A 71,903-nucleotide genomic window follows, 5' to 3' on the forward strand; every position below is an offset into this window, starting at 1 on the left:
GACCTCTTCAGGGAGAACTACGAAACAGTAAGGAGGGAGATTGCAGAGGGTATAAACAGAGGGAAAATCATATCTAGCTCATGAATTAGTAGAATCAACATTGGAGCTATCACTTTATCAGACGTTGAGCTATGCTACAAGGCTATAGGAACCAAAACAGTGTGGAATTAGCACCAAAAGAGAAACATACACCTATGAATCAGACCAGAGAACACAGACATAAAATCATCCTCATAGTGCCATCTGATCTTTGACAAAGCAGACAAAAAAATACTCTAGGGAAAAGAATCCCTGTCTAATAAATGGTGCTGGGAAAATTGGATAGCCACAGGATTCACACCTCTCACTCACAAAAATTAATTCATGATGGATAAAAGACTTAAACCTAAGTTATGAAACTATAAGAATTCTAGAAGAAAATGTGGAACAAAACTCATAGACATTAGCCTAGGGAAAGAATTCGTGAAGAAGATCCCAAAGGAAATCATAGCAACAACATCATTTAACAAATGGGACTTGATTAAATTAAAAAGCTGCTGTACAGCCAAAGAAACAATCAATTGAGTAAATAGACAATCTACAGAATAGGGAGAAAATATTTGCATACTACACATCCAATAAAGAGCTGATAACCAGAATCTAAAAAGAGCTCAAACAAATCGGCAAGAAGAAAAAAATTTTTAAACACCATAAAAAATGGGCAAAAGGCATGAGCAGAAGCTTTTCAAAAAAAGATAAACTAATGACCAATAAGCGTATGAAAAAATGCTCAACATCTCTAATCATCATGGAAATGCAAATCAAAACCACAATTATATAATCAAAAACTCCAGGGAGAATGGTGTTTACCAAAAAGTTCCAAAATAACTGATGCTGATATGGATGTGGAGAGAAAGGAACACTTATACACGGCTGGTGGGACTGCAAACTAGTACAACCTCTGTGGAAAACAGTATGGAGACACCTCAATGAACTAGAAGAGGACCTACCATTTGATCTAGAATCCCACTATTGGGTATTTATCCAAAATAAAACGTCATTTTATCAAAAAGACCCATGCACTAGAATGTTTATTGTCACACAGTTCCCAATTGCAAAAATGTGGAATCAACCCAAAGCCCATGAGGGGATAAATAAAATGTGGTTTATGTATATCGTGCAGTGATACTTAGCCATGAAAAAAAAAAAAAGGTCAACTAATACCTTTTGTAACAACCTGGAGACCATTCTTCTAAGCAAATTATTGCAAGAATGGAAAAACAAACACCACATGTACTCACTACCAAATTCAAACTAATTGATCAGCACTCCTGTGTACATATGGTAGTAAAATTCCATGAAAACCAAGCAGATGAGAGGAAGGAGCAGTCGATGGGTAACTTCACACCTAATGGGTACAATCTACACTATCTTGGTCATGGACAAACTTATAATTTTAACTCAAACCGGACAAAAGCAAGCCATGTAACCAAAACATTTGTATCCCCATAATATTCTGAAGCTTTTTTAAAAAGCTGCTAATGCAGACTTAAGAGTGGGAAAAAGCTAGATCTATCAATTATCAAAACACACTTGTTTGCTTAGCATCTGCTCAACATCACGTACTATATGAAAACAATCCCTAACATTAGAATTGTACTTTAGTATGTGACCTGTCCCTTCCAGAAGAGTAACTAAGGCCTTAGACCACTACTTTTCAGATTTTAGTAAGAACAGGCAGGAATCAACTGGGGGATCTTGTTCAAATGTAGATTATGACTCAATAGATCTGGAAGAAGCTTGAGATTCTCCATTTGTAGCAACCTGGCAGGAGATGCTGTCACTACTGGTCCAAGCTTCTTGCCACTTTGAGTAGTAAGGATTTAGACAAATTAGTAGCTACATCTGATTTGTGTAAGTATAGACCAATCTTTAACTGACAAGAAGAGAATCCGCTCCAAATGAGTGAAGTGTGGGGCAGTAATGAGAGAGAAGCTCTCTCTGCCCATTTTGACCATAAACCAAGGAGGAAGTCAAGATTGCCTTGAAAACCTCCTTTCCAGTGTATGAATGTTGCCAAGTTTTATGCCATTTATAGTCTCCTAACAAAGTTAGTCAGAGATGAAATTGGCTTAAGCCCCAGGCCTTTAACTTATCTATTGTTCCCACTGGGCCAGCAGCTAGCTCTTAAAATACCTCTTCAGTTTATCTTTAACCCAGAGGCATGGGTCTCTTCCTGGTCTTTGGCTGGGTCCCTGCTTCCTCAGCTTAAACAGAAGTCTACCCTGTAAGAGTCCCCTGCTGTGGTCATTTTCCCTGCTTGTTGCTAAAGACATTTCAGGGAGACAAAAGCGGGGAGCCTGCTTACCCGCTCTAGCCCCCACACAGAGGGCATTTTTGCTTTGAGATTCTGCTGATAGCCTCCACAGGTGACATTTCCCGGTTTCCCTATTTGGTTCCTACTTGACAGGCAAGGCAGGGTTAGGAGGTTAAGGGAGCCTTCCCTTCAAAGAATTTTGCAAAGATTAACTGATCCAGACAAGAGCCTCTGGCAGAGAAGGGAAAGATGAGGTCTACAGTTACAGGGAAGCTACCTGAGGCAGTAAAGGGCTTAGTATTCCTACAGAGAGGAGGAAGTTTCAACACACATGGGACAGCATCTCAGAATTGTGATGCACACGCAAGAGGATGTGGATGGAAAGTATATATAAAAGTCTATTTTATTTATTACCTATAGTATATATATTTTATGTAGCATATACAGTAGTATTTGTATGTATACATACACATAACAGTATATATATGTTTACTATTATGGGCTGTTAGTATTCCCCCAAAGTTCATATGCTGAAGTCCTACAGAATGTGACTGTATTTGGAGATAGGACCTTTAAAGAGGTATTTGGGGTAAAATATGGTCATTGGGGTGGGCCCTAATCCACTGTGCCTGGTATCCTTATCAGTAGAGGAGATTAGGATACACACAGAGAAAGAGAAAACTAGAGAGGACACAGGGAAAGGTGGCCGTCTGTAAACCTGAGAGCCTCAGGAGAAACCAACCCTGCCAAAGCCTTGATTTTGGACTGCCAGCCTCCAGAACTGTCTGAAAATAAATGTCTGTTGTCTAAGCCCCCTCACCCTGTATGTGGTAGTATGTTACGCCCCAGTAGACACACACGCATGGTAGCCATTAAGTCTGGTAACACAAACAAACACGTTTTAAAAGATTTATTATTTTTGTATTACAAAGAATGATAAAACAATATTATCTACAAGTCAAGATTTTATGGCCACCTATATAGGTATAAACATGCACAAACACCTTGGCCTTCTCCCTGCACCAGGAGAAAGGAGTGTAAGGTAAACAGCAGTCAACTGATAAGGCCCGGGAAGGGCTTAAGAATGCTGCCACGCAGTTCTCTGCCAGACGAGGGGGTGAGGCTTCTTCTCCTCAGAGGACAGCTTCTCCACAGTTCTTTCTCCTTCGGTGCCATTTGATTCTCTTTGACTTTGTTCCATCAAGTGGCCCCACACAGACCACCGCCCCCACCCCACCGACACCCTTCACTGGCTTTGGACGTCTCTGTGCTCTGTGAGTGTCCTTCCCAGACATTCTCCAGTAAGTCTGGGCTGGGAGGGCAGTTGGGGGAGGGTTACGCCTGACTCTGGATGGTTAATGATTACCAAGAATCTGGAAATCCTTCCACCATCATTGTACACAGAAACTGAAGCTTAAAGTTGAAAACAAAGCCTTGGGGTGGAGAGAAAGTGTGACTGAGAGGTGAGGAACCCAGCTTGCCCAGTTAGGTTCTGGAGAAGCTGTGGCTTTGGGGGAAAAGAAAAAGTTCCTATTTTCTACCAAAGTAGTAATTGTAAAAAATAGCAGTGTCACCATTTCGTTAAATGAGGAAGTCCAAAAATAAGGATTTCAGGCTGAGCTAACCATAGACTTACCATGACATCAGGCCACTGAAAGGAAAAGAAGGGGAAGTCTCGAAGTTAAAAGGACCTGTTATATGCCAGGAGCTTTCTAAAGCTTAGTGCGTGTAATGTTCACCATAATCACATAGACTTTTTTATCCTTCTTTTATTTTGTCCAGGAAAAGCTGAGAAATTAGGTACAAACATTACTGGTTGAATGACCCACAGACATTCCCTATTTTTTCTCAGCCTTCTTTGCAGCTAGAAATACACTGACGACCTGACAAATTTCAGCTAATGGCATGCACTTATTTGAAAAAGAATCCCAAATTTTCCATTTTCTCCTCTTTCTTTCCCACTTGGTATCAATTGGTCAGTCTTTAGATTCTTCTAGCTTTACTGCCACTGTCCTAATCCAAGTCACCAGCGTCTCTGGCTTGGAAGCCTCCTAATCCATGTCCACGCTTTCATTCTCCCACCTGTTCCAGGGTGGTCCCAGCACAGCACCCACACTGAGTCTGTTAAATGTAAATCAGACTGTGTCCCTGTCTGCTCACAACTGTCCGGTGGTTATCTGTCTCATTCAGAGGAGAATCCAGAGTCATCCAGAAGCCCAGAGGCTCTACTGCACCTGGCCCCTGACCCCCAGCCACCCTCAACCTGTCTTATCTCACCCTTACCCTGGCCTACTCTGCCCCAGCCACTCTCATCTGATAAACCACCCTCCCAGAAAAATATTTGCTTAATTTATTTCCATGATTTACTCTTAATACCTTCTTGTCTTTAGTCAAATATTACCCTCAGTGACAGCGTTTCTGACCCACCCCATTTAAAATGCGACCTCTCCTCGCTGCCACCATCTGGAAAGCCTAACCTCTTCCTGGCTTTGTTTTTTCTATAGCATCTGCCATCAATTAATACTACGTATTTCACTTGCTTATCTTGTTTATACTGTTCTTCTCCCATCCACTACAATACTTGCATTTGGACAAAGGTTTTCTTCTGTTTTGTCAGTTGGAGGAGCACCTAGAACATTATCTGGCCTGTAATAGCTTCTCAATAAATATTTGATTAATTAATTAGCTTGTTTATACTAGGAAATTTTGGAGAAATAATTTGGCTTCTTAAATAAGGGACAGCTATCAGAGAAGTCATTACTTCATTACTGTTTTTGAAAGTGCTGAGAATAAGTGAGCAAAAGGATCAAAGACTTCTGACAGGTAAATCCACTGAAATATCCCCTACACTTTCATACTCTAAGTTCGCATTGTGTAAGGAAAATATTGCCTTATTCACTTAAACCAGGTGTCAGCAAACTACACCCCACAGGCAAACTCTGGCCTCTTGCCTGTTTTTGTAAAGAAAGTTTTATTGGAATACAGTCAGGCCTACTCATTTATACAGGCCTATAGCAGCTTTTGTGCTATGACAGAGTCCTGTGAGCCACAAAGACTAACAGACTTACTCTGTGCCTTCAGATAAAAAGTCTGTCAGTCTCAATTGAGGTGTCAACTTTAAATTTTCTGTTGTTGTGAGCCAAAGCATTGTGCTGGTTGGGTGCTGCTTCAGTGTCCTGAGGCAGGGCATGTAACGAAGGCCCCTGTGACTACCCTCTACATGCACAGCCTCATTCTCAGAAGCCACACTTCTTGGAAACTGTTTCTGCCCAGTGGCTGAGTACAGCCATTCCTGTGAGACACAGGGCTTCTCAATAAGTAACTTTAGCTGGAGGGCTCCCATCAACGTGGTCAAAACTTTCCTGCAACTGCTTTGCAATCTGCGTGCCTCTGTCCAACCCTTCTTCCTTCCCTCTCCCCTTCATAGGGATCAGACGTACGTCATGGTCTAGGGTCTCATCCCACCTACTCTTTCTCCTTCTGCCTTTATCCGTCTCAGGTATTTCCTCCAGTAAATCCCTGTTAATGTTTTTTTATGGCTTCTGCTTCTTAAAGAACCCTGACTTGCACAATCATTTTTGACTAAAAATGATTACCCTACAGTCACAGAGCTGGTAGGAGATGATCCTTAGATTCAACATAACATCTCACTGACACAAAACTGTCATGCTTTCCCTGCACTGCCCAAATATTACTCTTCCCTTAGATACTTGTTTTGCTTTTTCATTTATATTCATTTATTCAGTAAGGAGCCCACAAGAACCTTCATGCTGATAGGCTACATTTTATTCACATGTATACACCAACATCTAACAAAGCTTATCAAACATTTACAAATACTGATCAGATGAAGGAATAAGTGGGTGAACAAACATTTATTAAATATCTAAAGTGTGTACATTTTCTTTATGGCTTTACTATGTTGTTTATTTGTTTATTTATTTACTTACCTATTTCTTTTTGAGACAGTTGGCCTGGATAGAGGGCTGTGGTGTCAGCCTAGCTCACAGCAACCTCAAACTCCTAGGCTCCAGTGATCCTCCTCCTTCAGTCTCCCAAGTAGCTGGGGCTATAGGGACCCACCACAACACCCAGCTAATTTTTCTATTTTTAGGAAAACTGAGGTCTCACTCTCCCTCAGGCTGGTCTCTGACTCCTGAGCTGAAGCAGCCCGTCTGCCTTGGCCTCCCAGAGTGATAGGATTGCAGGCAGCAGCCACGGCCCCTGACCAAAGCTTTACTGTTTACAATCCAGTTGAGGAGATATTATACAAATGACAATGTCCATGAACAACTCAGTTGTTTTGTCTAAAATATTCTAATAGGCAAGAGCCTGGAGACAGTAAGATCAGCAAAGAGGTTGCGACAATACTACTGTATGATGTGACATGCAAGGTCTGAACTGGGTCACGCAGTGAACGATGAAATAAAAGGAAAATGAGAGCGAGGTTTTTAATCAACAAGCCATGAATTTGTCACAGAAGTCAAGCAAAAGAAAGGAGCAGATGATGCAAGGTTTTGAGCGCAAGTACCTGAAAAAAGGTACTACATTTAGCCAAGATTACGATTTTCAGAAAAGGAGCTGATAGGAAGCAGAGGATCATTCAAGTGAGATCTTGTAAAATATAATTAAAGAAGTAGTAGGCAGGTCCGATAGGCCCAGAAACAGTCTCAACAGTCATTCTACTAAGGGAGGATAGTTGAAATCATCAGTGTGAATGAGTTCTGGGAGGGAGAGTATGGAAAAGACAAAAGTAAAATCACAAGTGATCCCGGCATTTAGGAGTCAGTAGGAGAAAGAAATGACAATCAGGGCGGCGCCTGTGGCTCAGAGGAGTAGAGTATCAGCCCCATATACCTGAGGTGGTGGGTTCAAACCCAGCCCCGGCACAAAAAAAAAAGAAAATGAAATGACAATCAGGAAAATGTAAAAGTAGTCAAGGGAAGGATGAGAACTAGAATAGTGATGTGACCTGGAGAACAAGAGAAGAGAGAATGTTAAAAAAAAAAAGTTGTTCCTGATAGCAAATGATGCGGAGAACGTGAAGAGTTTGGACAATGTAGTTGAGAAATTTGGGCACAAATGAGAAATTAAATAAATGAGAGCTTGAAGGGTCGGCATGACTGACCATCAGCTTGTTGGCCTGGTTCTGTCTGTGTTTGTTTTCTTTTTCTTTTTTTTTTTTTTTTTCAGAGTCCCAGGTTCAGCTTTATTACCTAATGTAAGTCTAACCTCTGGAACACTAAAATTGACTGTTCCGAAGTTTAATTAAAAACACAATTTACAAATATTTAATATCTTCTGAAAAGCATTTCCAAGAATGAAAAAAATATGTACATAATATATAATTAAATCCAGCTGGCTTCACATCCCATCAGGGCCACCCTCAGCAATATCAGCCTTTTTAGGTTCTTCAAAATCTTCTGTTAAATCTACAAAGTTGTTTTCTACCACGGGGGAAGGAATGGAAATCCCCATTGCTTTCCGAACTCCATACATGCTTACGATGTCACCTGGAGTTACTTGCTGTGCAAGTTCTTTAAGATTATTGGTCACTTGTTCAGCGAGATGCATTTCTCTATACGAGGGACCCAAGAGACAGATCATATTGGGAGGGGGTCTGGTGCTCAAACGCTCATTCTGGGCTTCCTGGAGCTCCCTGAGCAATTTGGTGGTCTCATCAAGTTTCTTCTGGAACACTTCAGCTTCTTCGGAGTCAAAGACTTCGACTGGCGCTCCAAAGCTTGTCACTGCTTTGAGTGCCGTGAGCCTGTCCTGAGTACTGGAGTCCAGACGTCCTGCTGACTCTATTTCTATAATCTCCATTTCCTTTGCTGGGTTAAGTGTCCTAGCATGACCTTCATCTTCAGGAATTGACGTCTCCAACTCTTGCAGTGTTCTAGAATGCCCGCCTTTTGTTAAGACATCCAGCAAACTATCTGCCATGACATACTGATAATCTTGGCACGTGGCCAAAAACTCATGGATGCTGAAATCACTTTGAAGATCAGAGTCTTCCCCATAAGTTGAATAGATTAAATCAGAATCATCCTTGCTGATATTTGCAAATGTAGAGTCATAATGTGGTGCGTACGAACTGTAGGGTCCGTAATTCAAGTATAACACTGGAGTTACTTTGTTCCTTTTATCCTCTTTGAAGCCCTGCAAAGTGTTCACTCCAGACTGAAGTCTTCCCGTTGTCATTCCCAGTCTCACAGGGCAGTATCCTGGTTCTCCCACTGTGGGGTCCACAGGGTGGAGAAGTCCCAACGTTGTTGTTCCATCTGGTTTCCTTCTCTCAAATTCACACTGACTGTTGACAAGCCGCCGGGTCAGTTTCCCTCCAGACTCCTTCACCATGCGGTCAATCTGCTCCTGCTCTCTTTCTAAATTACTGCTTTTAAACTTATCTTCAAACATATCTTTGTCTTTCTTTTTATTTTCCTTATTGGGACTTTTGAAAGCTTGTGCTTCGGCATCTCCAGAGTCTTCCCTATTTCTCGGCCAGCAGCCACCATCCTCCCCACTCTGTGAGGTATCTGATCGGTCTTTTTGCTTTCGAGTTTTTTGCAAATCTGCCATGAAGTCTATGCTCTGTTTCAGGCTTTGAATTCTTTCCTGGCTAAGAATTTTCATCCCTGAGTGCAAGAGCTTCTTGGCGGCTTTATAATAAATGGTCTCTGGTTTGTTGTAAATCATTGCATTAGTACACATTAGCTTGAAGTTATCCTTTAGTTCCTCTATGGACTGGTAGTCATTGTTCTTGATCTTTTCTTTCATCGTACTAAAATCCATTGGATGTTTAATGATCATGGAGTAGCCAGGAGCAATAAAATCAGTCACAGGAAATGAAAAGAAAGCACTTGGGTCTTTTCTCTGCAATTGTCTCATCAATTGATTCAAAGCTTCTTGAAGGGGTGTCTGTTCTACTTCTTCTTGTTTGGCTAAAGAGCTTGTGAGAGCTTTCTCAGGAGGCAAATCCAATCTCACAGGGACGTGACACTGGAGGTCATTTTCTGCCTCATTCTCCATGCGATCTCGATCTCGCTTCTTTTTATCCTCCTTTATTCTTCTTCGTTTTCTGCCCTTTTCTTCCCCCGGAACCTGTTTCTCTCCTTTCTTTCTCTTTTTCCGCTTTCTATCCTTGTGTTTGTCATGATCATTTTTGTCTTCGAAGAGGCTGGAGTCGTGCCCCGAGCTGCCGGTGGAGAGCTCGGTGACTTCATTCCCTCCCACTTTCAGGACCAGCTTCAAGGGCTTTTCCACATATTCGTCATAGAGGTGTTTGTCCGACTTGTGCTTCTTGTGCTTCTTGCCCATGTCCGACCGGGCCCCGGTGCCCGCCCCCCGCGCCAGGCCCAGGCCGAGCGGCGCCGCTTCCGGTCCGGGCCAGGCGAGCGGAGGGCGGGAGCGGGGTGCTCACGTTTTTGGCAGAGATTAAAGCCTCAGTGAAAGTAAGAAATTAAAGAGGATAAATAAAGGAGATGAGGGAGATAAAGAGGTTGTAAAGGAGATAGGACGGGAGAGGACAGAGAATAAAAATGAGTCTACTTGGGAAAAGAAAATGAAACAACTATTCCTTGTAAGTCAGAAAACAAGGATGGAAGCATCTAAAGAAATGTTCTCCACATTATCCATTCGCCACATGAGATCAGAGCTAGAGTTAGAGTTATTCAGCCCCAGAGCTATGTTATCATTTAATTTCCACATTGGCCAATCTTAAAATAAGGTTAGATCTAGTCTAAACCCCTCTCTCGTCTATAAGCTCTTATTCAACTGTATTGACACAAAGCCTTATAGATGGATCTTCCTTTTGTATGTGGACATACCATGTGAATGTGTTAAAAATGTAACAATCGTTGAACTAAGATTTATATAACTAATTAAAAGCAAATGCAGTCACCCAGATAAATGCAGAAATTGCACTGATTACCTCAAAGGAAGGAAATTATAAAAAGTCTTAGGCAAGTACGCTGCTACCTTCAGTCTGTCTGGAGGATGGATTGCTGAGAAAGTCATTCACATTGGCCTTTTTTTTTTTTGAGACAGAGTCTCAGTATATCACCCTCGGTAGAGTGCCGTGATGTCACAGCTCACAGCAACCTCAAACTCTTGGGCTTAAGCGATTCTCTTGCTTCAGCCTCCTAAGTAGCTGCGACTATAGACACCCGCCACAAAGCCTGGCTATAATTGTTGTTGTCATTGTTGTTTGGTAGGCCCGGGTTAGGTTCAAACCTGCCAGCCCTGGTGCACGTGGCCAGCGCTCTAGCTACTGAGCTACAAGCAGCGCTGAGCTCACATTGCCTTCTAAATGGTGATCTCATTAATGAATTTCCTGTGGACACAAGTGGAGCCATTAAAAACAGACATTTTATTCAATGTCTAAATAGTTTCATGTAGATTTCAAGATACCGTTATAGAGGGTCTGGAAGGCATGTTAGTTGGGCAGCTTATGTATTGCTGCCTGTCTTAAATCAGCTTACAAAAAATTCATTAGTGTCCCTTCTCAAATATTTGTTTCAAGATATATCAGTTTCTTCATTTGTCTTTTTCAAAGTTTTCCTTCATTCTTTTTGGTGTTTGTTAGTAATATATTTTAATATGGAAGTGTGCCAGAGTGATGCCGTGAAGTCTTTTAAGTCCCAAGTATTAACCCAAGTGACAGATTTTATCAATGAGAGGATGGGGATGGGCTGGGGAGAAGGGGAATGAGAAATAAGGCCTGGGAGGGTCATTGGCAATGTTATTTACATTAAGAAAAGAGTAAAGTCCACCCTCATGGATTCTTTCTGATGTTTCCAGTCAGTGGGGTTGCCCTAATGAGTTCAAGTTTAGATTAAAGCAATAGCTGCCATTTCTGTTTCAAATACTGATGTCTCCATTTAAGGGAGGTGAAGCGGAACAAACTAGAGGTTAGGAATCAAAACACTTGGATTTGATTTCAGGCTCTGCCCGCTCACTCCTTCATAACCTAGGGGCTAGTGGTTCCTCCAGGCGGCTGTAGACAGGACATGCTCTCTGGGCACTGAGATGAGTGCCCAGAAGCACTGCCTTGGGCAAGTGACTTGAGCTTGTGACATTCCATTTCCTTAACTCTACATAGTGGGAATGAGACTGGCTAGGGATTCTGATTTCTCACTTGCACATTACAAATACCTGGGGTACTTTTTTGAAAATACTGATGCAGGGCCCCATCCCAGACCTACTGAATCAGGATCTCCGAGGAGGGTGGGGGGACATCCGTACATTGGTGTTTCTTTCAAAATGTACCAGGTGGTTTGAAGGGCAACCAGAGTTCATCGATCTTCAGGCTTTGAACCAATCCTTCAGCATTCTAAAAATCACTCACGCCAAGGCTCACATGCCCGGGAGGAAGCCAAAATCCACTCAGACAACTCTGTGCACATTTCAGGACCACACACACACACACACAAAAAAATCTCCAACCTGAGTCCTAGGGCTCTGTGCATGGTTGATTCTTGGGAATTTCTTGGTAATAAAAAAGCCACACCAAAAGCCAAGTTTATAGGTTTTGTTCTCTTCTACCTATTTTTCTTTTTTTATTAAAAACTTATTTATTGAGGTATAACATTGGTAGAGCTTAATACTTTTTGTTTGTTTGTTCATTTATTTTTTGCAGTTTTTGGCCGGGGCTGGGTTTGAACCCACCACCTCCGATATATGGGGCCAGCGCCCTACTCCTTTGAGCCACAGACGCCACCCTTTCTTTATTTATTTTGGAGATGGAGTCCCTCTGTTTTGCCCAGGCTGGTCTCCAGTTCCCAGCCCAAGTGATCCTTCCAGATAGCTGGGACTACAAGTGTGTGCCATTGCATCTGGCTTGAATTTTTGCATATATACACAACAGTATAGCCATAACCTAGATCAAGATATTGGACATTTCCACCCCGTAGAAGGCTGGTTCTACTATTTTGAGAGAATATAGAAGGTCAACGGAATCTGGCAGATGGCCTGTCTGTAATGTTTGACATGTTATTTTCTAATTTTGTTGTATCCCATCCCTGTTCAAAATAACTAATTGAATGTGATTTTCCCATTTCTCTTGCCAGTAGGTATCAAGAAGAAATTTTGGAGGCTGCTACTTGCAAAGCTATCATACATGCTTCCTGTTACTTTGGAAAACATGAGCCTAATTTTCCCTTTATGTCACAAGGATATTAGTTCTATAATCCCACTCCACACTGGTTCTTCAGGGCAGGAACTGCATCTGTCTTTCTCACTTATGTATGTATTTGCAGCCCTCTTGTGCCTTTGAACTTCAGTTGAATGAATACTGAATAGAAGCATAATAGTGAGGGGGTATAAAAAAAAATAGAAGACATAGTCTCCGAATTAAAGAAGTTTTCTGCCATGTAAAAAGAGAGGAATCTGGTTGAGGTACTTTCCAAATGCACTAGAAGTACTTGGTGAGCAATTATAGAACAAATCATCATCAGGTACAAAATTACTTAATATTGACTCAAATTGCAATAGATGAAAAACTTACAGGTGTCAAGGGAAGCAGATGGAGAGGTAATCAGAGCGGGAGCCTAATTAAAGAGAGTGAAGAGATGCAAAGAAAGAAGGAGAGAACAGTCCAGATTGCTGAAAAGATTCAAGCAAAAATTTAAGGACAAACCTCTTAGTGACCCTTGTTAAGTGCAAGCAGATAGAACTGGAGATGGGGAGAAATAAGAGGAAAGAGAAAAGGAAAAAGAAAGCCAGGTGATGGAGACCCTAAATAATCGCTGACTGTTTAATTGAATCATGGGTTGTACCAATGGCATTTGCAGGAGCTTGTGCTGGCAGCTACGCAGAGGGAAGACAGAAAAGCTGGTGCAGGTAAATGATGAAGAGCTGCTTCCTCAATCCAGATATGAACTTGATCTGGGATGGTTGGTTGTAATGACCATGAACCAGAGAAAGTAAAGAAGGGCAAGGTGTTCAGAATCACACTGAAGATGCTGGTATTAGTCACTGAAATGCGAGATTTGGGACTGAGTGACCACCTGAGGGGGAAACCGATGGTGATAATTGACTATTTTGTTTGGTGTGGGCATGTTAAGTGTCTGGGACTTGAGTAACACCAAATGAATAGCCAGAATGACTGACTGGACCACAGCAAGTGAAAAAGGCAGACAATTTACTTCTTGCCTGCCCTGGGATATTCTGAATCAGTAAGGCAGACATCGAGACTATTTCAACCCCACTTGTCAGGTTCCAAGCATACTCAATGTGTTTATGTCTTCCAGGACATGTATGAAAAGGGCGGTTGAGATGCATGTGGAGAAATGGGTAGGGCTACCACTTCCGGCCAGGCAGAAGACGTGGAGGGTTGGCCAAGACCTTGTCTGAGCCTTTGACCATCCTTAACTTGTGAATAAAGGAAAACATGAGAACCTCTGACAAGTGCACATCAGACTTGAATAGCCCAGTTAGGTGGCAGTTGATCATGTCTATTTTTAAAAGGTGCCAGATGATTAATAACTGTTTATATATCTTATTTGTAGATGTGTCAGCAAAGATAAACACAACCAGAATGTATCCTTCGGGGGGGTGGGGGGGAACTGATCACAGGGTAGAATTTATAAAAATCCTCACATCTTCTGAACAGCATTTATTTTATAATTGTCCAGGTGCATAACTGATGATCTCTCTTCCCTGAATTATCCAATACCAAACATCACTAGAGGCAGAACAGCAGGACAGAGGGGCTGGCACAAGAATGTGCGCCCATTCTGAGACAGAGTGGGAGAAAAAGCACTGCCTCTTAGGTATCTAAGCAGTGGACCATGCATGTGAAAATAATTTAGCCTGGCCAGGCCTCACCAGGCTCCCGAGGGAACGCAGTGTTCTCACAGCAGCACAGGGGGAAACACAGGAGCGGCATGGCCTTTCTGCTGGGAACGCCTCCAGTGAATTGTTCAGGTAATTTATGTTGCTGAAGTATACAATTTGTCATCTTCCAGACAGCAAAACAACACATACACACAAACATTAAAAAAGAAGAAAGGGGCGGCGCCTGTGGCTCAGTCGGTAGGGCACCGGCCCCATATACCGAGGGTGGCAGGTTCAAGCCCAGCCCCTGCCAAACTGCAACCAAAAAATAGCTGGGCGTTGTGGTGGGTGCCTGTAGTCCCAGCTACTCGGGAGGCTGAGGCAAGAGAATCATTTAAGCCCAGGAGTTGGAGGTTGCTGTGAGCTGTGTGACGCCACGGCACTCTACCGAGGGCCATAAAGTGAGACTCTGTCTCTACAAAAAAAGAAAAAAAAAAAGAAGAAAGGAAAAAAGAATCAGAGCAAGTAGTAATGTTCTTTACCTTATGTGGCTTTAAATGCACGGTGTGACCCCTATGATTTTTTAAAATGAAATAAAGTCCCAATGTAATAGACAGGGGATGCCAGAAATGTATACACATTTTAGGAAAGGAAAAAATTATATTAAAATTATAATACTCGATAAATACTGATAACAAAAGATGAATGCAAGTCACATTTATAATTGCAGAAGTCAAATGTGACTTGAGGATGACCAATTCAATAGAATTTTCTGTTCTGAAAAATGTGTATACATTTTTTTGGCACCCTCTGTATTTGATTTCCTTTTGCAGACATTAAAAAAGAAAAATCTTCCCTTGTCACTAAGCTATAATTAATGCATTGTTAATTTGAGGGTGACATTTTATTTTTACCTTTTTCTTGGTTACTCCATAGTAAATGGAACACATAATATAACAAGGTTCAAAGTTGTTGCTTGGCGTGCTCGCTTCGGCAGCACATATACTAAAATTGGAACGATACAGAGAAGATTAGCATGGCCCCTGCGCAAGAATGACATGCAAATTTGCGAATCATTCCATATTTTTCATGTCAAATGGTCTATAAAACCAGTGTATGGTGACCCATGATGGCATTAATGTGCACAGCTATGATTTAATAATAAAAAAAAAAGAAGTTGCTTTGCCATGATCGTATCACAGCCAGACACTGGCTTCTGGGTGAAAGCTACTTTGATTAACCCAAGTACAGTTCACAACAGGTCATGAATCTTAAAAAATTATTTATCATTGGGCGGCGCCTGTGGCTCAGTGAGTAGGGCGCCGGCCCCATATGCCGAGGGTGGCGGGTTCAAACCCAGCCCCGGCCAAACTGCAACCAAAAAATAGCCGGGCGTTGTGGCGGGCGCCTGTGGTCCCAGTTGCTCGGGAGGCTGAGGCAAGAGAATCGCCTAAGCCCAAGAATTAGAGGTTGCTGTGAGTTGTGTGACGCCACGGCTCTCTACCGAGGGCAGTACAGTGAGACTCCGTCTCTACAAAAAAAAGAAAAAAAAAATATTTATCATTGCAGACATACTTTACCTTGTATACATCAATCTTAGATTCTAGTTGAAGTAATATTGTGGGAATTGGCAAAAATATAGCAGACACCAGAAGAAATCCAGTCAAAGGAGGCACAACTAAAGTTGGAATAGGCTCTAAGAGATGTTGTGAAAGGGGCAAAGCGTGTCTTAATGCCTCCTTTCTTTCAAGGGGCATCACTTCCAGGATCTCCAAGCATCTTCAGATTGTCTCCATCGTGGCCATGTGTAAACCATCAAATTCAGGTAATCAGGGCATGAAATTGGGGCATCCCACCCCAGTGTTGGAAAGGGGACAGCTACAGCCCTTCTGCATGGGAGCAAGAACCATGACCTTGATCCACATGGATGGCTCACTTATGATTTCTGGTGAGCTAACTAGTGTTTCCCTGGGAAGGAATAGAAAGGGCTCCAAATAAATTTGGGATATCTTTTCCAAGTGGACACTCTCCGTGTTCTTCAGTATATATGGGGAGATGACCAGAGAAAACTAATGTGTAACTATGTACAACTTCCCACCAGCTACAACTGTGGCGTTCTCAGAAGGGACAGAGAAACAACATTTTAAGTAGTAGTATGGCAAAACAGAGAGTTAAAATGAGAAAGAGAGATGGCCACTGTGTGGATTGGGAGTGCGAAGGGTCAGAACTAAATTTCAGAGGTGTGTGTACAAAGGATGAAGGGAAAGGAAAGGGAGATCAGTAGACTGTGTTCCGAGGATCGTCAGTGCAGGAGAATAAAATGATAAATGGCTAGGCCCGTTTGCCAGTCAGGATCATATCATAGTCTCTGTTTGCAACAACAAAGGATTTACAAGAAACAACAACTGAGCATGCCCATGTGCCATTCATGTAAGCACATGCTCCATCGGTCTCTGCTCCCAGGGGTCTGTCTTTGTTTCCTTCTTCTGTTGAAAGGTGATTTAAGCCCAGGTAGGAAGGAATGCGTCTTCTGAGTTTGAAGCTACAATAGAAGTGTAATCTTGCTTTAGTATTCTTGACATTCCTTGTTTTGTCCTGGACTTTGTCTGGGGGCTTAGCTAGACTGTGTAGGGGTGTATCATTTCTTAAGGCTGGGAATCCCTCAGCGAACAGAGGCGATGCAGTGGATTTAGGGGAAGGGTAAATCTATTGTTCCCTGGGCTCTAAGTGTACAGCAAGTCAAAGCTTACAAAAACTACCTCTGCAACTCAAGATAAAACACCAATAAAAATGACCAAACCCACTTTACTCAGTGCTGTGCAAGCTTTTCAGGGGAAATTACACTGGGCAGGTTGCAATGCTTGCTCATAAAGTTAAGGTGGGGAGGAATGTTCTAGTTTACATTCATTACAAAGGGCCCGTTAGGGTATTTCAAGCAATTCAGAGATACTTGAAAACCGTGTCACTATAAAGAGGAGCGCCCCCATCGCAGTACAAGTCTAGAAGTTCAGGAGTTCTAATGACACGTCTTCACTGCTCCAGGCGCTACTCTTCAGCTCCCCCAACCCACCTGCTGGAGCCAGCCTCATCCACAGCCACACAGTCTTCTACTGACTCACTGGACAAATATTTATTATGCCTCTGGTATGAGCTAGGCACTCTGTTATGCTTTGAGGGTGTAAAGATGAAAAGACACAGAATCCAGTGTGGGAGGGACATGTAAATCAACGATTGGAGTTCAGTGTGATAGCAGGCTGGATGGCACGGTGCCCCTGGGGACCACACAGGTGGGGGCATCCTGAAGGCAGCAGGGGAGCTGGAGCAGAGCATTCCAGGCAGACAGAGCACTAAGGGAAAAGATGCAAAGAGGTAGAAATGCACACAGTTCTCTGAGGTTGAGAAACTCAGGAGTGCCAGTTACATATGAAACCACAATGGGAGACAGGCCATCCACTCTGGGACAGGTTGGGGGTCTTAAAGACCATGTGCCTCTAAATGTTTTCTCATTCACTGGTACTTGAAATAGACCCATCTCTAACGGCTTTGAATTAAGGAACAAACTCTATTAATACTGAAATGTGTCTTTAAAGAGCACTGTGAGTCCACCAGCACCATAGGCTAGCAAACCCAGAGAGGGTCAAACATTAGACGTGAAAGTGACAGGGAGAGAAAAAGAAAGTCAAGCCAGGATAGTCTAGATTTACAATGAGCCAATTTAGTAGGACACTCAAAAGCAGGGGGGGTGGCCCGGGATGCTTGAAGAAATCTGCACCAAGAGAAAAGAACAAGACAGTAAAGTCATCACTTAATGTTATAGACACGTTCTTGGAATCAGCCACTTTCAGCAAAATGACGTCTGAGGAAGCCAATTTTCCAACAAAGGTTACATTCCCACTGGTGTATTTCTGGGCACAGAAAACACTTCTAATAATAAACATTAAAATAAGCAGGAGCTATACGTATATTTAAGAAAGATTAATAAAAACAAGTAAGATAATTATTTACCCAATTATCGCAGTTCAGAGTAGCAGGTGGCCAGAATCTGTCCCTATGCTCAGGATACAAGGTGGGCACCAGTCCTGGACAGGATGCCAGCCTGTCACAGGGCTTGTGCTCACATACACACCTGCACCCACACACACTGGGAGTGGGGAAACACTAGTTCACCTAACAGGCACAGTTGGGGATGTGGGAGGAAACTGCAGCACCCAGAGAAAACCCACCCAGACACGGGGAGAACGTGCAGACCCCACCCAGACAGCAGCCTGTCTAGGAATCAAATTCTTTCCTCATCAACATTATAATGAAATAACATCCTGCCCTGCAACAAGAAAGCAAACAGAACCTTAACAACCAACAACATTATTTGTCAGACAGCTATTTAGGTAGAAGTTGGGGACCAGAAGACCCTTACCATACCCACCAAACAGGGGAGAGGAAAGCCCTCTTTTCTCCCTTAGGTTGCCCTATCCTTTTCCCTTATTTTGTGGCCACAGGGTCAGTATCATTGTACATTCTTTTCTCTGTCCGCCTCACCAGGCAAGTAATCAGAAGCAGGGCCTCTGAATTTCAAGGGGCGTACGAATCACTCGGTGATCTGGTCAAAACGCAGATCTGTTCAGTAGACCTGCGATGGGACCCGAGAGTTTGCATCTTTCACAATCCAGTGACACTGAGGCTATTGGTCCAAGATCATGCCTGGGGTCACTGGGGTCTCGAAGGCCAACCTCAGGGACACATCTCATGCCTGTTCTCTGTCTCCATCCCTGAGCTGCTGCCTTAGTGGGGAGAGTTGCTTCTAGGCTCATGCTCTACACAGCCTTGGGTGACATTCCAGAAAGCAAATGTGACCATGGCACACCCTGTAACTACCTCCAAAAGAGGTATTTCTTTGCCGAAGAAGTTATTTTGAAAGAAAATATTTTGAATTTTTCAGTTTATTTCTTAATGCAGAAGCTTTCCTGAAATCTGGTGTAGAAAATGAATACACTCAGCACTGCTCTGACCAAAGCTGGGAAAGGCCGAGCATTCCGGAGTCTCGCTCGCTCAGCTGCCCTATCTCCTGGTCTTGATTCTGAGATGCCGCCCTGTAATCCTGGATTCTGCTGACCCAGAGGCCTTACAATTACATCCAGAAGCTGTTTCAGTCTGTAGCCGCTATGTACCTCCAAAGAGGTTACTTTCCTCAGTAACATGAATATGGAACGGCCTCCTCCCAGAGCTGCTTTTGAAGATTAAATTTGATTATGTCATAGCATGACAACTGAAGCATAGTAGGCATTCAATACATGTTCCACTCCCCTCAAAACTTTGACTTGAAACTTCTTTCCTCTAATAGAATAATAATCCTTCCGATATTGTTGGGAAGGATAATATATTGGCCTTATTAGTGTGAGTGGACTACATCTGGGTTCTTTTCCTATGAGCAGTCTTTGTTTTCCCAGGGTTGGGGATTGTTTGAAGAGTGAAGAGAAACCCTAAACAGCTGGGTAGAGGGGATAGAGGGATGGCCCTGCTGGCACACAGCTCCAAGCATCAGCCCTGGGCTGCCGAAAGGTGGCCTACTTTCACGGCAGTGCTTACCCCGGTCTGGTGCCTTGCGTATTAATTAACGTTGAATGTGTAGAAATTATGAACAAGTCAAAAATTACTAGATGATGATCTTTATTGTAGACCCAAAATGACAAGTGTGTACAATCAAGGGGGTCAAGCTTCCTAGGGTTTAGTCTCGTTTGCCTCGCTCAACTGCTCCTAAGAGCAACAGGGCTGAAGCATGTCTCTTAGACCTCCAGAGGCCCCCAACCTCCTCTTTACATCCTACAGTCCATACGGAATCAGCCCCTAAAGGGCTTGCAGTACAGTCTCAGATAACTGACTTTGGACCCTTTCCGGAGCAGTTCTTCCCTAACTCTCCACCACAAACAGGTTGCACAATAGATTGCAAGGTGCCCTCAGGCAGCCCAAAGAAGTGGTCCAAAATATACATGAACAAGTTGCTTTTCTCTGAACCGGACAGCCTATATGAAATCCGAACCTTGTTGCCTAAAGGATTTTGGCCGCTGGAGCTTCCTGGTGTTAGCTCAGGAAGCCAGACTGAGGAGAGGGAGCTCCCCTGGCTCTCCTCTGCAAAGCTTTTCCTCCTCTGGAAACTGGGTCAGTCCTAGTATGAGGCCACTGTGCAGGTGGCTTCCGGGGAGCCCCAGGAGAACAGCCTCAGAAGGTTCTATCAAGCTGCGGCATCTCAAAGCCCCCTGCAATGCTATCAACATAAAACAATAATCTGCCCGCAGAGTTAATAATTAGTTACAATCAGCTATAAGCCAAACACATCCCCAGCTCCTGCCGACAACAGGGAGGCCACGAACATGCCAGCCAGCTGGAAGGTTGGCGAAGCAGGTGCCCAGCAAATAGGGTGAACTGAAGCCTCCATCTACATTTGAGATTCCTGAGATTGTGATTGCCAGGAGGGTTGAATTCACACCTGGAACATACACGTCTTCTCATTCTCTTCATATGGAAATGTGTTAGTGCTATAAATTTGCACAGCAACAAGAACAGTGACCAACTATATTATTTCCACACACTGAGATCAATTGCAACAATTTGTGTAGGAATTCTCACCCAAAGCAGTTGGCTGTCTCATTGGCCTGGATGCTCCTGTAACAGGGATGGGTCATAATATTCCCTTGAGAATAGCTGCTGGACAGCTAATGCGGCACTCAGCCATGCCCAGCACTGTCCCAAGGGAGCAAATGAGTGTCTCCTTCCAGGTGTCGGGAGACACTCCTGGGTCTCAGCCTCACTGAACTTCACACCCTTAATGTAAAAAGAGTTTATAGAGGAGCCCTTTGCTAAGCACTTTATTACCCACGGAGGAGGGAAGTTGATATTATGGAAATGAAAAGGTTTAGTTTGGTTATTTGGTTATTCCTTAGATTTGCCTTTAGTTATTCTAAATGGTTAGCTGGAAAGGCCATTTCAGCTACAGCATCTAATTACAGTGTAATGTATAAACACAAAAACGCTTCATTTGTTTGTACTGTTAGAGGGTGACATAGTCCTCATAAACAAAATTTCCAGATAATTGTAATACAATCCCTGGTGCATCAAACATGCTTATATTGTAACCTTTTCTTTTTTCAGAGATGGAGTGTTGCTCTGCCTCAAACTTCTGGGCTCAAGGGGTCCTTCTGCTTCAGTCTCCTGAATAGCAGAGGCTACAGTTGCCTGTCACAACACCTAGCTAATTTTTCTATTTTTTGTAGAGACCAGGTCTCACTATTCCCCAGGCTGATCCCAAATTCCTGGCCTCAAGTGATCCTCCCCCCTCCGCCTCTGGAGTCACTGAGATACAGGCATCAGCCACTGCCCCTAGCTTATATGCATTTAGATAGATTTTTTTTTTTTGAACCATATCACATGTGCACCTGCCCTATTAATTAAACAGAGAACCAAGTATGAGAAGCCTTTAACATGATGGCTGTTGAAATAGTTTTTTCACTGGAACAATGAAAATTTTTGCTCCACTGGAGAGAATGGTCCCAAGGGTGAAAGGGAGGTATTGAGACCTTTTGTTCCTCTCCTCAGTAGACGCAGGTGGCTGTGCCCTTGAATTCTCCTGCTACTTGCTATGGAGTGTGTCTTTCCCTCACTTTCAGCTGTCATTTCTAATCTGCCTGAATAAGCTGAAAATGGGAAATACCATGTTCAGTCAGGTTGTGTTTAACGTGTGGTTTATGTGGCCTCCAAATGAAGGCTTAAAGAACCAAGTATTTCACAGTAAGGTATAGCGTGTGAGTTTAATGACATTGACTTTGTACATTTGGAAATGTTACTCTCAGCTGTCTTTGGTGTGGTTGAGGTCGCCAGGAAAACCACCTTGGGTTGGGTGCGAGCTTACCATACATTCCAGCTGGTTAAACAGGTGGAACCTATTATTTAACAAGCCAGCCAGGAAGTTATTAGCAATGGTAAGAAGTTTAGCAGTTCCAGGTATAATTGTGGGCAATAAGGATTCAGTTGTGACAGTGGAAGAACCTGAGATCCACATGCCGAGCCTGTGGGTTTCCTCATTGCCTGAGGAGGAGTGGGGAAGAAGGAGGTGCCCAAGGTGTCCAGCCCCAGACTTGGAATCATCTCCACTGTGGGGTGGAGAAGAGTGCTAGAAATTGCCATGCGCCTCCTTAGGTTAACAAAAAAAGAGGAAAATAAAATACAAAGCTTATCTGTATTTAAAGAAATAAAACTAAGACTTTTAGTACTTCAGAATTAAGTCCAGACTCCCCAACATGTGGCACAATTCCTGTTCTAGCCCTTTATGAGGCCTCTTTTACCACTCTCCCCAACTCTTCTTAGAATGCTCCCACCACCACCACCTACTCTCACTCCTCAGCCCCACATGTGCCCCTCCCTCCCCACCCTGTAGGAGTGCTGTGTTCCTCATCTCAGGTCACAGGCTCAGTGGACCTGGGGACAGACGGTTCAAATCCAGTCCCAAGACCATATATTGACTTAGCTGGCCCCTCACTTGACCATGAGGATCTAAACGGAAACTGTGGGTCACTCATCTCAGCCACTGCAGTGCCCAGTCCAGTGCCTGCTACAGAGATGCTGAATTAAAGTGGAATGAATGAATGAATGCGCATTTTGATTTATGAAAGACTTCAGGAAACGTCTGGAATGAAGCCCCAGCCGTCTTCACAGTTTTATTGTGGTGAGAGCCGAGGGTGGGGCAGAGAGGAGTTAGGACTGCTTGTTTACAAATCTTAAGTTTAAGCCTCAGGCCTGTCTAGTGCAAGAAGAATGGGGACAGACAGCTTCTCCAGGGCAGCTTCCCTGAGTCATGGTGGTGCCTTGGCCTGTCCCCACTCCACTTGCTGAACCTACAAATGGTTTTACCTTGCCCCTGGTGGGGAGGGTAGGAAACAGTTTAGTTTAGAAAGAAATTGTTCATGACTGCTGACACTGTCCCACAAACAAAGCATTTCTGATTCATGACAAATGCCTTTGTGTTATCTATAGGAAAATTGTGAGCTGTTTTTTTCTACTTTTCTATTAATACTTTTTTCTCACTGCATTTATTTTATTTTATTTTTTTTATTATTACATCACAGCTGTGTACATTAATGTGCTCATGGGGCACCATACACTGGTTTTATAGACCGTTTGACACATTTTCATCACACTGGTTAACATAGCCTTCCTGGCATTTTCTTAGTTACAGTGTTAAGACATTTATATTCTACATTTACTAAGTTTCACATGTACCCTTGTAAGATGCACTGCAGGTATAATCCCACCAATCACCCTCCCTCCACCCATCCTCCTTTCTGTCTTCCCTCCCTCTCCCCCTTCCCCATATTCTTAGGTTATAACTGGGTTATAGCTTTTCTATGAAAGCCATAAATTAGTTTTATAGTAGGGCTGAGTACATTGGATACTTTTTCTTCCATACTTGAGATACTTTACTGAGAAGAATATGTTCCAGCTCCATCCATGTAATTAATATTTTTTTATTTAAGGTATAACTTCGAGGCTATGAAATGCACAGATCTTAATGTTACGATTCAATGAATGCTGACAAATGTATATGCCAATACGAACCTACACCCTAATATTTCTGCCACCCCAGAAATTTTCCTCATGTCCTTTCACAATCACCCTCCACTGCAGGGTGATTTTGGAAAAGTAAAAAAATATATATGGTGCTGACTTTTATTGGTGCTTGCACGCTGCTCAAAACTAACAGGCATATATGAGTGAAATAATTAGAAATCAACACAGTAAGACATGGATTTAGAGAGGAAAAATGAGTGAAAGTGTGTTCTTTGGGCTATGTTAAAAATTTGGATACCCAGGCCCACCCAGCCCCATTAAATCAGAATTTCTTGGCATGGGATCTAAGAATACATATTTTAAATAGAAGTCCCCAGAAATTCTGATGGGAATGTGGGCAGAGGGTGGCACAAACTACACTGTGGAGACCAAAATGGTCTGTTATGTCTGGACAGAGAAAATTATTGATAGATGAAGAAATGGAGTGTCAGAGAAGTTGAATGGCTTTTCAAGATCACAAAGTAAATTCATAGTGTGGGTTGCATTTCTGGGAGAGAAGAAGGAAAGGCTGGGGCCATGGTCGTCCACGCTGGCCCAGAGAACCATTGGCCCCTGTGTAGTAGGTGGAGGTGACCAGGACCCAGAGCCCAAGCCCAGCCTCAGCTGCCTTCTGGCCTTCACCCTGTTCACCAGAAAACAAAGCACCTGCTCACCCCACCTAGTTGCCAGACCTCCACAGACCCACAGCCCCCAGGACTCAACTGTTGATGACACAGTCTGCTCTGCCTGATTTTTCTCTTGTCTTGACAGTGCATTCCAGAGATGAAGCTGCTCTGTGGGAGGGTGGCAGGCTTGCTACTGGTTGACAGAAAAAGGTCAATCGGATGATTTATCACCCAGTGGAATTCCACCTTTCCATCTGCCAAATGAACAACGCCATTGACCAGCCATCCAAGTGGGATCACATCCAGCCATCCTGCGTGCCACTGCCACACAGGCAGCACTTTGGTGGCATCTCAAGCAGAACTTTCATTTCTTTCCTCACCCGGACAAACCCAAACATCTGATAAATCATCAGAAGGAATTGTCATCCTGATGAGTCTTTGATCTTTCCAACTGTCAGTTTTCAGGCAATGTGTGGGATTCCCTTTGACAGGACTGTGGAGACAGGCAATGAGCTTGCACTCTTCAGAACAGTGCAGTATCTCTAGCCCTCGGTCCCATTGCCATCAACAAAAGGTAAATGGAATGAGCAGATCCCACTGGCCTGCTTAGAGGGGGTGCCAACACCAGGATGCAAGGGGACACAGGACCTGAGAGCAGCCAAGAGGCCCTGCTCTCCTCCCTCACTCGAGGGCTGTGACATGCATTGCTCATTCACCATGGTGACAGTACACCATCTTTCAGCCTCTAGCCTCTACCCAGCTCTTCTCCCAACCCCTGACAACTCTTACCCCTCTCAATATGGATCAGTGAAATGGGATTCCATACAATGGTCCCCAGATTCACCCCAGAAACATCTAGGAGGCCTACTGTGAGAAGAGGTAGATGGAGAGGTATTGGGAATGTAAGCACTCTTCCCTGGACCCTGTGGGATCCTCCTGCCCCATGAGCCTAGGCAAGCTACTTTAATCTCTGGACTCTGGTTTCCTTATTTGTAAAACATAGGGGTTAAATTAAGTTGGCTTTCAGCTCACTTCCAGTATTATGGGTTACAGTATACCCCTCCTGAGGACCTTGAATTCGTTTTGTTATGTTTTGTTTCCTATTGAATGTAGATCTACTGGCGTATAGTCCAAATGGGCAAAGGTCTAGCAATCATTCCAAGTAGGAGGGTAAGCACATGTTTATACGATTCTTAAATGGTAGAGTTCTTTCCGTGTTTATCTTTGCATCCTTAGGACAAAATAGGTGTTCAATAAATGCTTATAAAATGAATGAGCAACTCATATAAAAACCAGGGTTCTGTGTGACCTACTTTTGACTTGCTCTCCTGTTCAGAGGAACAATGGGTACTTACCAAATGACAAGGAAAGTCATTGCAATCACTATTGCATCTCTTGAGAACATTTCAGGAGGTCGGATTCACAATCCTCAGAAACCCCTCTTGAAGTCCCTGCCCTCTTCTCTCCAGGTGTCTTACACCTGTTGTCCTTCATGAACTTCTTCCACTAATCCTCACTCTCAACACGCCTTTTTTCTTTTCTGCATCACAAAAGCCAGATGTGAACAAAGGAAAACTGCATTTCCCTCACCAGCCTGAAGAAGCAGAAACAGACAAAATTGTTTTTAGCAGATGGGGGAAGGGTTGGAGGAAAGGATGTGTAAGAGGACCAAGGAAGAGGAATACAGCAGCGTCTCAGGTTACAAAATCAACATTCATAAATCGGTAGCCTTTATATATACCAGCAATAGTCAAGCTAAAAAAACAGTTAAGGACTCTATTCCATTCACAGTAGTGCCAAAGAAGATGAAATATTTGGGAGTTTATCTAACAAAGGACGTGAAACATCTCTATAAAGAGAACTATGAAATTCTAAGAAAAGAAATAGCTGAAAATGTTAACAAATGGAAAAACATACCATGCTCATGGCTAAGCAGAATCAACATTGTTAAAATGTCCATACTACCCAAAGCAATATACAATTTTAATGAAATCCCTATTAAAGCTCCACTGTCATACTTTAAAGATCTTGAAAAAATAATACTTCATTTTATATGGAATCATAAAAAACCTCAAATAGCCAAGACATTACTCAGAAATAAAAATAAAGCAGGAGGAACCATGCTACCAGACCTCAGACTATACTACAAATCGATAGTGATCAAAACAGCATGGTACTGGCACAAAAACAGAGAAGAAGATGTCTGGAACAGAATAGAGAACCAAGAGATGAATCCAGCTACTTACCGTTATTTGATCTTTGACAAGACAATTAAAAACATTCAGTGGGGAAAAGATTCCCTATTTAACAAATGGTGCCGGGTGAACTGGCTGACAACCTGTAGAAGACTGAAACTGGACCCACATCTTTCACCATTAACTAAGACAGACTCTCACTGGATTAAAGATTTAAACTTAAGACATGAAACTATAAAAATACTAGAAAAGAGTGCAGGGAAAACCCTTGGAGAAATTGGTCTGGGCGAGTATTTTATGAGGAGGACCCCCCGGGCAATTGAAGCAGCTTCAAAAATACACTACTGGGACCTGATCAAACTAAAAAGCTTCTGCACAGCCAAGAACACAGTAAGTAAAGCAAGCAAACAGCCCTTAGATTGGGAGAAGATATTTGCAGGTTATGTCTCCAACAAAGGTTTAATAGCCAGAATCCACAGAGACCTCAAACGTATAAGCAAGAAAAGAACAAGTGATCCCATCGCAGGCTGGGCAAGGGACTTGAAGAGAAACTTCTCTGAAGAAGACAGGTGCACGGCCTACAGACGTATGAAAAAATGCTTATTATTTTTAATCATCAGAGAAATGAAAATCAAAACTACTTTGAGATACCATCTAACTCCAGTAAGATTAGCCCATATCACAAAATCCCAAGACCAGAGATGTTGGCGTGGATGTGGAGAAAAGGGAACACTTCTACACTGCTGGTGGGAATGCAAATTAATACATTCCTTTTGGAAAGATGTTTGCAGAACACTTAGAGATCTAAAAATAGATCTGCCATTCAATCCTATAATTCCTCTACTAGGTATATACCCAGAAGACCAAAAATCACATTATAACAAAGATACTTGTACCAGAATGTTTACTGCAGCCCAATTCATAATTGCTAAGTCATGGAAAAAGCCCAAGTGCCCATCGATCCACGAATGGATTAATAAATTGTGGTATATGTATACTATGAAATATTATGCAGCCTTAAAGAAAGATGGAGACTTTACCTCTTTCATGTTTACATGGATGGAGCTGGAACATATTCTTCTTAGTAAAAGATCTCAAGAATGGAAGAAAATGTATGCAATGTACTCAGCCCTACTATGAAACTAATTTATTGCTTTCACATGAAAGCTATAACCCAGTTATAACTTATGAATAGGGGGAAGGGGGGCGTATGGGAGGAGGGAGGGTGATTGGTGGGATTACACCTGCGGTGCATCTTACAAGGGTACATGTGAAACTTAGTATATGTAGAATATAATTGTCTTAACACAGTACCTAAGAAAATGCCAGGAAGGCTATGTTAACCAATGTAATGAAAATGTGTCAAACTGTTTATAAAACCAATGTATGGTGCCCCATGCTCGCATTAATGTACACAGCTATGATTTAATATTAATAAAAAAATTTAAAAAAAAGAGGGCCAGGGAAGAGTCCTATTTGTTAACCTCTCTATTGTGAGTAAGTACTGGTGTGAGTGAATGGATACTGGGGTGTTGTTGGCATCATCAGCTGTGAAAATCAGTTTCCCACACATGAACACTTTTGAAGAAGTGACCTAGGTGATTCAGTTATGGAAGGAGCCAGACAGCGTCCCCAGCCTTTTCACCTCAGCCTAAGATCCATCGTTGTATTCCTGTGCCACTTAACATTTTAGTCAATGCCCGGCCACATAAAGGGGCTGGTCCTATAAAATGACAACACAGTATTTTTACTGTACCTTTTCTGTTTAGCCATGTTTAGTTACATAAATCCCACTGTGTTCCATTTGCTGACAGTGTTGAGTACAGTAACCTGCTATACAGGGTTGTAGCCCAAGAGCAGCAGGCCACACCATGCAGCCCAGGTGTGCGGCAGGCTGCGGCATCACACAACATGATGAAATTGTCTAACACCACATTTCTCAGGATGTTGCCCCATCCTTAGGAGACATCTAACTGTTTATACCTTCATTGCTCTAAATTTCAGAGACTCGTGGGCTTCAGTCAATTAACAGCAGAACGAAGCAACTTTAGGCAGCCATTCAACTTTTCCATGTGACTGTTACATCCAGAGGGTGAAAAAGTATTAAGCAATGATTCTGCCACGTTGGGCTGGAAGAGGGACTTGGGGAAGTTTTTTAAGCCCCTTAGTCTCAGTCCACTCTTCCATTACGTGGAGATAGTTAGGATTATATGGAGTTTCAATGAAATAATAAAATACAAAAATTTTAACATAAGTCTTGGCCGATAGCAAGCATCCACTAAATCTTCGTTATTATTGTTAAAATTACAGTGATTCTCTAGCGTTCCTCTGAGCTTGAATAGCACATGAGTGTTGTTTGGCCCAAAAGCAGAGCTTCCTGGGTAAAGGAAGTAAGTAAAATACGTGCAGGAAGCCAAAACGTTGGCATTTGACAGTGTTGAGAATGGGAAGGGGCCTCATCAAGTGCTTGTTTGAATATGTAATTCATCAGGTATAATTGGGAAGAAAAAAAATACATGCCATAGACCTGTGCAAGAGGAAATAAGCATTCAACACTCAATTAGTCCTAGAGGATTTCCCTACTTCACTGGTCAAAGGTGAATTTTCCCTGCAGGAAAATACAAGGGCAAGAAAGCCCTTCTCACTTGGTCACGGATACTGCAACACTGTAGGTCAGGGGCGTGGCACGAAGGCCTGGAGACAAACCCTACATTCCTCCCCACTGTGCTGAAGGCGATTTTTACAGCCTTGTGCAGAGCCGGTAGAATGCTGGATTCTTCCACCTTTAAGGCCAGCCGGGCTGTGTAACAGCAGGAGCAGTTTCCAATGACTTCTTCACTTCCAGCTGCTTCTCTGTTTGCTTTCTTGTTACGGCTACAAGGAAAAATTCCTCCTTTGTTTATTTGTTTGTCAGTATCTCTGTGAGATTATGCCAGCCCTCTGCCAGGCTCTACCCTGAAGGAACTCACTTTACCGCCTCTGACCTACCTGGTGGTAAGCCGGGACTGTGGTCTTTCCTCATTCCATCCTAAAGAAGCAAAAAACGGAAGGAACACACACATAAGGAACTTTGGAGTGCAACCAAGACTGAAAGATTAATCTGTGAAAATGGGACAGTTGAAAAATCGGGGCTGTTGAAAAAAAAAAAACCCAAAGCCCTGAGATAATTGCAGCACAGGATGATCTGCAGCCCCTTCCGGGTCCAGGGAGCCTCAGATGAGACTGGTCAGATGTTCTCTTCCCTCCCTTTCTCCTCCAGCCTTTGAGATTTGTTCCTACCAGCAGATCTTGGAGGGTGGAATCCTTAAGAAGCTTAATTAGTCAGTCTATCAAAGGGGAAAGCCTGGAAGCTCAAAGATTTGCTTTTTCATTGTGAGTAGAGTGTTTTAAAGAGCCTTGAAGAGCTCTGATAAAAACCCACTATTGCCCCTACTTGGCTTATCGAATTTCTACTCTCATGAGATAAGAGGATCTAAGGAAGAGAACAAGGGCTGTGGGCTCGGCAGAGCTTTGGCTGCATCTCTCTATTTCCTAGTTAGGTGGGTGATGGCAAGTGATTTAACTTCCCTGAGGCTCACTTTCATGACCTGGAAATAATAATGACAAAGATAATAATAAGTATATTATAAAGCTGCTGTGAAAAATGAATCTGAGATAACAGATGACAAGTCCTCGGCAGCATCCGGCACGGGATAACCATTGATATCAGTAACCATTGATACTAGTTACCAGGAACTGCCGGTTGATAGACTGGCCCTTTAACTCTTACACTGTGAAAAGTTCTTGGTTGGGACTTCAACGTGTGGCCTTTCAGAAAGGAAGAGAACCTAGCAGCCTATTAGCATTCATTGAGCCAATTTCTGTGGTGAAATAAGTATTTTACTCACTAAAAACATAATGTGGGGGTCGGCACAGTGGTGACAGCACAAGCCACATACATCAAGGGTGGCAGGTTCGAACCCCGCCCAGGACAGCTAAACAAAAATGGCAACTGCAATAAAAAATAGCCTGTAGTCCCAGCTACTTGGAAGGCTGAAGCAAAAGAATCACTTAAGCCCAAATTTGAGATTGCTGTGAGCTGTGATGCCACAGCACTCTACCAAGGGGTGACATAGTGAGACTCTGTCTCAAAAAAAAAGAAGAAAAAGAAAAAGAAAGAAAAGAAAAGAAAAGAAAAAACAATCTGGTTACTGTTTCGAATTCAGGAATAATATAATAATTGTCATAGGAATAGGCATACTAATTCAAGCAAATAAATAAAACCTCTAGCATTTTATTCTTCACTTCTAAATAACTGGAAGTTCCTGAACCTTTAAATATATGATAATGAGAAGTAGAATTCATAGGTTAGAATTTTCCTTCTTATAGATACTTTATAATAAATCCTATGCTAAATGAGGTGAAAGCTATGTTGATGAGTAGGATGTAAGCACTCCAATTTGTACAAATAATCAACACATTGAATCCCATAATGAAATGTGTTTATGATGTATGTACAAACGACTTAATAAAAAAATAATAAATCCTATTCTTCAGACACTGATCATATCAGATTCCCAAGTGCAAAAAGTTGAAAATGGGATATAAGACAAATGTGATTTGAAGAGGGGATTATTTCTCTTAAGAGACAAAAATGCTAAGGGATGACAGTTTGATGCCCTGCCTTAAGGAATTAAAGACTCTTCTATGGAGGAAAGCAATAAGCAGGTTTTGTTTAACCATCACAATGCCATTCTTCCATTCACAAAGCAAGCATTTATCTGTCTGTTTCAGGCACTGCGCAAGATGTTGGGGATACAAAGATGAATTAGACATTCATTAGATGTGGTCTTGGCCCTCAGGGAGCTCTTGGTAGGGTCAGAAGTGAACACAGCTAGCAGGCTAATGCTAGCAGGGATCAAAGGGGACAATGGACTTGTGACTGCACTGTGGTGGGAGCTGACTGAGGAGGTCCCCTCCAACCAAGGGTATCAGGAAAGGCTTGATCAAGTACAAAAGAGCTTTTGAATTGGTTCTTACAGAATGAATGGAGTTTGTTAGGAGGAAAAGGTCAAACAATAAAAATCCAAGCAGAGATAATGAAATGAAGGAGTAAAGGTACAATAGGTATTCCAGGTGTAACAGTGGTGGATGAGCCATAGTGTGTGTGTGTGTGTGTGTGTGTGTGTGTGTGTGTGTGTGTACCCCCCACTAGCACTCAGGGCTAGGAACATGAATAGCCAGAATTGACTGCGAGATGTTTAGAAATGAATAAGAAACCAGTAAGAGGGTTGGTAGGTCCAACAAAATGAGGAATTTCTTTCGAGATGCAAATACTTGGAACATATTAGCTAGGCAGCTCCTCTCTGAGCTTTGCAATGCTGCCCAAGGACAACAAGAAAAAGAAAGATGCTGGAAAGTCAGCCAAGAAAGACAAAGACTCTGTGAGCAAATCTGGGGTTAAGGCCAAAAAGAAGAAGTGGTCCAAAGGCAAACTTCAGGGCAAGCTCAACAACCTAGTCTTACTTGCCAAAGCTACACGTGACAAACTCTGTAAGGAAGTTCCCAACTATAAGCTTATAACCCCAGCTGTGGTCTCTGAGAGACTGAAGATTTGAGGTTCCCTGGCCAGGGAGCCCTGCAGGAGCTCCTTAGTGGAGGACTTGTCAAACCGGTTTCAAAGCGCAGAGCTCAAGTAATTTACACCAGAAATACCAAGGGTGGAGCTGCCTCAGCTGCTGAAGAAGATGCATGAACAGGTCTAACCAACAGTATATTGGAAAAATAAAACTTTATTAAAAATATGAAAAAAGATGCTAATACTTGAACATTGGGAGAGTTAGGAAAGGAAGTGTCTCAAAAAGCAGAGTATTCCTTGATGAACCCTAGGACCAGAAAAGTTTTGATAAATTGAGGTAAATTGTGCTGTGTACCTGTTTGGCCTTCTTTAATCCTCCATCTGCATGTTTCTGGAGAGTTTTTGAAGTTAGGGTGGAAATTTAATAGCACATTTTTTAAAAATCCACGTAAGGTGGGTGTGTGACTCCAGCAGTTCTGTGAGGATGTGAGATGTTGTAGAACAAAGGCACACCTTTTTCTCTACTTTGGTTTAATTTTTTTGTTTGTTTCTTTTATTTCTAATTTCAACAGTCATACGTGTTATTATTTAAAATGTGGAAATGGAGGCTTAAAGAAGGAAAGGAAACTTTCTGTATATATTCTACATATAATACACATGGATTATATGTGTAAAAAGTAAATTGGATTTTTCCTTTTGCTTTTGTGCTTCAAAATGGTTTCCCATCTGAGAGATCAGATAAAAATAAATCTCTTCTATTTTCTTATAGTCCTTATATGTTTTTAGTTTTCAGATTTAGCTCCTAAGTCTATATTGGATTTATTTTAATAAATAGTCTTAGGGGGTATAAAATCATGGTACATTTAGGAGCCTTGGGCCTATTTTTCCTATTAAGCTACTCATTTATTCCTTCATCTTATCATTAGTTTTATCCATTTCCTGTTTTTGTAGTTATCAACAGTCAGGCATGTGTTTCCTGGGTGGTTTTCTTGCAGTCATAATAAAGTGCTATTGCTAAAGCCATTCCTCTGCTTCTGTTATTTCTGTCCCCAAATTGGCTAACAGGGCCTTGGCCTTCTGCCCCACTGGCCACCTCCTCAAGTCTGCTTCTGTTGCCAGCAGCTTAGAAACTCAGAGCTTAGCCTGGGGACATGCCCCCATTTGAATCTCTCTGGAGGGTTTTAGCAACATCTGCTCCTCTGTCTGCCATGGTCTTGTACAATATCTCCTGAGGCCCTGTCAAGCTGCGGATGGGTGAGACTACCTCAGAAGATATCGCCCACCTACTCTCAAACCTTGAACAATGACAGACCTTCAGTCCTCCCTTAAGCAAACACCATGCACAGGGATACTGGGTGAATGAGATGCAGTCCCTGCTCCCAAGGCACTCTCTTATCCTTTCAGAAGGCTCCAGAGGAGCTGCCCACTTGCCCGACCTCATGGGCTGACATCATGGGAATCTGCCCAATCTCACGCAATTTACTCAACAAATATTTGTTGAGCTCCTACTATTTGCCAAGAACTGTGCTGGGGGCTGGGATACAAGACTTCAAGGAGCTTCCTGCTGAGTAGAAGACATACATAAATAGGCGGTTACACCACTGCAGGATAAGAGCTGAAATAGGTGAAAGCATTAGACCCTAGGTGTTAGGAGTTTCTGAGTTTCTGAGTGATTGACCCTCTGCCTGCCAAGGACTTATCAGCTGTCTTAAGGACACCATTTGTTTTACTGCCAAAGAAATAGCAAAGTCAATTGTAATCTAGTTCACCTGACACCCTTTTCAGACTTGCTCTGAACTCCCTGCAGGCCCAACTATTAGAGTTAAGGAGGAAATCAGCTGGGGTGGATGAATGAATAAATAAATAAATGGTTCAAAGTATTAAGGGAGGTAAGGGATCAGTGAATGATTTGGTCCTCTTAGCCAGGAAATTTGTCTGGCTACTTGCTTTCCTAGCAGTCAACGCCAAGAGCAGCAGCCTGGGAAGAGATAACACAAACCAGGCACCAAAGAAATGTCTTTTCCTTTTATCCCAGTGACCCAAATCCATGGGCCCCACTGTGTTTGTTTTGACTTCTTGGCTCTGAAGCCTAGGGCAGCTGTTATGTGGGGGGCTATTTAGTTGACAAATCTTTTAATGGGCAAATTAGCAAGCAGCTTCTGTGCTCACCTGATAGGTCAGAAGACAGCCTTCAGCCACACACACAACACTGGAGAACAGGCTTCCCCCTTTATCCCAAACTGCAACCAAACCTTGATCACTCTGAGATAAGGTCTCGGAATAATCTGAGCCTTCTCTATCTACCTGTCCGTTTAGGTATTGGGGAAAAGGGAGGAAGGATATTGAAGGAACGTGAAAGGTAAGTTATGAACATAGCTGCTTTTTAGCAATTTTCCAAGTAAATTTGCCAGAAGAAATTGAAATTGAAAATAAGTTTTAAAAATTTCTTTTGAATTTTGATGGCCCCTGAATATTTTTCTGGGTCCCATTAAGATAAGTGACCAAGAGTTAGTTTTAGAATAGATCTTTGCATCCTCAAAAATCTCTTATTTTGAGATTTTCTTTTCCATGCTCTTTTTTCACCCATCAATTGACTTCAAAGCTAGCTGCAGGGTCGCCTTTGCAGTTCTAACACCTGAACCTCATCCCCAAAGAGATAAGTCCCCTTATGCCTAATAATTCACATTTGTTTTTCAGAATGTGCGAGGGTACACGTTTTGTTTAAATACTTGCTTTTGTACAGAGGAGTCCAAGTTATAAGTGTGCCCTTCACCCAGATAGTATGCACTGTACCCAAAGGCTGTGAATTTACCCCTACCCTCTTCTTGCCTCCCCCCATAATTCATACTTTTTAACCACACAATATTGTCATTCTAACATGAGTGTTGAGGTATAGCGGATGATCTATGCATGTGAGCCCATCCTGTTGCTATCCTGGCTGCTGTCCCTCAACACCAATTTTCCAGGCATGTATTAAAGTACAGCGTCTCACACTATCACACTGTCAAAGTAATTAGAATCATAAAGTTTTCTATCTTCAATTCATCACTGCTCAGTGTACTTTTCTGCTTTGCTTAAGACTGCACATGGGCTTCTGGGAAAGAGAAACTAGTAAAGATTTAGATTTCTAAGCAACAGAAAGTTCTAGACTCATTTAGTATTCCCCATGCCACAGTTTCTTCATAGATAAAACAGGATAATTCCCAGCTTATGGTGCTGCTGTAAGGGTTGGAGGTAACCTAGGGAAGGGGCCTTCCAGTAAGCTTACTAAAAAGAGGCACTCAACAATTAGCATCCATTATTATCATTATCATGGTCATACATATCACTTGCAGTTTCTTATTTTCTACGTTTTAAGTTGTGGCCCAAGCATCTTTGATCCAGAAAGAAAATGTTCCAAGCAACTGCTCTGTTTCTTCCTGTGGTTGGTGGTGCAAGTACAGAAACAAAAGAGAAAGTGGCTGGGGCAATCCCCTGACACAGCAAAAGCAGTGAAATCTAACCCCCATTCCTATCCCACCTTCCTACTTGATTTCTTTTTTTATCATACGTATTTCCTACTCCTTTTTTAGCTCCACTGCTTTGTCTTCCTCTTCCCTCTGCTCTTCGTTCTCTGCTCTGCTCCCAGAGTTGCCACAACTACAATGTGTGCTCTCAGCCCTCAGCTTAAAGAGCCCTGAGTCAGTCACTGATCAGGAAGTTGCCTGAGCACCAGGCATGGAAGGACAGGCAGGCCTTTCATGGATGACCGCACACACTGGTCTAGGCTGCCTTCTCAGGGTGCCCTTGGCTTGAAATTCCATTGTCTGGAGTCTAATTATGCATCCCTGGGGAAGGAGCCAGACCCACTGTCTTCCCTCTGCCTCCCTTAGGAAGGTTCCTTGGATAAAACAAAAAACACTACTTCCTTCTTCTGTCCAAGATAAACTGGGGATTATCCTAGTTTATCTATGAAGAAACAGAGGTGTGGGGAATACTAAATGAATCATTTTTCATAATTATAGAATTATTTCAAAATAATTCAATAAATGAATGATTTGCAAAGAGTTTCCCACCACTATTCTTATGAATCCTCAAAGGGAAGCTTAATTGCTAGCTAGGCTTTTGTTCCATTTTAAATTTCTCTAAGGTCTCTTCCTGTACAACATCATTCATTCAACATGTATTATTAATTACTTATCTTGTGTCAGGGACCATTCTAGGCTCTGGAGACAGAGCATGATATAACTGACAAAGTCCACATCTTGATGGCATTTACATGGCAGCAGAAGGAAAACAAGTAATAAGCAGACGTGTAAACTCTGTGAAAGGAAGAGGACCAGGTCAGGAGCTACGGATGAGAATGGAAGATATTAAGAAAAAGGAAGCAGGCATGTGAATACCAACAGGATAGCATTTGAGGAAAGACTTGAAAGAAGGAAAAGGTGAGTTAGGTGGGCGTCGGAGGAAAAGCATCTCAGCAGAGCAAATAGTAAATGCAAGAACCTGACATGAGAGAATGCTTCAAGTGTTCGAGCAACAAAGAGGAAATGAGATCACATCAGAGTAAAGAATAGGGGAGCGGCAAGAGATGAGCTCAGAGACAAAGCCAGGCACAAGTAGGGACTTGTTGGCCACGGTTAGACAAGTGGATTTTGTTTTCAGTAAAATGGGTACTATGTAAGTTTTGAGCGGATGTCTGATGCAATTCACCTTATGTTTTTAAGGGATCATTTAGGCTACTTATTGGAGAAAAGGCCACTAGGGAGCCATGGTTAAAGAGCAGAGACAGTTAGGAGCCTATTTCCAGAGCCCAGACAGTCGGCAATGTTGGCAGTTATTAGTGGTGTAAGGTCCACAGAGGCTGTTTTGCTCACTCTGTCCTCCTACTGACTCAGACAGAACTACAAATTCCTCCAAAAGATACACAAATTCATATCAACTGTTTTTACCGAAGAGTTTCTCATGAGGACTGAAGACCTAGTCTCTCCATATAAATATACATACAGCAAACCATGTTGAAAGCATCATTTGACCTTCATGCTCTCTTAGCCACTTTTTGGTTCAGGGCTTTCCTTCCTGCATCCTTGCTCCCTGTCAACTTAAGATGCCTTTCCTTTCTACCACACAAAGAAATTCATCTCTTTGTGTAGCTCTTACTTCCAAAAATCACAGCATCAAATCCCCCATAGCATCTGAAAAACACAAAGTTCCTTTACCTTGACAAGTTATATACTCTCTTCTTTAGGCAATGTAGGAGGCCATCCATCCTCTACTTGAGTTTTTGCCCTCTCACTTTCTACTTCAAACACTTTATCCGAAGTATTTTTTCCAAAACAAACTCTGCAGGTTCAAATTTTTTAACATCTTATGGCTCCTATATTTAGCACATGTATATCTTTTAGCAACTCTGTTTGTTCATAATGATGCCCTCCAGTAGACTTAAACTTCCTAAAAAAGAAAAATCAGTCTCATTTATCCCTATTCATTGAGCATTAGCTCAAAATTTGTCACCTAAGAAAAGTTGGTGCAGTAGAACTGAATGGACAAAAACCTTTAGTTTGTTATCTTTTGATGAACTGTGATACCCAGATTTGAATCCTATGGATTGATTTTTTTTTCCCCAGATGTGTAAAATTGCACACAAACTAGGAACTCAGGATTTCAAAGAGGAATTCAAAAGTTTAAGAATCAAAAGGGCTTTTTCATGTTGGACCAAGAGGTGGCTGCGAACATTGAAAGGCCCTGATAGCGGAATTTGTGGCTTTGGCAAGATTGGAATCATGGCAGGTCCAGAAAGTGATGCCCAATTCCAGTTCACTGGTTTTAAAAAATATTTCAACTCTTATACTCTCACAGGTAGAATGACTTGTGTGCTGGCCACATATGGAAGAGTTGCTTTGATAATCTTATACTTCAAGTTAAGATCTAATAAAACTCCAGCTGTGAAAGCAACAGAAATGGATTCTAAACTGTAAATTGCTTTTCCATGCCTGGAGAAGCAAATGTCACCTCATCATGTGATACTCAATTTGTGCAATAAATTATGAACCTGGAAAAAAAAAAGTTTAAGTATCAATAGGTTTGGGCCGAGACATTAATAAAATCCTTATCTTCTTCCTCCTTTTCCTTCTTCCCTTCACCCCTGGACAGTTTGCACAGGCTGCTTTGTCAATGAAATTGCCTGCAGTATTCTCAGGGGGGAACTGTCAGTGTTCCATGGAGAATGGAAACTTGTCAGGGGTGGGGACTAGTCTCTCCATGTTCTGCTCAGCACCTGGAACATCGTGCTCTTGGGACCACTCCAGGATATACGCTCTCTCCAGCAATTTCTCTAGTTGCACTTAGTAGAAAGTAGAGGAATTACTTAATTCTGTAGGTTTCTCTGACCTGCAGCATCTGGTTACAGATCTTTGTACAAAAGGAGCCCATACCTACCCCCATCTTCCAATCAACATCTCTTGGATGTAGGGTCGGTAATGAGAGCAGCCATAGTAAACCATTTCATGTCCTCTGTAAGATAGGTCTTTAAAAAGGCACCTTGCAAAGCATAGCAGATTTCTAGCATCTAGGCTTATCCATATATAATGCCAAGCAATTAAACTCTTGTTTTTTAATATTACTATGTATTTAAAAAATAATACACAAGGAAACTTAATAAGGAGTCCTCAAATTCTATGGTAGATAGAATATGAGCTACATAAGGTTAAGGGCCAGATTCAATTTATCTTCATATTCCTGAAAACAACCTTGTAGGCTGCATCTTATAGTAGGGGATTATTGACTTTCTGACTACATGAATAAATTATCCCCAGTATGTTTCCTCCAAGCTGGCTTTATCTTACTAATCATAGAGGAATTATGCTTCATCGAGTTAAGATAGCCAGGGAATAAAATCTCACAATATCCTGTAGTCTTAACATTAAATTTGGGTGCCTAGTAATTCTTCCTGCTGGAAGTGTTTCTGACTCTCTTCTAGGTCTCAGCAGCTATTACAGTATACAGTTGGAAATTGTCATATTGCTACCCCATTCCCATTCCTTTTTCTTAAAGCACTCAAAAAAAAGAAATATTTTTAATCCATCAGAAAAATCCTAATTCGATGCTTGGATCCTGAAGCAAAGGCTTGGTTAGTGAGTTCTTGTTACTACCCCTACGAGGTGGACAAGGCTGTTAAGTTGTAAGTCTCCCATCAGGTGACCTGGCTCCTACAACCCAGTAAGTGAGAGACAAACTGGCTTTCGATGCCTTTCCCGGGGTAATATAAATGAATAAGGCAAAAGGAGGCAGGGCAATCTCCAAAGCAGCAAGATAACCTGCTAGCTACGGGGAGGGCTCCCTTCCTGCTATTTCCTAATGGTAGCACGGAGGAGAAAGGTGAAGCCTCAGTTAGTCAGGGGAAGCGCCCAGCTTATAGCTGCTGACTTCGTCTTCATAATAATTACATAGTAACAGCTCCAAGGGCAAATAACCCCTGGCTCCAGGGGGGAAAAGACCAGTATGGGGGTAATATAATTTGCAATATGGATTTGGGTTCCTTTCTCTATTGAAGAGATAGCATTCCGAAGTTCAGATCTTATGAGTAATAATCAGGAAGTTATTTCCCTACAGTCTACGACAGAGTAGATATACCAAGATGAATGTGGGTTCTGGCTTTCTGACTTAGGGTTCACCTCTTTCAAATTCAGAATCACACAGTCCTGTTTGGCAAGCTGGGTTCTCTGCTGAATAAAAGTGCTACAAGGATAGGGAATACAAATGCCACTCCCATGAGTCACACCGAGGACACACCTAGGCCTTGAGCCTCACTGAAACCATTCACTAGACACCGGGTGCCTTCACCCTGATGTACTTCTTCCACAGACTGATTTCATTGGAGATTGGCTTCTCAGTTTTTGACTTATATGGTCACCAAGAGGACTTCATTCCCAGTAACCTAATGGGAGGCAAATACATAGAACATGACTATCGCCCATGGAATTAACTGAAGTATTACTGCGGGGCATGTTTGATGGCAATAGGTATGTGCTCCCAATATTCATCTATTCCTCAGAGCCAGTAATGCTATGTTCTTACCCATCACATTCTTAAAACTGCATCATTGTAAGAAAGAATTCTAAATCTCATGAAGCCAGGGAGAGAAACCTAATGGAGAAAAAAGGAGGGGAAATATAAGTTAGAAGGATTAGCAGAAAGATGAAGATGCATTTCATCCATTCATGTGGTTTCAGTAGTTATTGGTCCAAAAAGCTTTTTAAAGGAAAAGAAAAACCACTTAGAACTTTCTCACTCAACTCAGAGTACAAATACATATGCACACACACACGCACACACATACACACGTTATTAAATTGTTTAAATCAGAATATATTTGAAATGCATTTCTTTACTAGCTGTTCGAGCCTCAGTGAAAAAACCGTCAGGACTGAAGCATAATACTATGTCATTCAGTCAAATATTCTCATCAGATAACTAGAGCAAAAATAAACGTCAACAATCCACATCAGCTTAACTCATAGTACTTTTCTATCTGGGTAAATTTGTTGTAAGACTTGCATCTTGTCCCTAAAATGATTTTGAAAACTATAAATTTCTACCAATAATTGGTAAAAGTAAAACACTGAGTGAAGTTTATTAATTGAGATTACAGCAAACTTGCTTATCTTTCTTTTTCCTTTCCAAATTGAAGATAATGATTGAGGCTATGCTTCCAAAATAGCCATGATCTTAAACACTGATCCTTGTTTAGTAACTCAAGAGATAGTTATTTTTCTTAGCATATTCTGAGGAAGCTTTTTCAAAGTCCAGGGCAGCACCTGTGGCTCAGTGGGTAGGGCGCCAGCCCCCTATACTGAGGGTGGTGGGTTCGAAGATGGCCCTGGCCACCTAAAACAGCAGTGGTAACTGCAACAAAAAACAGCCGGGCATTGTGACAGGCACCTGTAGTCCCAGCTACTTGGGAGGCTGAGGCAAGAGAGTAGCTTAAGCCCAAGAGTTGCAGGTTGCTGTTAGCTGTGATGCCACAGCACTCTAGTGAGGGCGACAGAGTGAGACTCTGTCTAAAAAAAAAAAAAGTTAAGTCCATTCTATAATCAATATTATCTCAGGCCCCAGAACTGGGCCTCATTTATTACTGGGCCAGTAATAAATCCAGAAATGAATGGATGGTTTTGAAAGGACACTCAAACTCAGTGAAGACATACTTCAACTAATGCACCATAAAAGCAGTACATCACTGTATCAACTCATGAGACACATATTTCAAATGCTCTAGTCCTTTGACAAGTATTAGGGTGCTCAGGGAAAGGCTTCATAGGTGAGGCTTACCTCATGGCAGGTGGCATGTTCCCTTCATTCACCAAATCATTACTCTTTCTTTCATATACTCATTCAGTAAACATTTATTAATGACCTTACCATGACAAGTCACTGGACAAGGTATGTGGCAATGTGTAGGATCCATTCACTGCCCTCCTAAATTTGAGAGGATAATACACACATTCTTCCTTGCCCTTCCATTCCTTTTTGAGTTGCTTGGTAGTTACCAGAATTTGCTGGTGGAAAAACAATGGCTGAATTGCTATGGGTAATTGTTCATATTTCCATTGATATTTTGGACCACATAACTCTTTGTTTTTGAGAGCTATCATACTCACTATAGGACATTTGTTAGCATTCCTAATCTCTATACCACTAGCTGCCAATAACACCATCTCCTCTGGTGTGACAATCAAAAATGTCTCCAAAGGTTGCCAACTGTCCCCTGGGAAGAAAAATCATCCCCAGTTGAGAACCACTGACTTAGAAGAGGTGGGCAATAGAAGGTGCTATAGAAGGCTGAGTAAGAAAAACATTAAGGGAAGTTAAAAAATGGAGTGTGTGCATATATTTAATGGATGATGTGGAATTTCAACTGCCTAATGATTTTTAACACCAGTTTTAGACATTTGCTTAGAATAAAAAAGTATCAAGAGACCATTGCTTCTACCTTTACAACAAGATACATCTGAATAAGCTACATAGTAATGATTTGGAGAAACCCACCAGAGAACTGAAGATACAAGACAATCTAAATAAAAGGGATTTCAGGAAGACCATCAATGTTTTAAATCCTGAATGAGAGTGGAGAAATGAGGAGTCAAGAATTCAATGGAACGTTTAATGATCTTTTGATGCCCACTGGTTGGCCAAGATGATAGACTGGAGTCTTAAGAGAGCTCTAGTCACAAATTAAGTCTATGCCCACTCTCCTTCCTTATGGGCCTTTAATGAGAATAGAGAGATAGTACGCAGAGGCTGGGGCCACAGTGGAAGACCTGAGAGATATCCACCCTCAACCAGTGCAAGGCAGAGGCTCTCAGAGGCTGGACACAGGCAGGAGGGCTCATAGAACCCCAATAAAGCACTCAGGGGCCGCCAGCCCCATATGCCGAAGGTGGCAGGTTCAAACCCAGCCCCAGCCATAAACTACAAAAAAAAAAAAAAAAGCACTCAGGGGTGTCACTGAAAGCAAGGGAAGAGAACTCTCAGAGCTATGCTGAGATACTCCAACCCTTGCAAGCAGTGGCTGGGTGAAGGTGGGAAGCAGGGCAGAAGAACCAAGAGAAATCTTTTCAAGGCACATTACGTGCTTATCAAGGATCAGCAGTAATTGCTAATGTCTAGGGTGAGGACAAAAGGTAGGAGGAGAAAGACCTCACAAGATGAAGGAAAATAGAGGACCAGAGAGAAAAATCTGATAGAAAAGGCCAGTGGCCAGACAGTAAAGCAATCAGAGATAGAGAGATAACCCAAGGTTCAAAAAGCTGAGTTTGAAAGCCTAAAAAGATCTCTGGAGTCTCACTGATACTGCAATCCCATGGTCAGCCAAATGAATAATCCTATCCTGTCTGAAAAGACCTGAAGCCAAAGACGAACAGAATCTGACACAAGATGACAACTGCCCAACTCTGAGGGAGAACAGAGTCTACAGCTGGGAAGGGTTAGGAATCCTGGGAAATGCAGGTGAGCATGACTGGCCTAAGTGCATAGGCAAAGCAGGACAACTGAAAGAAACCCTTTTCCACTCGAGAACTTACAGAGTGTTAGCCAGAGCAGTCTGGCACTAGGGGAAGGTCTGGAGCCCTGGGAGGCACCATCCTAAGCACAGGTGGGCTTGCCTAAGGCTGAGGAATCTCTTCTTCACTAGGAACTACAGCAGAACCTCCACAGTTGACCACTTCCCTACATTGACCACCTTCTTAAGTTGACCTAATTTTCATAGACCGGACATTCACCACATGTACCTATCAGTACAGTAGACCTAGTTCCTTATGTTGACTATCTCCGCATGTTAGCCAGTTTGTTACAGTCAACTTAGAGAAGTTCTACTGTATTATACTTGACCCACTGAAGTTAGAACTTATCAATTAATTAGGTCACTTGTAAAAAGAGTCTTCTTTTGCTAACAAGATGGAAAGTTTTTGAGGGTCTGAACCAATGCTCACTTCTCTATGTACAAAAGAGTCATTAGCACCAGAAGGCTGAATATATGTCCTACAAATAACTGTAAACTGTTTAATTTTCCCTAAGGGACTGTAACTTAAACTGGTCAACATACAAAGATGTTACGCATAAGAAACTTTCAATGAGTACATTCAGTCTATAATTAAGAAATACATATAATCAGGCCCCAAGATGGCCCACATGTTGATACAGGTTGAACATCCATAATCTGAAAATCTAAACTGCAAAAAGCTCCACAAATCTGAAACATTCTGAGAGTTGACATGATGCCACAAGTGGAAAATTCCATACCTGACCTCATGTCAAAATTTCAAAACTTTATTTCTCACACAAAATTATTTTAAAATTCTTAAAAACATTGCATGAAATAATCACAGCCTTTGTATAAGGTGTATGAAAAATAGAAATAAATTTCATGTTTAGAATTGTGCCCCATCCCCAAGATATATCATTATGGATATGTAAATATTCTAAAATTCAAAGAAATCTGAAAGCTGAAACACTTTGAGTCCCAAGCATTTGAGATAAGGGATACCAAATCTGTATTTTCAGAAAGGGCCTTTAAAATAACTAATACACTCACACGCACACACAGACACTCATACCTATGCATTAGGCAAGTCAAATCCAGCAACACACAGTTATAATTAACCAACAATAAGTCATGACCAAGTGGGTATATTCAGAATTGTAAAATTGGTGTTGGGGCTCAAAAATGGTACCCCAAGATGAGGGCCTAGGAGGTGGCCTCGGAAAAGAGAGTTTCCTATTCTTCCCTGAGGATAGCCATGGAAACTAGAATCCCTCTTTCCCAAGGTGAGTCAGAAAAGCCAGAACCCCATTTCCTGTAAGTTCAGCAATAAAACCTAAAATTATTCTGAGTAAAAAGTGGCCATAAAGAAATTATCTGGCCAGGCGTGGTGGCTCATGCCTGTAATCCCGGCACTCAGAAAGGCCATCGTGAGGATTGCTTAAGCTCAAGAGTTCAAAACCAGCCTGAGCAACATAGAGAGACTTCTAGACCTCATCTCTACAAAAAACGTAAAAAAAAAACATTGGTCAGTGATGCTGGTGTGTGCACGTGGTCCTAGCTACTTGGAAAGCTGAGGTGGAGTTCCAGGCTGCAGTGAGCTATGCTCTTGCTACTGCGCTGCTGCACTCTGGCCTAGGCGGTAGAATGAGACCCTGTCTGAAAATGAAAAAATTATCTGAACTACCTTGTTTGACTGTGGGTCATTCCAGTGAGGGGTCTGCTCACGCTCAGAGGAAGGAATGCATGCTCAAAGAGGCCAATAAGAATGGAAGACTGGAGACAGACCTTCCCGGCCTCTTTGAAAAGAAGTGGGGTTTCCCCACTCAGTCTGTTAGATAAGATTATACCTTTTTTGTTCAGTCATGTTTTTTCAAGGCTGTCCTTACACTATTGAACCTAAACATAAAATGGAACAATTTTATTTCCCTGGTACCTTTGGGTCTGCATTCTGAAGGCTCTTGTGTATGCATGTTAAATAAATCTGTATGCCTTTTCTCCTATTAATCCATCTGCTTCATGTCAATGATTTTTCAGCAAACCTGTAGGGGCCAAAGGGCCTTGATCCCTACATTGGTTTAACATTTGAAAATAAGTTAGTGCAATTTGCCATATTAAGAGAATATAGGCGAAAATCCTCTCAATTGATGTAGAAAATGCACTTGATGAAATGCAACATCCATTTGTGATTAAAATAAAAAACTATCAGCAAAATAAAAACAGAAGAAATTCTCAGTCTTCAGAAGTTATTCTTAGACTAATAATGTTGAATGCTTTTCCACTAATTTTGGTAGCAAAGCAAGAACATCCATTCTTAATACTTTCATTCGCAATATTTTAGAAGACGTAGCAATTTTACAAGGCGTAAAGATTCTAAGAGGAGGAATTAAACTGATTATTGTTCAAAGAATATATGACAAGAAAACTCTGTGGAATCTGCACAAATATTATTAAAGCTAATAAGTGTATTTAACAAAGCTTCAGGATATAAAGTTAGTATACACTATAGCCTAGCAAATAAAATTATAAAATTCTAAAAACATTACCCCAAATGAAATATCCAGGAATAAATATAATGAAGGATGTGAAAGATCTCTGTGTTGAAAACTATAAAACATTATTAAGAGAAACTAAAGATCTAAATAAATGAAAAGAAATGCCATTTTTACAAATTAGAAATTGACTATTGTTATGATGTCCATTCTCTCTAAATCTAAGATCAATTTTACCCAATTTCAATTAAAAATTTCAGTAGTTTTCTTTTATGAAAGAGGCAAGTTGACTCTCAAATAAATATAAAAACCCAGAGGATCTAAAATAGCCCAAAGAATCTTGTTAAAGCAGAACAAAGCTAAAGGTCTTACACTCATCAATTAGAAAACTTATTCTATGGGTTGTGAAATGAAGATAATGATCTACAAAGCTGAAACAAGTCTAAGAGTGATCAATTGAACAAAATAGAGAGTCCAAAAAGTAGCCACAGGAACATATATCTGTATCCACATACATAAATTGATTTTTAACAAAAGCACCAAGTCATTCCAATAGGGAAATGACTTTTCAACAAATTGTGCTACAATAACCTATTTGGGGAAAATAATGAATCTTGAACCCTCTCATACCATACACAAGAATTAATTTGATATGGGTAACAGAAGTAAACACAAAGACTAAAAACCTAAAGTTTCTAAGAAAAAAATTGGGAGTACATCGCAACCTTTGGAAACATAAATATTCTTTTTTTTTTTTTTTTAATAAGAGACAGAGTCTCACTTTGTCCCCCTTGGTAGAGTGCTGTGGCATCACAGCTCACAGCAACCTCCAGCTCTTGGGCTTAGGTGATTCTCTTGCCTCAGCCTCCCAAGTAGCTGGGACTATAGGTGCCCGCCACAATGTCTGGCTATTTTCGTTTTCTTTTGGTTTTTTTTTTTTTTTGCAGTTTGGCTGGGGCCAGGTTAAGAACCCGCCACCCTTGGTATATGGGGCCAGCGCCCTACTCACTGAGCCAATGGCACTACCCAGATAAATATTCTTTTTTAAAGACAGGGTCTGGTTATATTAGACTAGTCTCCAACTCCTGGGCTCAAGCAATCCTCCTGACTCAGCCTCCCCTCCCGAGTAGCTGGGATTACAGTTGCAAGGCATTGCATCCAACCAAAGACTTCTTAAGCATAAAAGGCATAATAATAAAAGAAGAAATTGAGAAGTCAAACTTTATAGAACTTAGTAACTTAAGTTCATCAAAAGTTACCATTAAAAAAGCAAGTTGTTTAGCCAGGCATGGCGGCATGCAGCTGTTGTTCCAGCTACTTGGGAGGCTGAGGCAGGTCCCTGGAGCCCAGGGCCTTAAGACTATAGTAAGTTATGATGGTCTGTGTGAATAGTCACTGCATTTCACCCTGAGCAACTGTTACTGGAAAAAAAAAAAAAAAGAACCATCAATCTACAGATCATAAAATGCACATTTTCTCTCGTATAGAATTTATATCCAGGATGTATGGAGAACTGTTAAAGATCAACATGTAAAAGACAACTCAATTTGTAAAAATAGAAAAATATTTAAACCTGCATGTCACACGGGAAGAACAAGTGGCTCTTAAGCTCATAGAAAGGCGTTCCACATCATAGATCATCAGGGAAATATCAACTGACGTCATAGCAAGATGTCATTTCACACAAATCAAATGGCTAAAGCAAATAAAAAGTAACAATACCAAATGGTTGCCTGAGTAAAGTAAAAATATTGACAATACTATACATGAAGCAATTGGAATTTACATGTGTTACTGATAGGAGTGTAAAATGATATGACCGCTTTGGAAAACTTAGAAGTTTTATGTTCTATAAGGTTAACCATAAACCTACTTATGGCCCTGTAGTTCTCCTCCCAGGTGTTTTCACAAGAAAAATGAAAAACAAAAAATAAAAAAGGGGCCTAAAAGACTTTTACAAGAATGTTCATAGCAGTCAATAATAAGTTTAAATTGGAAGCAATTCAATTGTACCTATACAGGAGAATGGATAAACATATTATGATATATACATGCAATGGACTACTATTCAGTGATAAAATGGAACAAGCCACCGGTGTCTATGACAATAACATGGGCAAATCTCAAAGATACTATGTTGAGCAAAATTAGCCAGATCCAAAGGAATCTACAAGGTCAGACAAGTTTGTGAACAAATCCTAGGAAAGTGCCACATAAACTCTTTGCTGAATAGCATTATGAGCACCTTCAAAGTACTTCCCTTGGCCATCCGGTGAGCATAGCGATATTCCACAATGAAGTATGTAGCACCTTTTTCAGAATGAGTTTATAAAATTAATTGTCAGATCTCACATGGTAATAACTCTGATGGCCATTCCAGAAAAAGAATTCCAAAATTGCTTTAAAGAGAGGTTCTACTGTCAGTGCATAGCTTCCAAGGGGCGGGGGGTACCTCAAAGGTGACCGTAATCATATTCAACAATGAGGTATGTAGCACTTTTTCTAGGATGAGTTTGAGAACATAATTGTCTGACCTTGTATACTTTATTAGCATATTTTATATAAACAAAACTAATTTGTGGTGACAGAAATCAAAAGGTTTCTTCTAATTTCCAGCAAGGCTTAGATATGTAAGAGAATTGATAAGAAAGGATATGAGTAACTTTCTGGGTGCTGGAGATATTCTATTTCTTGGTTTAGAGGGGTGCATAAAATTGTCAAATCTCACCAAACTGAGTAAGGTCCAGGTACTTCGTTGTATATAAATTTTATCTCATCAAAATTATCTTAAATAAAAAAAGACTCGTTTTTATAAATCAGCTTGAAAAATCAAAGGCAAAATCTCTGAAAACATTTATTGGAGAGAAACAAAATAAAAACATCCTGATACCAGTTGACTGCACCACCATTGCAATCTGACAACAGGATGACTCTGCATCTACTTCCTGTTGACTTCAAGCCTTTCTGGTGTTGTGACTTTGTCCAAGCTAGTAGAGATGCTGAGTGCCTTTGGCCCTGGGCCAGACAGATACAGAATTAACTGGGTGGAATTGACCAGCCAAAAGCAAATACTTAGTTTGGTATGAAAGTCAAGCGTCAACCAACAAACACATATTGCCAATTGGTGCTCATTGTCATGGCAGAGCTAGGCCTCTGGCAGAGACAGGCACGCTCCTAGGGAAGCTGCTTCTTTCCACTAGTTCCATGAGTCAAGTTCTTGAGCTGCTCAAGGCAGGCAGCAATAACAAAGAATTACTTACACACAAGCCAGTCATTCCTGATGTGCTTTCTTTTCCTGGACATTTTTGTTGATGGCATGAGCAGGCAAAGAGAGCTTAGAGCGAAACCCAAGTGTTAGTGAGAAATTGAAGTCGACAGATCAGTGAGGGGAGGGTGGGGAAGGCGGGAATGGTGCTGGAGCTATTCCCCATTGCCAGCATATTTCCCACTTGTCACAGTGCTCCATATTCTCTGATGTGTCCTTTCCCACAGAGGAGGTTCTTTGTGGGAAAGGGGAGGAAAGCTAGCTCATGGGAAAAAATGTCTCTCTGGCTGTGAGCAGTAAATTGGCTTGTGCCCAAGTAATGTCCTCAAGGTGTACCATGAGAGATGAAGTCACTTGGCTCCTTTTACCAGCTTCGGGATGGCGTCAAGACCTGACAAAGCCAGGCAACATGTACAAGGAAACTAATCTGGGGCAAGGCCGTGGCACTAGAGAAAGTCTTGCCGGCTGCAACAGAGGTGGGGACCTTTTCAATAAAAATAATAGAGAGGCCTCTACTCCAAAGAGGAAAGTGAGGTAGTGGAACAAGGAAATCACCTGCATTGAGGGAAAGTGAGCATCCGATGCCCAGGCCAGACCAAGACATATGTGCTCCCTGCCGCATGTAAAAATTCTGGTGCCCCTTCAAATGATTATTTTTTACATATTTGTTCAGCATGTATTTAGTGAAGATAGGGAAAAAAACTGCTTTTTCAGGGCATAGAGTGGTAAGTTTTCTTGAAATATAACACGCATATGGGAAAGAACAAATATAAAGCTTGAAGCATTCCCACAAAGTGGACACACCCGCGTTTTCAGGACCCAGACCAAGAAACAGAAGAACAGAACAGCCCCAGGCTCTCTTCTCCCTACCACCCCCACCTCAAAAGAGTTATTCTCTTGACTGCTAACACTGAGACTGTTTTTTAATTCATGAAGCTGTAAAACTCTGTACATTCACACTGAATTACTAAATTTATCATTTTAATTTATTTAGAGCTATCTTCCATTTCATGGTGCATGTTGGTGTTTGTAATCCAGAGCAATTTTTATTCACCCTCCAAAGTGGAGGTCAGGGTCATGTGTACTATTGCAGAGCACTGTTCCCTAGATAGAGCACCTCATTATGCCTTTTTTTGATTTCAGAATGTCTGTGACTGCTGATTTTGAGTGAATGCCAGGTGGCCGGACTAAGATGGTAGCAACTTGTCATTGCCCCTAATAACATTCATGCACAAAAATAAAAACAGATAGGCTGATGCTGGGAAGGAGTGTTTTTATTTTTACTCAAAGGCACCATCAACTTTGCCAGAAGTAGAACAATTTTTTATTTTTCCAGTAATGAAAGGAGTTGCATGTGGAAACCTGAGTTAACAGGCACTGTTTCTCTGATTTATTACTGTGATGTGTTAGCACCATTTCTTAGAGACTGCTATCTCCAAGAGATGCCGGGTCTTTTATCAGATGTATGTATTGCAAATATTTCCTTTAGTCTGTGGCTTGACAGACCTTATTATCTTCTGGCCTGAAACGCTGTAAGACTCTCAGTTCAGGCTTGCAGATGAGTTTAAAGCCAAGTATGGGAGAGATTCCAGTCATTCTCCTTGCAATGTGGTGTTGGGATTGGCATTTTGATTAACAGACATTGAAAGTGTGCCTCCTCTCAATGCTGAGGACCCAGGGACAAATCAGGCTCAGTCCCTCGCTTGTACGAACTGACTGTCAAGTGGGGACTCAGATGCGTAAACAAATACCAGAGTAGAGACTATAAAGCCCTTTTGCCTTGAGGAGTCCAGGAAGGCCTCACACAAGAGGAAACATTTGAGAAGAGTCTTCAAGGATAAGTAATATGTCACCCAGAACCAGGAAGAAAAGGCAGTTGTCTCTGAGGAAGTAGCATAAGAGCAGCCAAGGTGAGGAACAATTAGTGTAGTATTTCTCTGAGTATATGTAATCCAAGGAACACCTACGTCTGAAACATCTGAATGCTTGCTAAACCAAGATTCTTGGGGCCCGCCATGTACTTGATTATAATTTCTGGGGTTTGTGATCTGAGAATCTTCATTTTGTCAAATTTTCCAAGTAATTCTGTTGCACGCAAAATTAGAGAATAGTTGTCCCCACAATAGCAGAGATGGAAGGTAGAGGTGGAGAGTGAAGATGAAACAGGAAAAGTAAGTGGGAGGCACTTGGCGAAAGGGTTATGTGATGTGTTCAGGGCTGGTCTCAAGAGTGTCATGTGGAATGTTAATCTTTACAATTATACTATGTGGTAGATATTATTATCTTTGTATAATGGATGAATCGATGGAGACTTAGGAAGGTAAAATGCTTCCCAAAAGGTGTCATAAGTCGTGGACCCAGGATGTGAATCTAGGTGTATCTGAACATAGTGACTATGCTCTTTGCTATATAACTATAATCAAGCCACTTTCCTAAATGCATTTGTGCGAACCTGACTTCCTATCGTTTCCCATTCTCCTGATAAGCAAGGACTCTCTCAGCTGGGTGCAATGATTTGAGAAGATTGGAGCTCACCTTCAGATCCCTGTCATTGTGTGCGGAGGCCAGTCAGAGCCCTTTGAGCTCCTGATAAGAGATTTGGAGACCCAGTGATGTGTCCACCTCCTATGCTCTGGACTTCTATCTATCAATAATACTGTGAAGATTTTATTTTGATTCTTTCTGGCACTCGCTTGTTTCCTCCTGGTGTCTTCTTTTGGTTTCATGGTCTGAACATTTGACAACCTCTGAAAAATAGTTGATGGATTGCAGAGATTTAGTCTACAATCTGGTGCAAATGTCTTTATGATAAAATTATTTTTTTTCTTCTGGATAGATGCCTAGTAATGAGATTGCAGGATCAAATGGAAGGTCTAATTTTGTGTTCTTTGAGGAGTCGCCTTATTTCCATCCCAAAAGGTTGTATTAGTTTGCAGTCCCACCAACAGTGCAAATGTGCTCCCTTTTCTCCACATCCTTGCCAGCATCTATAGCTTTGGGACTTTGTGATGTGCGCTAATCTTACTGGGGTTAGGTGATATCTCAGGATGGTTTTGATTTGCATTTCTCTGATGATCAGGGAGGACGAGCATTTTTTCATATGTTTGTTAGCCATGTGTCTGTCTTCTTGAGAGAAGGTTCTAATCATGTCTCTTGCCCAGTGATAGATGGGATTATTTGCTCTTTTTTGTTGATTAATTTGAGTTCTCTGTAGATTCTAGTTAAGGACTTTGCCAGGTACTTTTGAGAGAAGGAACTGGAACCAGACAAGGGTATCCACTTAGTCTTGAATTAATAGTCTCATGAACCTATTTCTCAACTAGAGTTCCAGAAATCCTAACTCAGTCCACTGGTATGTCTCAACATTGTTTAAGTAACATCATCAGAAGCTTGTACCCAAATGTACCTGGCAAAGTCCTTTTCTACCAGGCTTTGAGAAAATAATACTATATTAAAGATAAAGCACTCTGGCCTGTAGCTGATTTGAAGAGCTCTCAAGGATGCAGCAGAGTAAAACAAAACAACTATCTGTAGATGACAAAGATGTAAAGTGGCTGTGGGTAAATTACTACTAATAGTATTCAAAAGTGAAAGATCTGATAAGGGTTCTTGACAGGAATAATGTGATAGGGAAATCTGGCTGTCAATGTAGCAGGTGAAACTAGATAATAAAGTCAATCCAGAAAGTTTTAGGTAAACTAATCTTGAACATAATGATTTCCCCTATTTTCAAAGAAGATTGGATATTACAGCCAATTTATAAAGACAAGTAAGCTTTTCTTTTTTTTTACAGAGGAGAAAATCTTTAGATATATGTTATATATGTAGGTGTAATAACTTTGATATGATGTGCCATGAACATACCTAGCATATAGTTAGACGATACCAATAATCTATCAAAAACATCAAGTAAAGAGATTTTGTGAGTCTGTAGTATGTCCTAAACATCCATGTGGTAATAAAAATCCATAGGCAAGTGATATAAATCCCCAGTTGGAAATCACTAGCTTAGAAGATACTAGATTCAAATTAAATAAATAAAATGTGACCAATTTAGTTTTCTTAAAAAATAACTGAAATTATGACTATTTGCCCTATTCTCTTGTGATCTAATATGGGGAAAGGCAGAATTAGGACTATAATAAATAGAAACACACCACGGACAGTGACAGTATGGGCAATTTTCTAGGAACATCTCATAACAGCACATCCTTTCTAAAATAGTTGTAACACTCTATGCATACACATTTTGCCTACTTAATTATTTCTAACACCTCTCTTTTTCATCTTTGTCAATGAAAGAACAAATCTTGGTAATTTTCCAGAGGCCCCCAGAAAAGCTCACAAATAGTTTTAAGTCTCCATGTCCTAGAGAAATCACAATGTCTGCAAAAGCCTGCATTGTAACAATGTTGTATGCCTGCACTGTCCAATTGTATAGCCACTAGCCAGAGTTATCTCCTATCTGGAAATCTCTTTATATTCTTTGAGGATAAAAATTTTATCTTGAGATAAAATTAAACATTTGTCAACAAAAAAGAAGCCAACAATCCCATCTATCACTGGGCAAGAGACATGAACAGAACCGTCTCTCAAGAAGACAGACACATGGCTAACAAACATATGAAAAATGCTCGTCCTTCCTGATCATCAGAGAAATGCAAATCAAAACTACCCTGAGATATCACCTAACCCCAGAGACAAGAGCCCACATCACAAAGTCCCAAAGCTATAGATGTTGGCATGGATGTGGAGAGAAGGGAGCACTTTTACACTGTTGGAACTGCAAACAAATACAACCTTTTGGAAGGAAGCAAAGAATGCAAAATTAGACTTTCCATTTGTTCCTGCAATCTCATTACTGGGCATCTATCTAGCAGGAAAAAAAATCATTTTATCATAAAGATATTTGCACTAGATTGTTTATCGCCACTCAATTTACAATGACCAAAATGTGGAAACAACATAAATGCTTCCCACCAATGCAGGAATGCATTAACAAGCTGTGGTATATGCATATCATGGAATACTATTCAGCTATTAAAAAAGATGGACACTTTACATCTTGTGTATTAACCTAGATGAAGTTGAAGCACATTCTTCTTAATAAAGTATCACAAGAATGGAAATGCAAGTATCTAATGTACTCAATACTGATATGAAATCAGAAGACTATCTAATACATACCCACATAAGAGAAAAACAATTCAATTCAAGATGGGGGGAGGGGGAAGGTAGATGGGTGTGCTCCCATTTAATGGGCACAATGTAAGGGTAAATGGCACATGTCCTAGGTGTGGGACATAACTACAACAGGGACTCTACCTAACAAATGCAAACATTGTAACCTAATTGTACCCTCATATTAATATGAAATAAAAATAAATAAATAAATAAAATCCTGTTTAAAAAGAGACCTATTTCCATTGAGCCATATTCAGACAATAAACAAAATACATGACTTACTTGTAAACAAAAAAAAAAAAAAGAAAGAAAGGAAAAGAAAAAAGAAAGGAAGGAAGGAAAGAAAAAGAAGAAGGAGGAGGAGGAGGGGGAAGAGGAGGAAAAAAGACTGAATGCAACAAGAATTAATTACATAGGATTGAATGAGCCACTTAGGAGAGATTGTGTTTCTTGTTTAGAATATGGTTGTTCTGGGCGGCGCCTGTGGCTCAAGGAGTAGGACGCTGGTCCCATATGCCGGAGGTGGTGGGTTCAAACCTAGCCCTGGCCAAAAAACAAACAAAAAAAAAGAATATGGTTGTTCTGATGATCTAGTTTCTGGATATGTAAGGAATCCCTTTACTTTTCCTTTTAAGCTATTTACACTCTGCTTTTATAAACTGAAATAAAATATTTGTAAGTGATAGCTTATTCTCTCTGCCTGACTACTCCAGAATTTCAAAAATCTTACCAAGTATTTTAGTTTTATAACAAAATAATAACGATTTGTATAGGTTCAGTAAGAATCTGTTCTTCTGGCTACTGTAATATAATTGAAAATATTGGTGATGCAACTAAGGCCTTGCCTAGAATATGACCAGATACTTTTAAGGAATAAGGTTAGCTTTATGGAGGTGATGCTTACAAAGCCCTCATGAGCAAAATAGTTCTGATATCTGGTTTATAGATTCTCAGCCTTACTTATTGAGTGAGTAAGGTCCCTTCCCAGGCACAGGAATCTTAAAATATTTGGAGGATCAGGAAAAAAAATCCCAAATTTATAGGCGTTACAGGTAAAATCTGCTAGCAAGTTCCTGACTTGGCTTTCTAACCTTAGAGACATTTTTTGAAGTCCAATCTATGATTTCTTATAAAAATTTCCAAAAAGCAAACCACAAAAACCTGTATGGTAAATCATTATTATTGTTGTACATATCTAAATATGCCAAATCTAATGAGATGGCTTATTTTGTGATCAAAAGTAATCTTTTTTTGATATTATTTTTGATCAAAAGTGGGTGACTATAAAGAAAGATTTTATGTTTTTTTTTTTTTAAGATTTTATGTTTCAATGGAAACTGTACATCTGAGAGCATACCTTCCAGGTTGTCCAATTTTAACCCTGTTCATTGTTTTTGAGATATTTTGGATCTCTTTTAAAATGTGGAATGTGAAAACTCTGTCTTGCCGGTGGAGTTTTAATTGACTTGCTCTCCCATTGTGGAAAAACCAGTCTGAATACCTACCTGTAAGTTGGACTAGATCCCATTACCTTCCCAAATTGTCAGTCCTTATCAGATTTTCGATCTTTCCAATTTCCTTCAATATCTGGCTTTAATCCTTCAAACAAATGTTTCCAATTTTTCTCCCTGCTGCCTGACTCAGTGTCACAGAGAACAAAAATCTGACTACCCACCTTCCCATGGGGACTGCAGGTTGTCTGTATCTGGTTGTCTTCCCTGGGACCTAAACTAAAGCTTAAGATATATGCAACTGACCATTGCTGAGCCCAATTTCCCCTTAGAAAAAGCACTGTCTGGGCCACTGTGCACCAAAAGCACTGCCATCCTAACTCCAGGAAACTCAGTGAGCAGCTCTGCATGACTGAAAGGTTTTCCCTCACTGACCTCTTAGCATCCGCTGAGCTGGTTACCCTCCGCATTCAACTCCTGGCTCTTTAGCATAACTTTTGCACTAATATTCTCTTTTTCATTGGTACCTTAAAATTTCTTCCTTTAAGGTACTAATCTCTAGAACCTTGAAACAACAGACCTTCCTCATCACTTCTGTATAGATAATTCAACCGGTTTTGAAGGTCCAACACCAAGACATCTTCAAAAATTGTTTCTGAAGACTCTTCACCCCACATGAGGAGGTTTATGATTGCTGTTCAGTGTTTCAGTGATAAATGATATTCATCTTGAACAAAAATGGGGACTGCCAATGTTGAACTTTATCCAAGCCCTGTGTTCCTCAAGAAATTCCCCCATCCTTTTGTGTTCTGAGAAATGGCTAACTCCAGAAAACTACACTGTTCTTGCTCTATTCTGCTCCACCTTTTTCTCAGCAGCTGACAGAAGACCCTCTCCATCCCTCTCAAGACTCCCAGAAGATTCAGGGATTGCTCCCTTCTTTACCTGCCTCTGTAAAACACCAGGTCACCTTTCTTTTTTTGAGACATTCTTTATCAGTGAACATTTTCCATATGGTAACAGCCTAAATAAAATCATCTCCTTCATTGTCCAATGCATCTGGTCTTTTGCCGAACTGAATGGCACCACTTGTCACCATTGTTCAGAGCAAAATGAACATGTCATAGGGAGACCAAACCAGTGACCAATATCCAGAGCAGGGACAGTTGGTATTGGTATCTTAGCAAGTTGTTCAAACCTGAAGAAGACATTGGAATTGACAGGTGGATTAAACAATTCCTACCCGTACATCAAGTGGGAATTCTTGACAAGGTGAAAGGACAATTGTGACTATCTGGCAAATATTAAGAGATTGGTGGGGCATTTGAGCTGTAGCTTTATGTGTTTATAAAATTATAAAATAGTTTTATGTTAAGTATAGAGACTTTTAGTGGAATTATTTCATTGTATTAGACAATATTTAATTGTATTTTCAAAATTCAGTCAAGACCTGTTAGAATTGCTTTCCTTTTATTTTTCAAGGCATTACCCCCCAAGTTTCAATCCAATCAATGTCACTTGAAAATAAGAGATAGCTGTCCTATTTCTTGTTGCTGTGTTTCATTGAATTAATTAGCCTTTCTGGATTTTAGCAGGATAAATCACCTCTTAATGATCTCTATACCTGTCTACCTTTCTTACGTATCAATCATGCAAGCATGTTAGATTATGTTCCTTTTATCGAGTCATCTGCAGACAAAACGTTGTGTTGAGCTCCTCCACACCTTCAAGCTTTAAATATTTGAAGTAGTATCTTGCTTACTTGGGGGCTCAGGTCCATTCCTTGCTATTTCTTCCTGTGAAAACTTCTCCAAAACCACCTGCCTTTCCCCAGGTAGAACTGATCACTGTCACTTTTATATTATCCTGGCTCTTGATTATCCCACAGTGTAGCCTTTATCACTTTGCAGTCTTCTTAATTCGAAAGGATAGGGAACGCAATTACCCAGATCATACTTCTGAACTAGCTGCCTGACCACGGATATTTTATGACTTTATCTCTCTCTTGTGTTTCCTGATCTACAAAATATGGTAAATAAAAGAAACTTCCTCAAAGGCTGGTTGGTAGTAAGGATAAAATGAGTTCATATCTGGAAGTTCTCAATATAGTATCTGGCATGTAGTAAGCACTACACAAATGCTAGCTAGCTATCTCCTGCATTTGTTTCTTTTGTAGTTAAGAGTTCCGTGAGGCCTGGAATGTTTATTGTGCATTCTCTCTAAACTCCAGATTCACATGTCTAATTCACTATTTCACATTTTACTTGGTTGAACAAAGCTTATCAAGTTCATTACATCTACATTGAAATATTTAAGATAAGATGATAATGATAACTACAACTGGCTTTAAAGTAATTCGGGAAGTGGGGGGGGAAATCCCAGTAGAGATTACCAAGCATATCTTAACAACAGTTAAAACTGAATGATGGCTGTATTGGCTTTATTATACTGCTCTCCCTGATGTTAGACATGTATAAGGATACCCATTGTCAACCTGAAAAACAGACAGACAGAGACTCTGCAAAAGAAAACTTATTCCAAGGGTGGCGCCTGTGGCTCAATGGAGTAGGGCGCTGGCCCCATATGCCAGAGGTGGCGGGTTCTAACCCAGCCCTGGCCAAAAACTGCAAAAAAAAAAAAAAAAAGAAAACTTATTCCTGAATGGACATTGCAACAGGAATATGTGTGCCATATTAAACTGTGTGCTTATTTTGAGAGGTAAAGGAAAGCATACGTTTTTAAAGGAAAAATGGAGAGAATTGCATGATAGTTTGAGATAATTACCCATGGCTACCAGGGTCAATAACAAGAGTGGCACCAATCCAAAGTTAGACAGACAGTTGCTGGGCAGATGTTGTCCTTGCAGAAGAGTATTTTTGTGTGTGTATAAGGTTGCAATGGCCATTGTGCAAGGTTGTGATTTTTGCAAGTCTTTTGGGATAGTTTTGTTATCGGGCATTCATGCACAAGTACCTGCCCATAATGGCCTTCCCTGGATCCATTTGTCAGAATTTTTAACACAAGTGACTCCATTTTGATTCTAACAACTTTCATTATATGATAAAAATTTTAAACTCTGTATGTTCAATATAGAAATTATTATATCTTTCAACCTTTCTCCCCAGTCTGGTCATTGTTTAATGTTCCCTGTCTCAGTAGATGGAACTTCTATTCCATACGCAGAGAATAGCAATGTAAGTTTTTTTTTTTTTTTAATGGAGAGGTAACTATAAATTATTTTTAAGCTCTTTCTAGCTCTGTGTTCATTGAAATTGTGATTGAAGTATTTGGGGATAGATTATTATTATGATAGTGATGTGCAGGAGGGGTTGAGGCACAGAGAAGCAGAAAGAACCACCCTATTGTGCCAAATCATTTACTACTAGAATTGAGCCTGAATGAAAGTACATTTTAGCTACACAAACTCTCCAAAGAAAGTCATATAAGTAGATCTTATAAATATTCTGTAATCTAGTCACATTCTGGCCAGAAAATTATCGTCCTAATCCCCTTCTTACTGAACTCTGTAACTCACCTATGTATTGATTAAGTCACTGAACAAGCATTTATTGAATGGCACATTATGCCTAAAGCTCTGAGTTTGAGGCCAGAAGCACTAGGTAAGGTGACAGTTCTCTGCCCCAGCCTGGTCTGCAGATAAAGGTATTTAGACATTGAGTGAAGCTTATCCTGATCCACAGTGACTGAAGATTTTCAGTTTGCCCATTCAGGTAAGAGCATTGCCAAGCACTATCAAACATGTCCCAGGTTTAATAACAAAATTATCTGGGTATGCTCTTATGGTCCAAAGTGAATCTAAGAGGTCAAGATTCAACTTTAAGATAACTCTGCCTCATGAGTTTTCCCAGAGTAAATGTAGAGCCCTAGCAAGCCCTGATCTAAGGCAAAGCTTGAGTTTGACAACCATAAAATTGCCCTGCAAACATCTCCAAGGAGACAAGGAATAACTAGAGTATTTCCACTTCTATCAATGGAAACCAGGGCATGAGTGAGGGGAATAAGAAGAATGAGAGAGATGATACAGAGGGATGACAAGGTGGCAGGATGCCAAAGGTGTATAAGTACAAAGATTTGGGGCCAAACTTTTCTGCAGGCATGAAGATAATGCTGTCTCGCTCAGTGAAGCTGTAAACAGAATAACTTACCTAACAGAGAACAGTTGTGATACTTCCTAGTCTGGCATAGGGGTGGGTACCAGGAAGACTATTTCCGTTTGCAAAATATTAAAATGATTTCATCCTGGTTAGCAAATAGCCATAAACCTGGCCTGGCTAGAGCCCACCAGGAGCCTGCCCCACAGTTCTGGCTCAGTCTGTTCCAATTGCTCTGTGCCTGTGGAAGCTTAATATTGCAAATATCATTCCTGGGTTCTTCCACAGCAATTTAGAGAGAAAAAGAGTGTACTAACGCAAAATTTAAAAAAGAAAAGAATAGAATGGAGAAACACAGAAGTTTCTGAGCCAGCAAAACTGTATGTGAGATTCCCCATGAGCTGCCTCTCTGAGCTGCAAGCAGCCTACCACGCTAGAGATCTACCTTTTCTGTCCTTCAGTGTCTCCAAGGCCTGAGCCCTTCTCTTTGTACTATCCAATGGCACCAGCCTGAGCTCTTTCTCTGATTACTACCCAGGATTTGAAGAAATTTCGTACCCCCTGCCATTGTTGTCATTACTGCTGTTTCCTACCTTGTGCTGGGTGTATGGCCAGTAGTTGTCAGTGAAGCCCTCCATGGCCCGACACTTGAGGCAGGTTTTGTAAAATCCAGCAAGTTTCCCACGAAGCATGCATTGGCCTGGTAAAAATGATGTAGTAAGCAAAATACCATACAACTAAATGTTCATGATTAGGGCTCAAGGGACCTGTGGAATTGATCTTCCTGGAAGAATAATAGAGTTAATTTCACTCATAGGTAATTTGCGTGCTGACAATAATCTACATTTATCCAAACTGCCTACCAGTGTATCCCATCTCTGGGAAAGTTTAAGAAAAAAAGGTATTGCATCTTGCCTGATGTAGGACTCTGGACAAGTCACTCACCCTTTCATTATGTTTTATTTCTTTGGGCTGTCAACTGGGCCAATAATATAGTCCCAATTTCCTAAAGGGAATGTTGTGGGGGAGTGGAGTAGAGGTCAAATAAGAATAGAGATGTGAAAATGCCAAGGGGGACCAAGTTGTCTACAAAGATGAGGGGCTCTTGTCAAGTCAGTAAGGTCATGAGAGCAAAAACATTCACTTGCCGTAGATACATCCTGAGCTCCACACCCAGTATCCCAGGAACTTTAAGTACAGAGATGAGAGGAAACCAAGACAGACAGAACTCCATTGAGAGCATAGCTTGAAAACAATGTGTTTTATACATTGAGAACTTGAGCTTGAAAATAAGCACAGAAGTTAAAAAACAAAACACAATGTTGCTTTGCATTACAGAGTAAAGGAGAACTGAGCAAAAGAGTTCCCCCTTCACTCATATTATATAAAGATTATTTGAGGATTAAAATCTAAAATGGAATAGCATTGAGTTCCTAGTTATGCTCCATTTCATCCTATAGAAATTGACTTAATGAGATTTTTATGCCTCCTGATATACCTCTTTTCTTCCCCTACATTTCTTGTTGTTCATCTTGAGGGGATAGGTCTCCCAATCATTATCTTTGAGGCTGAGGCAAAACTTTTACAAAGAGTGATTTTTCCTTTGCCACTCAGACCCCTCTATCAAGGTTTGATTGGGCGTCAGTTTCACCGACATCCAGGTGGCTCTGGGAGGAACAGCTGTGCTCAGGTGTTCAGATGCAGAGATGCTGCAGCTCTGTGTCATCATAGGTTAGTCATGTCCCTTTCTGGGCCTTGGCTTTTTCACCCAGGAAGACAAAATGCTGCTTTTTCTCAAGGTTAGAAGCAGCATTCTGCAGGGAACTCTGGGTTAGTATGATATCCTGAGTTATGTTTCAGGGAAGCACAGGCAGGATTAAAGCCAGTGGTTTCCACCAAAAAGGAAGCCAATCCCTGTGGGTAAAAACGAAGTCTTATTAGTAGGGATTCCCCTCTCCAAAGGTCACCACTCCCCACCCAGGGTCTTCTGGTCCTTGAAATCCTGAGATCAAAGCTAGCCTGGGCTGTTTATGTGAAGAGAGAAATCTGTGCTAAGTGAGCTTCCAGAAACCATGCTTTTATTGGGGGGGAAAAAAAAAAAAGGCAGGAAATGTGACAGACGACCCATCAGTTCACCCCTCAAGCTGGTGTGAACCTTGAATATTACTGAATTTTTCCTCTACATGTTTGAAAAATATTAATTTCCTATGAATCTTCCAATTTATTTTACTGCTAATCCTCATGCCCTGGAGTAGCTGCTCCAGGACTTTCATTTTCTTGCTGGTTACTGAAGCAGGAAGCCTCAGAGAAGACGATTTAAAGGTTTGAGTGGTAAAAAAACAAACAAACAAAAACTCTTATCACTCTTACTTGACCTATTTTCACTCTGTGGCTTCTCCCATTCCAACTTCCCCTTAAATATAGTCCCATATCCACTAAACTCGGGTCTTCATTTTTTTCATACCACTTCTCAACTTCTTTGTGTCATCTCAGACTCTTCAAGCAGTTAGAGAAATCCTCTCACTCCCTCATTTAACAGACAAGAAAACTCACTGTTTAAAGGGATCAAATCGTTTGCTCAAATGGACTAGTCGCCACATTCAGGCTGAGCGCCTTATCAATGTAGGTGAAACTCATTTTCCCCTTGAGAATTACACTCTGAAAAACAGTTTACTAGATAAAGTAAGCTTTATAGGCAATTCCTCATAGACTTTAGACTGTGCCTTAAAAAATTAATCAATAAATATGTAGGAAACAAAAGAAAAGTGTCAATAAAAATGAAAACACTGCCTAGGATACTGACTATCCACAGCTAAAGAGTGTTTCTTTTACATTCTTCTGATGTGTCACTGTTTGGACAGCAGTGATCAGCATGGGCTAATATTTGTGGAATGCTGGGCAATGTTTCAGACACTGTTAGAGGAGGGCAGTGAAGATTCTCGAAATCTGATAATCACTTATGGACACAAAATACTGTCCTCTCCCATCATGGTTTAGCAGAGCCAGCCAAGGCAAATGGAGAAAAAAGGGGTTCTGCCAGGCAGGTGACCTAGAATCAGGACCTGGTGCCTCCACCTCCATGGGCATGTGGCCAATCCTGGGCTATTGTGAAGCAGCAAGGGTATTCATTGTTCCTTAATAAATAAAATTCTTAATCTGAGCAAATAAAAAAATCACTCTGAGCCTCTACTTGCAGCTCTGAGCAGGGCACTTTCTAAAAGCAGCTCTGGTGTGGAACTATATATAAACAGATATATTCAGGTGGAGGAGTCATCTTGCCATTACTTCCTCTGGTCCATTAATATGGAGAAAGCACCTCTCACCACACCATCAGCTTAAACTGTTGGATCCTGCCTAATAGCTGAGCAAAGTTAATGGATGAAGTCCCCAGGGAGTTTTCAGGTAAAGGAAAAGCTGGAGGCTGCCATTTAAGACCTGTTAAAGCTGGATTTTTTTGTTTTGTATTGTTTTTACCTTAATGTGATATAGATCAACGTCTCGTTATAATTAGCCTAGGCTGTTCTCTTCTGTTACCTTCCTATGTAACCATCTTTAATCATTCTCCTTTATAATTTTTACCACTTTGGCCCACCCCTCTGGAATTTCAGAAGTGATTCAAAAGCAGTACAGTAAGGAAAAAAAATATTTATTTTCTAAAGTCATTACCTTGACAGGCAAAACAAAGCATTTTCTCAATTCCATTCAGAAATACATTTTTAAAAAAATACATAGACCAATATGGCCTGCCCAAACATATATTTAACATGGTAAATATAAGGAATAAATTGTTTGAATATAAATATCTATAAAAAAATAAGCACATCAAAATCCAATCCAACCTCTTCCATTAGACAGTTTATATAAAGGAAAAGAATTTCACTGCTTTAAAGCATAACCAACATTTACTTTTCTGTATCTTTCATAAACAACCCTATACCATTGTATTTCCAAAAATCAAGGCAAGGGACTCTTCTGATTCAGTTATCTTTTTTCTTATGAATCAGAGCTAGTAGATTACCATGAAAATGTTATATCTACTATTGACAGATCAGACCAGACTTGTATGTAGTATGGGGCTTGAGGGGAGGGGGCTACAGCAGGGGAGGAGTTTGGGGTAAGAATTAAGGTGGAAAATACTTTGGTCAGAGTGCAATACAGGTGAGGTAGACACATATTATGAAACACATCCTGATTTTCAGTAGTAACAGTTTTGCATTTTATGAAATTTTTAAAGTCTTTCTTTCTTTCTTTCTTTCTTTCTTTTTTTTTTTTAAACAGGAGTATTTGTCCTTCAAGTGTGTTTTCAATTTGTGCATTCCTTAGAAAATCTTTGCATGGACTTTGGAGTTTCTCCCTGAAATGTGCCAGGCGCCTGAGTCAGACACAGAGCCCTCCCTTAGGACCTTCTTCAGAAACTCCACCCTCTTGTGGAATCTCCTCCCTCCCTCCGAGGGATGCCACCCTAATTCAAATATCTTGTGTCTTTCTGCTTTCTAAGAGGTCCATTGTCATCCCCAAACAAAAGAAGAGCCGAAAGCAGTTACCACTGATGGAAGCAAATGAAGACAGTTTGGGGGCACTCCTTAACTTTTCTCGGAATGATTAGAACAAGGACGCTGGTTCTTTGCCAGTCAGGAACAAGAAAGAAATGGTCTAAGCAAGGAAGACACTTCTGCTCTGATCCCAGCCAGCCTGGAGAGAGTGCAGAGCTGGCCATATGTCTCTCTCCACAGAGGCCATGTTTTCAGACAGTCCCAAAAGCTCTGCGATCAATGTGTTCGGTTGTGGTTCACCTTCTGCTCTCGGTAGAGCTCAGCTTTCAGCTTTGCAACACGAAAAGATGTTTTGATGCTATTGCTCATGGCCTCCAACCTATTAAAACATGATAAGAGCAAACAAACCTTATTTTTTAGAAAAAAAAAACAAAACACTCTGCAAAAGAAACATCTAAAATTAGAATCTGGCACAAACAAATCTAAATCTAGTTCAGAACGTTCACCAGCAACCACAGCTCTTTGATAAAACCTCAACTGGTATCTATTACCATTATAAAAATAAAGCCTTGCCCCGTATGCTTAGGATGGGGGAGAAGGGTCATATGTTCAATTCCAAGGAGATTTGGGCATTAAATACATAGATAAATAAATAAACTAGAGGTGCTCTTATTCCTTCTATAGCCCCATCCAACCTCCACAACTGTGGGACTCGGCATAAGTTTCAAAGAGTCAAGGGCATCTTCTTAATCACATAAGAAATCGAAAGTAACATAGTTGGCAAGAGAGAAAAAGAAAGGAGGCATGCAGGTAGGCCCAAAGCAAATACTTTATGGTAATTTAAAAAAAAGAATTTTGGCTTTTTGCAGGCCTAAGGCTTGCTTTGTGCAGGAGAAGAAAAGAGGGAAGAACTATAATGCTGATTTAGTACTTGACATAAACCAATAAAGGGAAAAAAATGATAATGACCCGCTTGAGGTCATAACTATGGAAATGATCATGGCAGGTCTGAAAGAATAGACAGCTGAGGCCTGTCTCCCGGATCAGTAGTAAACAACTCAGAAATAATTCCTGACTGCCAGGCCTGTGCTTAGAACAATTTAATCATAGCACTTCTTGCCACTAGATTTCTAGGAAAAGTTTCCATAGACCATGATAGAGAAATGTAGAACATATGACAGATGTTGAAAGTAGGTTTTCTCCCTCCAGCTTGTGAATTCCAAACACTTTAGCATTTGGAAAGGTCATCACTACAGAGCTGCTCAGGGCAACCCTGCGGTGTTGCCTCATGCAATGGTCCCAGCCCATGCCAGGCTCTGTTCCAGCCCATGACCGACTAGGAAACGAGAGAGCTTTTGGAATGATTTTGGCTGGCCACCAAATGCATTTCCCTATTAAAAAAAAAAAAAAAGATAATAAACCTGAAAAACAGTATGTTCTAATCTCACCAACCCTACCTAATGACTTTATTTTCCCTTTGGCCATTTGAATAACTGCTACTTTCTGAATACCATACATGGCGCTATGATTTTTTTTTTTAAGAAATGTACTCTCCTTGAAAGGATTTTTAACTTCTCAGGGAAAGTGGTAAAGACATTGACTCAGAGAGGCAACTGAGATATGACCCAATGACAAAGATGTTGCCTTTCAGTATATTTTGCTTAGAAAATCAACCTGTAGACCAAATGTTGGGTGCTAAAATCCAGAGGCAAGCAGTGGCATTCAAGGCCTTCATGGATATATCTAAGAGAGATTTCTCCATTGTTTTTAATCTACAGGACAAAAAGATCCCCTCTGTTATTGACTTCTAAATCTTTCCCCCACCTATGTAGGAAGAACCAGGGGAGAAGGCTGTTAGCATTGCTGACCAGGGCTGACCATTCTTATGGAACTCTTACCTTCTAATTTTTCTTCCTTCCACTAGCTGCTGATGAATACACTTCTTCCCAAGTTTAGAGCAGTCTTTTCCTTTCTTATTTTTATTCCAGCCTTTCTTCATAGTGTCTTGGGCCCTGTTAACAGAGAAAAACATTTCACCAATGATATCTTCAGTTTTACCTTGACTTTCAATGTCTCTATTCCTCTCTCTAAAACAAAAAGGCAGAAACCAAACAGGAAGGAGGTCAGGAGGCGGAGCTGTTCAATTGATTGAAAACAAAGGTATTTCTACTCACCTGAGTTCTTTTCCTGCTTGGCAAAAACTCCAGCACTTCTTGTCTTGTTGGCTAGCACACTGGCATCTACTCCTGTCGTCTGTTGCCTTTGTAGGAAATAAATCCTTCAAGGAGCGCTTGGACCTAGAAGGGCTTCCAAGTCCATAGGGAACAACGTGCCTATTATCAAAAGAGAGAAACAAAAAGTATTAGCATAATTAATCGTCTTCAAAACGATACTTTCTTTGGGGGCACACTCATTCCATTAGGCATACAAGTAGCTCATCACACAGTGCTTGGGAACATAACTTAGGACAGTTCAGTGTGATGAGGCTCAGGAACCCATAGATGATCCTGGGTGTGTGTACCAGGACCAAACCAGGAACGAACCAGATTTTCTAACTCAATAAAATTCCATTTTGACTCGTAACAGAAATTCAGTTTCTTCTTGACACAAGCAATGTTGGGTCCCCCCCACCAAATTATGACATCCTTGCTTAGTATCTGTTTCATATTTTCTTCCTCTTTTAAAGGTCTATTTAGTTAATAGCTATTGGTGAAAGCACAGAAGGAGGAGACTTCAATGCAGAATTATGAGTCACAAGGTTTTTAAAACCTATTTTCAATTCAAATCATATATGATAATGTTAAAAGTGCCCCCTGAGGGGTAGGAAGAGACACGGGCCTGCAGCTTGGTGACACTGCATGGCTGTAGACGAACTCATTGCCAGAGCGCTCTCCAAAAATTCCCAATGGGTTCCTGTGAGTCTCACTCAAGGAATAAAGCCCTCCTCTTGAAGTATTACCTTACTAAGCATTCGGCTCACTGTCTTTTTTGTTGGTTTGGTTTTGTTTGGATTTTGGTCATCGCTCCCCCTACTATGACATTGCAGACACAGTGAATGTGCGCTTGCAATTGACTGCTTCTGACAATGAAGTAGTGTCCAAGGCAAAGGGGGGAAAACCGCTTTTCTTCACTCTGGAGGCAAATGAGAACCCTATGAATGGCATTTCTATTTCTGCCTTGCAATGGGCTTTTCTAAAGAGAAAGCACAGAACAGGAGGGGGACTCAGGTTCCAGTTCTAGCCCTGCCACAAACTCATTCCTGCACAGATGACTTCAATATCTTGGCTCTTAGTTTTTCTATAAGTAAAATGATGGGATTGCATCATAACCTTCTCTAATCTTTCCTGCCTCTCAATCTCTACCCTCCCATGAGAAGCACGGGTTGGACTAATCCACGCTGACCTCGGCAGCTCATTCCCTAAACCTCATCAGCTCCCACTGAGAGCACCCCGAGGGCCCACCTACTTGGAGCTCCTCATCTGAAGTGTGCAGCAGCCTCCTGCTTGTCCTCAGCCCTTTTCATCTATCCTAAAGAGCAGCCTGAGCCACAGGGCCTCGGAAGCTTCTCCTCTCCCCTCCCTTGGGCGAAGGACCAAAATGTCCTACTATTTTCAGGAATGGAGAAGCCCAGAAAAGTCCCCATGGAGGCACTTTCATCAGGGTCCAAACCAGAAGCTCCCCAGAAAAGGAGCGCTGACCGAATGACTAGAGTTACGATGCCCTCTAGAGACTCACTCGGGAGTGTTGACCCAGATGATATCCAGGTGGCAGAAGTAGACACACTCTTTATCCATCAGGGACGAGCAGGAGCAGCGCTTGGACCTGCGGGGCCGCCAGGGTGCACTGGGAGAGGGCTTCTCCACTCCCTTGTCATTATCAGCCCCGTTGCTGAGCTCAGCGCCAAGGACTGCTGGGGAGAGAAAAAGCAGGTCAGTGGGGGATGTCTCCTCAGAGGCCCCAAGTCACGCTGGGTCCTAAGACTTACAGCAGAGCTAGCAGCACAGACAGACACCGATGAAGCACACAGCCTGATGTCAGCAAGAGACACAGCAGACAGAAAAGGGTTCTTTATTCCCCCCCCTTAACCTGATTACACTTTTACCCTCATTGGCTTATCCACAGATTATACAAAGGCAGAGAAGAAGAACACCTGAGGAGGAAAGCTCCCTTGAAGCAGGCTTCAAGGCAATGCTAACTGGTGGAAATTTGGGTTGGTTTCTGCATGGGACTTAGTAGGACAGCACAACCCAGAGTGGTTTAAAATTGGCTGATGGCTAAAGATACATCGCATTGTTACCTAAGGGCCACTTCCCCATTTAGGATGTCCTTCCTTTTGGGGGGGTACCCCCCACTTCACACCCTGTAGAGGGCTCGTTGTAGCCATCAAAGAAAATATATACCTGTTGAATCAGGTAGGGGTGAGAACACTGACTAAATGATGAGAGACGGAAGAGAAATGAACTCTCCCAAATTCATTTCAGGTGGGACACTCCACAGACGCCAGAGAGCTAAGGCGAAGCAAAGAAGCAACTCAGGGGACCCAGAAATCCGAAATCCTTGGGTAGTTTGCCTTGGGTGCAATCTGCCACCTGCCCTTTCCCACTTCTGATCGCCTCTTCCTTCTGACAATATAACCCCGCAGCTTATCTGCCTAATATTGTACATTTCAAATGATCAGACACATTCCAGGAGTTTCATCCCCTTGACATCCTTTCTCTTTAGTTAGAGTCATGCAAAGACAAAAAAAGTGCATTGACCCTAAAAAAAGAGGGGAGCCAGGCAGATGCACACGGACGGTCTAAATCCTTAAGCAGTCAAGAATATTCTAGTTCCCTTCCCAGGACAGGTGAATACAACTGAAAAGAGCTCACGCTGCTTTGGGTGCCAAAAACCTGCCAAAAGAAACTTAAAGTCAATAATGACGAATTTTAAAGAAAACATCTGCTTCACCTTGAAACCCTGGGGCAGAGAGTGGGGGGGGGTATTCAACAGACTGTTGTTCTGCAAGTGATTTGACTGCTCATATATTCCTTGAATAACTTGAATAAAATTCCTTGGCTTCAACCTGAAATGTTTCAATACTTTGCACATTACCACTCTATTAAAACAGTGTTTAAAGAAGGTGCGTATTCCTATATGGCCTCTGCATCTGTATGAACACATACATTGGATGTATTTAACCTTTGGCTAAATAATATCTATTCTCTTCTTGGGCTATTTTTTTTTAAAGCCCAGAACACCTATTATGCAATAATTAAAATAATAAGTTATGTTAATGCTATGTTATTATATTGTATTCCTCAGTTGTATTCAGTTGAGGAATTTTAAATTTTTCCCTAGAAAACTTCAGTAACTTGGAGGACTAATTCCCAGACACTTGCTCTCTAAGCCGCAGTCATCAGAGAAGGGAGAAAAACAGAAGCAGGGAAAGCATTAAGATGGATAAGGAGACAGAAAGGCTCGGAGATTCACAAGCCAGCGTGCCTACCTGTTTCTGGAGTTCCTTGGAATGCCACAAATAGCAGAGAGAAAATCACGGGGAAATAATCCATTCTGGAAAAGGGAATCAAAAACCTCCCGTGCAAACAGAACCTGAAGCAAAAGCAAGAATAACAGCTCCAGTTCCCTCGGAGCCTTGCGGGTTGTTCAGGTCTCGATCCTGCAGGCTCAGTGCCCTTCAACCGGGAGAGAAAGCCGGAAAAAGCCGTTCCTGGCGGTCGGGACGGCGGCGGGAGCGGGCTGCGGGCGCGCGAGGCGGCGGAGGCTCCCGGAGCGCAGCCGAGACTCGAGACCTGCTCGCCCCGGCGCGGATGCAGAGGCGCGTCTGTCTCGGCCAGCTCTCCGCAGGCTTTTTATATTGAACCCCTATAGAGTGGGGGTAAACAGCTCCGACTTTATTCCAGCCCCAGACAATGTTATTGTGTTATTAGTCACCAACAGGCAACGTGCAGCTGGAGATAAGGCCAGGCTCGAAAGGAAATCACTACTAACTTCAGAGGCAGACGCCCGCCGTCTGACAATTCAGGGGCAGGGCTAAGAAAAAGAAAATACCCATTGGAGACCTTTGGTAAACCTGCCCGCGCTGTGTGCTGCGGTTGGCTTCCCCTTTGCGAGCTGCCAGCCCCGGAGGTGAAGAATCAGAAGAGGGACTCCAGAAAAAAGTCATACCATTGGTATGAAAAGTATGAGCTACAGTTTAAATAGATTGTATTGTTGTGTGCGGGGAATTTTTTAAATTGTTTTTCACTTCATTTTCCTTTTATGTCTCTCGGATCCTGGTCTCGGTCGAACCAGGGACCGCTCTCCCTTTTCACTCCCCCCTACTGGGGGCGTCAAAGGATTGTGGCAGATGCATGTACTTTTCTCTTACTTCAAGCCCCCGCCCCCAAGCCTTTTTTGATAAAAGTACTTTGAGTTTACGTGAGAAAGATCTGTGAGGGATTGACAAGAAAGGGAAACTTAAAAAAAATAATATAAAGCTGTTTTGAGCACATACCCCCTCTTTTCAATATCAGAGTCCCCCTGAGCTCTTTTCTGCGCCCACCCTTCGCGTTCCGAATCGCAGCACGGTCAAAACCACCACTTGTAGGAAACGCGGGAGAACACCAGGGGGAGACGGAGAGCTACTGGGGCTGATGTGTTGGGACAGAGAGTTTCTGGGTTTCTAAATGACAGAAGGGAATGAGACCCGTGTTGGGGGCCCAGGAAGGGCGAGAGTGAAGTAGAAATAGGAGAAGAGGATGCACTTCAGAATATCCCATTTATTCCCTACACAGGGACACAAGGACATCTTTTCTGATTTTTTTTTTTCACTTAGGCAAAAAGGTATTCTTGTACAGGGTTATGTGAATATGCAGTGAGTGTGGTGTTGGAGAAAATGGCCATGCTGAATGAGGGTATCAGACGATACCTTATGTTTGATGATGTGTTCACATTTGCAAAACAATTTCCTGTCTATTTAACCTAGAAATGTCCCCTGGGGTGACCACAGGGCCCGTACTGTACAGGTGACAAGATGCTGTAGTGAATAAAGCAAAATGTACATGTAAAATACTGACTTTTCCAATTAGCCCCATTTTTTAGATGAGAAAACTGAGGCAAGAATTTATGTTATTAAATTTAGAGTCTCTTTCCTGTATAGGAAAAAAACAAGTCTGCTTCTAGCATCTAGGGATACCATGAGGTGGATACTTCCTCCATCTCCTCATTTCCTATTACTCCAATTTTCCCAGGGGTGAGTGGGGGTGAGTGGGGGTGAGCTTCAAGTGTGGATTCATTTCCAGTACTCCCACACTAGGAGGATCCCACAGAGCCATTTCTTCCTTCTCCTGGCTTGTCCTTCACCTCTAGAATCAAAAGGACAAATCTTATCCCAACACCAAAGTTGTGGACATTGACACACTGGGTCCCCAGTTCTCCCTGGAAGTCACAATTGGGAATAGCATGTCAACAGCAATTTCATGTCTGAAATGAGATCTGTCCCCTAAAAGACCTGCTGTAGCAAGAACTGGAGATGAGGGAAAGGCAGGAACCCTTCCTCCCAAATTTACACCCACACCCAGTCCCCAGGGGGCTCTGCCTCCTGGTATGTCTATCTCAGCCCAGCCCCAGGGGCCCTGGAGGCTGCTGCTCCCCCTAGACCTCAGTGCCACCAAACAGGAAGCCAGATCAGCACATTTCTGCTAAGGCTGGGATGTCCTCACCTCTGTCTACACCTCTGCCCTCCAGCAGACCTTGGGAAAAGATAGGAGAACTCATGTCAAATTCACAAGATCCAGGCTTCTCCAATGAAGAGGAAAGGTGATCTGGGAAAAGTGTCTTGGCAGGAATCCCCCTATATCACCAC

At 41.5% G+C, this 71,903-nt stretch overlaps 3 protein-coding genes, 1 non-coding gene and 1 pseudogene across 4 annotated transcripts; 3 read left to right on the plus strand and 2 right to left on the minus strand.

Annotated features, from left to right (window-relative positions):
- Window positions 1-7,548: 7,548 nt before the first annotated feature.
- Window positions 7,549-9,720, minus strand: LOC128594504 (bromodomain-containing protein 7). Its single transcript, XM_053603364.1, has one exon. It carries the CDS (start codon window positions 9,614-9,616, stop codon window positions 7,661-7,663), a length of 1,956 nt encoding a protein of 651 aa, XP_053459339.1. The 5' UTR covers window positions 9,617-9,720; the 3' UTR covers window positions 7,549-7,660.
- A 5,335-nt stretch (window positions 9,721-15,055) lies between these two features.
- Window positions 15,056-15,162, plus strand: LOC128595012 (U6 spliceosomal RNA). Its single transcript, XR_008382708.1, has one exon. It is a non-coding gene; the product is annotated as a U6 spliceosomal RNA (small nuclear RNA).
- A 16,684-nt stretch (window positions 15,163-31,846) lies between these two features.
- LOC128593320 (40S ribosomal protein S25-like) lies at window positions 31,847-32,223 on the plus strand (annotated as a pseudogene).
- A 5,526-nt stretch (window positions 32,224-37,749) lies between these two features.
- On the plus strand, window positions 37,750-38,003 carry LOC128594737 (ATP synthase membrane subunit K, mitochondrial-like). The gene has a single exon (XM_053603631.1). The coding sequence runs from the start codon at window positions 37,809-37,811 to the stop codon at window positions 38,001-38,003; it is 195 nt and encodes a 64-aa protein (XP_053459606.1). The 5' UTR covers window positions 37,750-37,808.
- A 25,186-nt stretch (window positions 38,004-63,189) lies between these two features.
- EDN1 (endothelin 1) lies at window positions 63,190-69,973 on the minus strand. The gene is made up of 5 exons (XM_053603784.1): window positions 69,546-69,973; window positions 67,793-67,967; window positions 66,232-66,390; window positions 65,956-66,069; window positions 63,190-64,436 (listed from the first exon to the last, which is right to left on the minus strand). Exons 1-5 carry the CDS (start codon window positions 69,607-69,609, stop codon window positions 64,334-64,336), a joined length of 615 nt encoding a protein of 204 aa, XP_053459759.1. The 5' UTR covers window positions 69,610-69,973; the 3' UTR covers window positions 63,190-64,333.
- Between the last annotated feature and the right edge of the window lie 1,930 nt (window positions 69,974-71,903).

Source organism: Nycticebus coucang, chromosome 9, assembly GCF_027406575.1.
Source record: "Nycticebus coucang isolate mNycCou1 chromosome 9, mNycCou1.pri, whole genome shotgun sequence".
Taxonomy (NCBI): Eukaryota; Metazoa; Chordata; class Mammalia; order Primates; family Lorisidae; genus Nycticebus; species Nycticebus coucang.

Bases quoted from the DNA above. Each gene is read 5' to 3' on its own strand.
- EDN1 (XM_053603784.1), bottom strand. From the start codon at position 69,609: ATGGATTATTTCCCCGTGATTTTCTCTCTGCTATTTGTGGCATTCCAA. The intron at 66,070-66,231 runs GTGAGTAGAAAT...CTCTGTTAACAG, and splicing joins CAAGCAGGAAAAGAACTCAG to GGCCCAAGACACTATGAAGA. The intron at 64,437-65,955 runs GTAAGAGTTCCA...ATGTTTTAATAG, and splicing joins GAAGGAAGAAAAATTAGAAG to GTTGGAGGCCATGAGCAATA.
- LOC128594737 (XM_053603631.1), top strand. From the start codon at position 37,809: ATGGCAGGTCCAGAAAGTGATGCCCAATTCCAGTTCACTGGTTTTAAA.
- LOC128594504 (XM_053603364.1), bottom strand. From the start codon at position 9,616: ATGGGCAAGAAGCACAAGAAGCACAAGTCGGACAAACACCTCTATGAC.